The sequence below is a fragment of the Epinephelus lanceolatus genome, chromosome 1 (assembly GCF_041903045.1).
Source record: "Epinephelus lanceolatus isolate andai-2023 chromosome 1, ASM4190304v1, whole genome shotgun sequence".
Taxonomy (NCBI): domain Eukaryota; kingdom Metazoa; phylum Chordata; class Actinopteri; order Perciformes; family Serranidae; genus Epinephelus; species Epinephelus lanceolatus.
The window spans coordinates 21,979,553-22,035,896 of record NC_135734.1 but is presented as its reverse complement, the minus strand read 5'-3'; the positions used below and the strand labels follow the sequence as shown (position 1 = coordinate 22,035,896).

General features: G+C 42.4%; 1 protein-coding gene across 2 annotated transcripts; it reads left to right on the top strand.

The window, feature by feature from the left end:
* The first annotated feature begins 1,907 nt into the window (after positions 1-1,907).
* Positions 1,908-54,261, top strand: tafa4b (TAFA chemokine like family member 4b). 2 transcript variants are annotated; one of them, XM_033626221.2, is made up of 6 exons: positions 1,908-2,533; positions 18,598-18,764; positions 20,548-20,663; positions 32,838-32,993; positions 50,856-50,980; positions 53,213-54,261. In XM_033626221.2, exons 3-6 carry the CDS (start codon positions 20,549-20,551, stop codon positions 53,222-53,224), a joined length of 408 nt encoding a protein of 135 aa, XP_033482112.1. In that variant the 5' UTR covers positions 1,908-2,533; positions 18,598-18,764; position 20,548; the 3' UTR covers positions 53,225-54,261. The 2 variants fall into 2 exon arrangements, with proteins under 2 accessions (XP_033482112.1, XP_078023480.1); XM_078167354.1 differs by lacking the exons at positions 1,908-2,533; positions 18,598-18,764 and having other exon boundaries at positions 20,543-20,663.
* The last annotated feature ends 2,083 nt before the right edge of the window (positions 54,262-56,344 follow it).

Here is a 56,344-nt window from a genome sequence, read left to right as displayed (position 1 = left end):
ACACGCCAAGATGACTTCAGCCTGGACTTTTACCTTCTCCACAACACCGCAATGTGCAAGGATGATTCTGCCGCCTTTAACTTGCCATTCCTGCTTAAGACTAAAACACTGAAACGGATACATGCAGGGAAACATGTTAATGAAGCAGATGGCTCTGTAACAACTATAATGGGAAGTGTAAAGGAAGTAAATTCAATTTCACACCGTTCAACCTCACACTCTAAACTCTGCGTCTACGTCACATGATGTGGTTTCCTCTGTTACTATCTGGCTCCCTCTGAGGATGGATAGATGAGATAAGTGCTGTGGGCTGTTGCATCCATTAGCTGCCTCACTTTAAGATAAAAGGCCTCCGATCCCCATTGCGACACACAGGTTCAATACTGTAGGCACAACCACTTGCCGGTGCAGACAGGATATATCATGTTTTATCAACTTTCTGCTGCTTCTTTTTTCTCTCTCTGCACTTACACTCTGCACTGTTCATCTTTTGTTTATTTTTGTCTGCAAACTGAATTAGCTGCTTGACAGCAAAGTAAGCGCAAAGAAAAGCACGGTGACAGGACAGTCTGGAGCTGTCCGGCGTCCTGAATTTATATGCAGCGCGTCTGGCCTTGTCCACGGTGCTGAAATCAGGGCTTTCACTTGAATGTTGTCTTTTTTTTTTTACCTGAATGCTGCGACTAAAAGGGGACTGCGTCTGCCTGTGTCCTGGTGAACCCAGGTGATTACTAATCTGTTCTTACTTCAAAGTCAGACAGATCGATTTGTAATAGATTCAAGCCGAACTGAATGGGTTGAAAATAACACACTTTCTCACTCATGCACAGGTAGCAGAATGGTCGTAAGGGGGAGAGCAGTGTCAGACAAGATTACTGCAAGATGAATGCCAGTGCTCCATGTTCCTGAAATCCATCACATTTCATGGTGCACGGCTCCTTTTTTTGTTGCTTCGATAACTTAAAAAGTGTCCTTTAACTGCTCCCAACAAAAGTGTCTCCACTGACACCGTATGGCCCGGCAACGCTGGCAACAAGGAAGCAAGGAAGGCATCTGAACGTATCGGATACTCCTCACCTTGGGTCGTTAGCAGACATCGACCTCCTCTAAGTCTTAACGACTACAAATACAGCGCAAAGCAATCAATCGCCATCAACACACTAGAATATTCTAGGGATGGAATAATTGATAGGCTGTCTCCTGGTGCGTAACGGAGAGGCGGCGGTGATTAAGTTCTGTTTAACATCGCGGTGGGGGGGTTTAGATTGCCGAGCACAGAACCGAGTATTGATATACAGACACCATCTGTAACATGATCGACGTGTAGAGGCAGGTGATGAGGAGGGGGTCATCCACTTGAGCACGGTCGAGCATCTGTCAGTCAGTCACCAGACCCCCTCCTCAACTCAACACAAGCAGTGGAGTGGTGCAAACTGGAGTGTAAGATATGACCCCCAGCCTCACTATTAGGCAAACTCTTACCAATCTGAGCAAAAATCAATAACACTTTTAGGGACCTTGTACTCATATATCTTACTTTTACCTTAGAAAGAATATATCCCGTGTGAAATTTATGACTATGCCAAAGGTGCATGGCCAGGTGTACTCCCAAAATACTCCATCTGTGGGGTCCGAATCATTGCAGCTTGTATCATGTATGTTTCCCTGTATTGATCAGTTGTACCTGCCCTGTTCTGAGGCTAAATCCATTGAAACAAGCCATAAAAAGTGGAAATGTCAAGTGTGCCACGATGACGAAAAATGACACGTATTAAGATGAACTTTTTGCAGTCTGAGAAAGGCTGTTATGTAGCCCATCTCTCTTTGAGGCACAGAATTGTCCCCCTCCTCTCTCTCTTCCCCTCCACCTAAACAGTCCAGGCTACTTGGAAACTACATGACATCAGTGAGGAAGAGGGGGTGTACTTGGGAGCTGGTGAACTGGGCGGGCGCTGTTGCACGTGTTCTGAATGGGGAAGACGGGCTCGCATCGCATTTCTCATGTCCAATCGATCCCTGCTCGGGAGGAGCGACGGGAGCGCAACTATCACTCCTGCATCACTATACCATCACTCTCATCAGTATCTCTCCGGCGACTTTAACGCCTCTGTGTGACAGTCGCAGGCGCAGGGGGATGAACTTGTGTGGAGTGCTCGCCAGAAAACACCAGCCCGGTGTCTCTTTGGGGGGATTAACGCACTTTTGATGACTTTCTCCTCAGTGTGGTTTTGACATGGGACGCGGTGAGATCATGGCACATTGGAGCACATCGCTATTGCGCGAGCTGTGTTTTCTTACCCGGCTCCGGAGGGCTGATACTGTGGCGTGGCAGTAGCCCTCTTGCTCACCCCTGCTTCTGTGTGCTTGTGCGCGGACTCCGGGAACTGGACAGGAGGCTCCAAAGGATTGCCCCGTTTAGTGGGAAACAAAATCAGTGCAGTGGAGTTGGAGCAGAAAGTGGCAAAGTGCTCTACTGTCTCACCTGGATCCTTTACAATTCTCTGTGATCATGCCATCGAGTTTATAGATTTGGGTAAGGTGGTGTTTTTTTAATTCCAATTCAATTAGTGCACATTCACATTTTAATTCCCTGTCTTTCCATGGCGCACGGTCAATAGGCTAATGAAACGAGGATGAGGTCAGAGGGGGACTTTGGCTGTAGAGCTGTGGAACATTGTCTGCACGGGCAGCAGGGAGAGAAGGGGTGGTGACTGGCTGACTGACTCACTAAACGACTGGCGAGCTGAAAGCAACTTTGATGTTCTTGGCTCAGAGCGCAGCGAACACATTTTTTTTGCTGAGGAACGATTTCTTGAAAGAACAGCAGGATTTCCAACCCAAACCTCCCTGATCTCCAAGTGACTCCGCTGGCTCTCGGCGCGTGATTGCCATGCGTAAAAATGGAACACATGATGAGCGGATTCAAGCGGGCGGTCAGATCCGCTGACCGTGTGTAAGCGCGTGCTTTCGGGGCGAGGGCAAGGGAAGATTGAGGTGAGATTGATGCAGTGTGGACCACTGTGAGGTTAAATAAGCGATTGGTCGAAGCTCGGCGCTGCTTAGTACCTATTGAGTGATCCGCGAGGCTGATCCGCTGACCGGGCTCTTTTCACGCGCCTTCTAATCGCTTTGCATGGATCGTGATCGGCTGCTTGGAGTAGAGAGGAGAGCGCGCGGAGCTCAGACATATGGGAGAAAAATGAGGTGCCGCCGGGCTCTCCGGGCAGATTGCGCACGGAGGCAGGGAGGTGTGTTGCAGAACCTAATGGGCACACTCTATTGGGCGCGCACGCACACGCTCAGCACGCACAGACACACTCTACTCCCCCCCCCCCCCCCCCCCCCCCCCCCTTTCTCTTTCTCTCTCCTATGCGCACACACACAAACTGAGAGGGGAAAATTACTTGGTGCATGTTAATGGGCGCAGTAATGAGACCCAACCCCTATCGTGTTGTAATTGTTAGTCATCCTTGTCTCAACCCCTCCCTCTCCCATCCCCTCCTTCCCTCCCTCTCCCTTTGCTTATATCGCTCGCTGTCCCGCTGCTCAGCTCTGCAATTTGTACTGTATTGAAAGAGTGTAATTATTTCCCCATTGTTTTTAGCGCGCCGCACTGGCACTTCACAGAAAGTGGTGTCATTAGTGTGACAGGGCGGACAGGAGAGGAGAGAGGGGGGAGAGGGGAGCTGGGTGGAGAGGATCGGTCCAGGGACTTAATTCTCATTGACAGTCACATTAACACAGGAGCAGCACTCTTAATCCTGGGGAGATTATTCTCTCCAACCTGACCCACTGTCACCCAGCCGCCCTTCACACACTTATACACACACACACACACACACACACACACACACACACACACACACACACCTGTATAAGGGTGGCACTCTGACGTCTTGCTGTGCCGCTTTTCCTGTCTGCAGTGGATGACTTCTCCTCTGTCTTTGTCACCCTTTCAATCTCCTCACACCCACCCTTCTACTCAGTGCACTTTTCACATACACACACACACACACACACACACACACACACACATATTCACACACTTGGCAATTACTCCTCTCTCCAGGCTCACTCTCCTCTGAACCCTTCCTCTTCGCCCTCCCTCCTTCCCTCCTTTAGTAGCTCCCAGCAGTGGGACAGCCGGTATCCTCAGAGGGCCGTTCGGCTCTACATGTCTCAACAGTTCCCTATCTACTTACCCCACAGAGGGCTGTTCAGGATGACTGGCTCGCTGGGAATGAGGGGGGAATGGATTGTGTGCATTTGCGATTGTGCATGAGGACACGGCCAAGCAGAGAGGCGACGGACGGCAGCGAAGAGAAGGGGAGAGGAAAGAAGGCGAGAGAAATGAGCTGGAGAGACAGAAAAAATATTTGTGAGAGATGAGGCGAGGGAAGGAGATAGTGAGTGTGTGTGTGTGTGTGTGTGTGTGTGTGTGTGTGTGTAAGGGAGAAATACACCGCTTATGTGTGAAATGACCTGTGTGTGTCTGTGTGTAAGTAACAGGAGAAACTCTGCACAATGGAATCTGTGTGTGCTTGTTTGTGTGCGAGGGAGAGACAACACAGTGAAATGATGATGATGATGTGTATGTGTGTGTGTTAGTGTGTGTAAGGCACTCTGGATGACATGCTAGATGAATAAAGCGGGATCAGGCATGTAGGACTGGTGAGGTGACAGCAGCGCGACAGATTGGAGATCACCTCCACACACACACTGGCATTAACAGATTGACTGTGATGAATGGATACTTCCCGACTGAGAGGAGGAGGAGGAGAGGAGAAAAGAGATGGGAGGAGAAGAGAGGCCTTCTTTTGTGTCATGGACAGAAAGATGGAGAAAGGCCTCTCATTTGTAAATGACAGTGTCCCGGACAGCTTTTCATCCCGGGCAGTTTCTGGGTGTATGGAGTCTGAGGACATGAGTAAGCGTCATGCAGAAGCAGTGGACAATAACATCTTCACTCATCCTCGTAAAATCAGGTTGACAGAAAAAGAAAAAATACACCGGCGGAGACAGATGTCTCTTCTCAAGCAGGAGATCCATGACTCTAATGGAGGAAAGAGGGATATTAGATCGATGAGTGTGAGCTTGGCGTGTGTCTGTTTCTTGTCTCAACCACAAAACCGCACTTGGACAGAGGTCACAACCCGTTGTAATAAAAAGGGTAAAGTTCAGATGTTGCTGACAGGCCAGAGTGATAACATGTGATACACTGTGGTGATACACTAAGTTTGGGCCTCCACTAATAAGCAAAGCCACTGTCCACCTTTTCCTGTGGTGAACAGACTCCCCCTGTTGTGTGTATTGCACAGTAGTCATCTGCATTTAATAACTCAAGATGGGATAGTTTCATCCATAATGTAATCCACTTTTATCACTAAATGTTTGAACCGTGATAGATGACTTAATTTGTTGAAGTACTCAAGCTCAGAATGGTTTTCACTTTGGTGTAGTCTGCCTCAGACTATTTATTAAGTCAATACCCTCCATTCTGATCTTAATTTGAATAATTTTCTTAGCGCATACAGCCCTAATTGGACTCCCCCCACAAATGTAATAAAGTTAGAGCTGTAGACCGATAAATTGGCCAGACTGAAATATTGGCTGGGTTGATTCATCAGCTGCTGTAAACTTATTTTGGCTATATTCGTATTGGTGTGTATTTTATTTGACAAATGACAAACTGCAGTACAGAAATGCCAAAGTAGGTTTGAGTTCGTATAAAAGCAGTGCCATAATAATGTAGTTTTCCCACCAGAGAGTTCTGACAAGTTGATTTTTCAACTGTAAAATGTTCTGTGTAATATGCGTCTTGTTCACAATTCTTTAAAAAATCAAAAGACAAAAAAGAAGACTGTTTACTGTTTGTGTTTATGTAAAAAATAATGTTGGCCATCATACCGTATTACATTTTCGAGACTCCTAAATATTGATATCGGCCTCAAAAATCCACTATCATTTTAATATCCCTTTGTGATTCTTTTATTTGAATAGATTGTACTCAAATATAGTTTTTCTGTATTTTTATATATCTGTGAATGTTCTTAAATTCAGTTCACCTGCCTTTTTGGTTGATATAATGCCATAACCGTATCTCCCCATCTATCTGAAGACATTTAACATTGTCATCTTTCTTCTATTATTGCCACCAACACAGCACACACAGGGTTTATGAACCAAGAAGTACAGTATGAGCACACTGGATAAGCAATATATAAGGTTGTGGTTTGCACAAATCACTAAAATGAACTAAAAACACACTTGAGCTGAAGTTTCCCAAGCGTCCTGTAAGCAGATGTGCAGTGATGATTCTATCTTTGGGCCTTCCCCCTCACACAGCAATCATTTTGTAAGAGCAGGTACCATCCGGTCTGAGCAGCGGAGGTCTCATTTTGGAGCTCCACAGCTGTGTGTGCTCCTTGTTTTCCATTCTCCCCTCTGTCAGTCAGTCAATCAGTGACAGCAAGGCCCCTGTCTCCTGTGTGGTGCCATCACACCATCCAGACTCTTTCTAATTCAGGTCCTTTTTTTGACTGACAGGCCACACTGCCACATGGCCTCCCCCTGTCCAGCCCAGAGAGGACAGTGAAAGGCGCAGCAGGTACACTCAGACTTAGTGCTCTCACGGCTTGGAAGTAGTTGACAGATTGTTGGATTATTGTTCTTTATGTGTCAAGTGCCTTTAAAGAGTCAGTCATGTACCACTGAGGGATTCTTTTTTTTTTTCAACAGCTGTTTGGAGTTTGCGAGTAATTAATTTATGCTTAATTTGAGTCATTTTCAATTGGGAGAGAGTTTTGAGGGCGTCCTAACTCTTTTGCGAAAACCGAAAATAACACCACCTCACAGGCCTCAAGGTGATTTCTCCACACCTCCGACTCACTTTGACCATGACAAATCTCCCAAAGTGATAGTAATGATTGTAATTGAACAGGCACAGTTCCTTCCCACAGTGCTCTATCTATCACCTTGGATGCAATCTGCTGCTTCCACTCGTGTGTGTGTGTGTGTGTCCGTCTGTGTGTGTGTGTGTGTCTCAGCGAGAGACAGTGCGTCCCTGTTCGCTCCCCTCTGGCAGCTGGCAGATGTGCCGGTAACCGTGAGCGACAGTGTTAGTGTGTTTGTGGGATTATGAAAAGCTCCCAGCATGCTCTGCAGCGTGGGTCCACTGTGAAGCCGTAGCGAGGAAGCGGTGCGGTCGTGGCAGAGCCTGGGGCGGTCATCACAGCAGCCCTCAAACAACACCTCATGTGGGGGAAGAGAGGGTTCAACCCCGTGGGATGCAGAGCATGAAAGAGGGAGGACGGGGAAGAGAGGAGGAGAGGAGGAGATAGGAAACAGCAGAGAAGGGAGGCCAGGGCCTGATGAGAGTGGGTGAGAGTGGGACTGGAGGGGTGTCTGAGAGACAGGCTTCAACAGAGAGGAGTTTGGGGAGTCAGGACTGAGGGGAAATCTGCCAGAGGAGTGAGTGAGTGTGTGTAAATGTGTATGTCGATGTGATGTGTCAGTGCACAGAGTTTATGTGTGTGTGTGTGTGTGTGTGTGTGTGTGTGTGGGTGGGTGCTGGAGGTGATGGCTTTGTAATGAAAACAGCAGGCAGCCAGTGGTTGAGCGTCCCTCTTGGTGGCTGACTGATGTCAGTCACCAGCGGACAATAGCCTCCTGTGGGGATGGCTGCTGGAATGAGGATGAATCATTATTGTCTCTTTGTGTGTGTGTCTGTGTGTGTATCACTCACTCTTGAGAATTGGGACTAAACCTTATTTTTGTTTTTGTTTTGTTTTTTTACTCTTCAATTAGGCTGCAAAAGATATTTTGAAAGAGTCTATTAAGTCTTGTCTATTAAAGCCTGTAATGGGACAACCTCTCAATGATTTCATTTTTTCTGAAAAAGCGTACAAGCTGGGTGTCACAGGTAAGATCTGATGGAGTTGATGTCTCATGGAGTTGACCAAAAGTTATATCTTTATTAATTTCACAGCAGTCGTAGTGAGAAGCCATTTTATTTTAATTTTTAAGATATTTTTTGGGCATTTTCCCTTTTTGTGCCTGATCAAATTATGTTGTTGTAGAGATCTGACAGAGATGACAAAAATCTGGGACCCATCTTTAAAGGGCCAATTTTTTCATAAAAAAATGATTTTAAAAATTAGATTATAGCGGTACATTTTTACACAGATGTTGTCAATAGCAACTGTTACAGAGACAAGTGTTTTATGGCACAAGTCAAGTTTAGAAGTAAGAAAAAACAAAAAAAAATGAAAGCAGATCAGAATTTTATTTAATTTTATAACTTTAAGGGTTTTGATTTGTCCCATTTTTTTTAAGAATGGGGGGTATACAATATATATATATATATCTCCACACTTAAATAACTGAGAATTAATGGTTTTCTATCAAACAGTATATTTTAATTGGATTTCATTTAGTGTAATTGAAGGTGAATTACATGCCTAATCACACTGTGGGATAAATATCTATTCATATAGTCACATTACAGTGAGTCAACAGAAACACTCGTCCCCACAAGGAAAAGCCATACGTTTGGACTAAAGGTCCAGTGTGTAGTTTTTAGAGGCGTCTAGTGGTGAGGTTGCAAAACTGAAAATTCTCTCATGCGCCAAACGTGTAGGAGAACTACAGTGGTCGACATGAAAGCAAGAATGGCCCTGTGTGGAGCCAGTGTTTGATTTGTCCGTTCTGGGCTACTATAGAACAACATGGCGGACTCCGTAGAAGAGGATCTGCTCCATATGTAGATACAAAAGGCTCATTTTAAGGTCACAAAAATACAACAATTCTTAGTTTTTAAGGTGATTATGCACTAATGAAAACATAGTTATGAGTACTATATACCATTTCTGCCAATATATCCCTCTAAATCCAACACACTGGACTTTTAAGACTTGTTTTTTGGTAGTTAGGCATGTCATAGTCATGGCTGAGGTGAAGATAAGTCTTCAAGGAATGATTATAAGTCACTGCAATCTCCCCCCAAATGCTTAAAAACAAAAGGTTTGTGCGTGCAGTGAGAGGTTGGGAACATTTGTATGAAAGTGTTTTTCGTGTCAGCTGGTCCTGATATCCGTGTATGATCCATGTATGGAATTGCTTTGCGAGAGTGTGTGAGTATGTGTGCCCATTTGCCAGTATGTGTGTGTGTGTGTGTGTGTGTGTGTGAGAGAGAGAGAGAGAGAGAGAGAAGGGTTAGAGGCCCTGCTTGTCTCTGGGGAGCAGAGTGATATGGTGTCATGCTCTGGAGACCCACAGACAAATTAATTCACTTATTGACACTGCTGACACGTCTCAGTGACTTTGTAAAATGAACAATTGATCAGGCTTCCTCTCTCTCTCTCTCTGTCTTTCTCTCCCTCCCGCTCTCTCTACACTTTATTTTCCCTGACCTCTCTTTCTCTCCTTTCCTCTCTCTGCTATTTCCCACTCTGACCACTGTCCAACTCCTTTATCTGTGGCTTTCTTTCCCTTTCTTTTTCTCCTTTAATCCTTTCCACTTGTATCAGGCTCTCCCTTTGCTTTGGCTGGCCCATTGACAGGCGTGGCACGTACGGTAATTAATATAATTACGTGCAAGCTGGTCATTAGCAGCAGAGGCGACTGATATAATCAAGATGTCGGTTTGTCTGCATATATGAGTGTCTGTGGGTATACGGATGTGCAGCGATAGCAAGAAAGAGTGTGTGTGTGTGTGTGTGTGTGTGTGTGTGTGTGTGTGCAAGAGAGAGAGAAGGAGAGGTTGTGAAAGCAGCGTCTTTATCTGTGTGTCCATTGATTTAAAGCTGTTGTGTGGAAGCATCGTGAGGCCGAGAGTTGAGCTTCAGTGAGTGTTTGTCCAGCGCTTTTTCTTTTCTCTCCCTTGGCCAGAGGAGCTACAACTGCAGCGAGGCCGGGGTTCATAGAAAATCAAAGCAGGCTTCACATCAAGGTTGTTTATTTTCCATTAATCATAATTTGGACACAAAGCACAATGAATGGCCGCTGCTCTCGGGAGACTCGCTGTCAGGGCCTCAGACCGCTTTTGTTTGGCTCCAAGCCGCCATTCGATAACAACAGCTACAGAGGAAGGTTCCAGTCGGGTTTGGCAGCGCACACGCACACGCGCGCGCGCACACACACACACACACACACACACACACACACACACACACTTTGTTCTTATCCATTTCCTTTTCTTATTCTCTGTACAGACAGGAGCTAGGAGCATTGACTGGGTGTGTAGAAACCATGTTTTATTACTTGGCCAAGTTGTGCTGTCTCCCTCCTGCCCTGCTGTGGTTCACGACTTCTCTCCTCTATACTTCCCCTCTGTTTGATCCCTGTGCAAGCTGGGAAGGGAAGGAAAAACTTGGGGACAGTATGAGAAGTGGTGAAAAGGTGAGATGCTTGCAGTGAAAAAATAAGGATCGGAAAGATAAAGAAAGAAAGGAAAGAAGTGCAAATGTCCTTCCTGTTAGAAACATTCAGATAATGAAAATGGTAAATGTTGCATCATTGTTCTCGTAGCAACAATCCCAGCACTAGTAAGAGAGTCTGGTATTGCTACTTTGCTGCTGGTAACACATACAGTAGTAAAGCCAGGATATGAGAGCCAACTTTACATTTGCATTTGTGCATGATAGTGTGAATAAAATGTGGGCTGGTATGAAATCGTTGTAGCAGAAAAACATTGCAGTAGACCTCGCAGGGAGGAAGGCAGATCAGTGGTGGAGACAGAGAGCTTACTGAGTGAGCAGAACAGTACATAAAGATTGCACTCCACCATTCTAAATCACAGTGTTTACTTTTTTTTTCCCCTCCACCAACAAAAGCGAGCTGCAGCCAGCAAGGATAAAAGAGGAGTAACAACAGGAGAAAGGCATCAATATTGCAGATACCTAGTTTGTCTCGAGTGGAGAGGGGAAGAAAACCTGCCAAAATGTGCGTGGGTGTGTACAGCCATCTAAAAGTGTCTCCTTTACTTTCCACCTTTCCATCCATCTTCCAGTGCTGAGGGACACTGACTTTTAATGGCCTTTTATTGCTTTATTAGAGTGCGCCGGATTTACAGCCCGGGCCCTGCCTCTGTCTGTCAGCGGCTCTGAGGAGGGCTGCTCTGATCTATGCCGGCCCAACGCTGGCTGTCTGGGTTTTAAACGACTAACTTGTAAAGAGGAAACCAGGGACTGGGCTGTGGCCGCAGACTTGTTGTTTTAGCGGGCTAATGTTTATTAGCCTGTTAGTGTCTGTGCTTTGTTTCCCCTCCATAAAACAGGTAACAGCGTACATCTGCCTCTTCCCCTCCTCTGCTTCAAAGGGAGAGGTTGTTATAGGACTTTAATGAGACTTGCTAGCAATGTGTGAGTGTGACAGGTATACTCAGCAACACCCGAAAAGAGTGCTGTTCATTCTGTGTAAACTGTGCAAGGGGAGCGATCTGTAAAGGTGCGTGTTTATGCGGAAGTGTGTGTTTGTCAGTTCGCAGGTAGAGACGGAGTGCATGTGTGAACTGTATGGGTGTGTTTGTGAATTAGTCTGCTATTGTGTTTGTATGCCAGCTGGAGAGGTGTTTCCAGACTCCCCGAAGTGACTGGTCGTCCGCTTCGACACATGAAACACACACTGGGACTCTGATCATTTCAGACTTTTATCCATGAAAGTGGGGGAGGGGGAGGAGAGAGTGAAAGGGAAAGAGAGAAAGAGGAAGTGAGAGGAGTGGCAAAGGAGGTGAAAACGAGTTGGTAGATAGAGTACGAGAAGGGCAGCAAAGAGCAACCTTGGAAAAAACCAACATGTTCTGAACACTTTCACAGACACAGACACACACACACGCACACACACACATATTTCGTGGTCACCGGATCCTGACACGATGGCTTGTGCAACAAGGTGGGATTTGGACTTAAGTGCATGCCGATCAATTGAGCTGTAATGGTACCTTAGTGCCAAGGCCATTCTCTGAACTCTCGCAGTCAATACCAGAGTCATGTAATGGTCCTGAATTCAGACTTTCACTCACAACTTTCTCTCCGCTCTTTCTCCCCACCTGGCCATTTCACCAAACAGAGGGTCCTCTACTTAATTGCTTGTTGGTTTATTGGAGGAAATAATACAGCGGGAGAGGAGTGGCGGTACAGATGGATGGCCATAAACTGGTGCGGCGTTATTATGTGTCCCTCAGATGACTTCTGACCTTTTCCTTTATAAAACAAACCTATGAGAATCATATGTTATACAAAGATATAAACTCACTATTGCTGTGGACCTTGAAGAGGAACACAGTGTAGTTTTTATCACACAGTGATCAGTGCTGCACATGATTATATTAGAATATTCGTCCATGCTAGTTTAAAAATACATATGTATGGCATTTATGTCCTAAATAAACCTTTCAAAATGCAGCTAAACCACCAAAACTGTAGTGTGTTAGAAGCATTAGCAGTACATTGGTGGTAAGAAGTTGTATGACGTCAGAAGAAACATTGTCATAAGCATACACATAAATTACACTTAGAGTAATTAATGTACAATTTAAGGGGTGTAAATATAGACAGTGCAGGCACTGCAGTTGCACTGGGGCCTCGGTGTGGCGGGTCTGAAGATGTGTTGGATGGAGAGCTGGCCTTTGCAAGTGATTCAGATTCTCACCTCGGGAATATCCCGGTGTTTAAGCTATGTTATTGAAGGTAGTCAATAGCAATCAGTTATAAAATTATAAGCTTATTCTGCTTAAGCTATAAAAGCTGTAAACTATAAAACTCTTCAATTAAATTAAAATGTTCTTATTTTCTTTCGTATTTTTGTCATATACAGATATGCAGTGATGATAGCTAGGGAGTATATAAGTTGACATTGTGCACAGGGAAGAAGTTTCCTTGTAGGCTTTCTCCAAGGAAGTCCTGTCCTCTGACAGAAATCCAGTCATTTTAACCCAAACCACAACTTATCTCCTAACCAAAACAAGAGATCCCTTTCTGGTAGAAAGCCCTCGAGGACAATATCTCCCAACTGCTCATGGTGTCCAGTGTCATGTCTCTTTTTGATCATATGATAAGATGAGATGATTTAGAGAGAGTGGTGCAGATATGAGTCATAAAACCCGGGGATGAGTTAGCATTTTTTGCACTCCCGGTTCCCTTGTCTTGAAGGCAGTGTTTTTTTTAGATGCCTGAAATAAGGTCTGTGGTTAACACAAGCTAAAGAGACTTTTAGATTTTCTTCTACAACATAAAGTATGTCAGTAAATACCCCATTTGTGAATTTTGAAGCTTTTACATGTCCTTAAGGTGGTTGCTAACACTTGGCTAAATGACACTACAGAATATCGTCATCTAATAAACACGGCTTTACAGCCTCGTCTTGGTGGCAACATTAAGTCATGTGACTGTGGTGTAGTTTCTTTATAGCCTAACATTAGCTCATTACTTCTGGTCTTTGCACACACACGTTTGTGATGACTGTCTTGCTGAACAAAACATGTTAGTACCATAAATGTGTGTTTGCCACAGAGCTTATTTTCTGCAATAATCCAGAATCCAACAGAAAAATCCCTCTGGCTTTTTATGGAGGGAACCAGGGTGATGCTAACTTCCGCATCTGCCTACAGAAAAACATTTCTCTGATGCACTGGGTATGGTGGGTGGCTGGGTGCAAAATCTGGCACCAGGGCTTGTCATTATAGTCCGCACTGGGGCACATCGTAACTACCTTATGCCACTGCACAATTTAAACATATACAGCGTATATCAGCGTGCATAAATATATGTTTAGTAACTTACATATAATTTTTAGAATAGTCTAATTCCACATTGATGTAGAACCGTGGTTAGTTGGGTTTGTACATGTGTGTCTATGATGTGTCTGACTCACAATATGTCCAGTATTTCCACCTCACTGCCTCTGCCTAATGCCACAGTCAGAGGAGCTTCCATGCATGTTCTGACACACACATGGTGTCACACACAAACATACCTGGCGATGTGTTCAGTTATAAGTTGAAGAAGAAGAAATGGTGAGATATGATTAGAAATACAGTGGGGGGGGGGAGTATTGATTTTGTAGCCTACAGAAAACAGCGGGAGAGGAGAAATCAGGGATTCTCATCTGCACACTGATAAAAGGGGGAGAGAAGGGAAAGAGAGATGGAGACAAACCTGCATGGAGGGATGGATGTTGCAGAGAGCCATGACGAGAGACACGAGGTAAAACAAACAAGAACCAGGAAAATAGCAGGCCGTGGTGGCTGAACATGAGGGTGCAGAGGAACGGGGCTTCTGAATACATACTGCTGTGTTAATTTAACTTTGTGTGTGTCACTGTGTGCTTTCGCGTTCAGGCACACACCCGCTCTATCTGCCCAGCGACCCAGAGGAAATGGCAAAGAGCAGCATGCTGTAATGGTTTTGAGTCGGAGGCAGACAAATATATAGAAGTGGAACATTACACACCCTAACTGAATGTTAATACTCTGCATATCGGCAGAAATCTGAAACGCTTCACAAAAGATTCTGTCGGGCTCTGGCCTGTTTCATTTTCAATATCTTTCCGCCTTAGGGAGATGCACTTTGTTTTACACTGATATGCTTTTTGTCTGCTGGGTCTGTGTCTGGGCACAAAGAAATCAGCGTACTGGTGTGATGCTTGTGTGGCCTCCAATCTCACTGCTTTTCTGTTTTTCACACGTGCACACTGGAGTTCAGCCCAAGCCCATGTGACAAAACTAATACTGACATGTTTGTTCATACATTTATTTATCTTTCTTTCATGTTGTATTTAATGTTGCTTTTAAACTAGTAATCAGGACAGAAATGACTTTTGTCAGTGTACAGAAAAGCCTCCAAAACAGCTTTGAAGGCATCATGAAACATCAGATTTTGCTCAAGCACAGACTTAATTATTTCATCACAGTTAGCTGCTGTTAGAGTAGTCGATGCACTGCATCTGTCGTTGGGTGGTAGAAGAAATTTCAGCACATGGCACAGCCTTTTAGGAAATCATTGTAAATCATTACCAAACTGAATTGCTGAAAATGAAGGAATTCAATATACAGAGAATATTAGATTGCAGTGTTTTTATGTACCTGTGGTCAGGCTGAAGCCTCATCCAGCTGGCACTATATGAAAGTGTTATATATCTGATATTTCATTAAAGGCTACTATTGGTCCATTAATTCAGTCAGCCAAGGTATCAGTGTAACTGTGAAGCTCATTCACTAAATAAGAGTGTGTGAGAGAGGCAAAAGTGTTGGAGGGACACACAGTATAGGATGTATTTCTTAGAGCTGCACCACTAATGGAAATGCCTTATACGAAGCACAAGATGAAGGACAGCAAGGTCATTAAATATTGAAAGAGTTGATCCTAATGTGCTTATAAATATGCTCAGTTAATCAGTCATTTTTCATGCTCATTTTGATTTTGTTATTTCTTGTTGACAGCAGTGATATATGGCAGACAACGAGAAAGCTCAGGGTCACCATAATGTTTTTGTGGAGTACAGTATCATGCACAGTATCACACATTTCCAGGCTGTAGTTTTCCCTTTTTTTTCAACCTTGACATTGAGCAAAACCTTAAAATTAATGTGCTAGACAAAAGGTCAAAGGTCACAAAAGTCATCAGCCTGAAGATTATGAATACCTTAAGAAATATGCTGCGCTCGATCCTGCTGTGGATTGAAGAGTTCAATGGATCGACCAGATGCTTGACATCATCGTCCCAAGTGAGGCAGAATCAATCCCAGTCGGATGATGAGACTATCTCGTCAAACTATCTGAAGCAGACTTTTACAAACACATGAATCACTCCTGTTTTTTCAGTGCCGTCTGATAAACAGCACTTTGGGAAATGCAATTACTCCAATTAGAGAGATAACGTATCGATTTAAGAAAGATAAACTAGAGATATTCACAAAAGCCCGAACACTGATACGTACTAAACAGGTGACAGCAGAAGTTATCAACTAATGATGCGGTTTCTATTCTCTGCAGGAGCTCAGTCCTGATGAACGGGAACTTCCTGTACTGTCCTGACAAATGATATAATCTGTAAAACTGACAAACAGCAGAGTGTCACTATCATCCCCATCATGCAGGATGTGTCTCGCTGTTTTATTTCTGATGCAAAGCATACATGTTCCCTGATGTGATGGGTAAGGTCACTGAGATTTTATGTACAAGTATCATTTTGTGAATTGTATGAGTACATTTGTGACCGTGCGCGTGTGCTGGCAGAGTGCTGGCAGATGATGCTGTTTGGATGCAGGGCACACAGATATATTTGTTGGCCGAGGTGGGATTGTCTCATTGCATGTCAATGAGCCCCAGTGTCACTCCTGTGTGATTACTGCAAGAAATGACACAAATCAGCCCTTCAGCCCACAGAGACACACGCAGATGAGGTGGGGAGGGTGATATAGGAGGAGGGATAATTTTAGAAAGAGCGAGACTTGATGTTCTCGGATAATCTTGAGCATGTCTGTGCTCTGTTTGTTAATGTGTGCGCGCATGTGTGCGTGCGTGTGCATGTGTCCTTACTGCTGCCAAATCCAAAGACTCCTCACAGCCGTGATGACCAGCTGAGCCCCACACACACACACACACTTCTGCTTCCTTCAACATAATGCCCTCAGGGACACTTGAGACTTTTTAGTCAACATGAATGTTTTGTATAAAAATGTGTGAGACTGTGTCTTCATGCACATCAGCACAGATTGTTTTGTATTTATTCTAGCCTATGTATCACTATGGCCACAATGTGTGTGTGTGTGTGTGTGTGTGTGGGTGTTTGTGTGTGAGAGTCAGTAGAGGTGACAACATCGCTGTGACTGATGGGACGTTTTGTCCCTGAAGACCTGACGAGATCAAGCTGCATCTGGAGGCCACACATGCACACACACACACACACACACACACACACACACACACACACACATACATATGTGCACAAACATGCACTATTGTGCTCTTTTAATGAGTGTATCAGAGAACAAAGCTGATAAAAATGCGTGCCATGGCACAGCCTTTAAAAAGAGAATAAGAAATGGGCTACAGTGCTGCCATGCAGCATGCCTAATCACGCTGCACACACAGCACATGCACCTTGCATACTTTCACGTACTGTATCGGAATGAAACACACACACACACATACACACACGCTACACACAAACACACAATTGCAAATTTGAAACATCACTCCATTGTACTGAATGGCCTTGACATCTGTATTTGCAACCCACTTCCTTTGCATACACAAGATACACTCAGAATACACATTAAACACACTTTTAGTGGTGTGTGTGTGTGTGTGTGTGTGTGTGTGTGTTTGCAACATGATATATTTTCTAGTATTTGTTTAAACTATTATTTTTACAGTTCACCACAGTTATCCTTGCATCTTTATCTTCAACAGTCTTTTCATTTGCCCACTCTCCATTGTCTGCCTTTTCATTATCTCACTTTATCTCTTTCTCTGTGACCTGTGTAACTCCTCTGATGATGTTATGAAAGGTTATTTATCTTTGTTACAACTACCCCCCATTTATTTTGTCAAACTTTCACTGCCCTGCCAGTTTCTCACTTACTTTAGTAACATGCCTCCAACTGAGGTATCTCTTCCTGATCTCTGACTCCTTCATGGGGGTTGCTGTTGGTTTGTTCCCCACCAGGGGGCAGTGGCACTACACTGATGGCTCAGTGGAGGTATCAGGCTTGGATGGAGCTGACACACTCCCAGGAAGTTTCTGAGCGTAGCAGCGGACTGAGCTGCATATCAATGAGTCATGATGAATAATGAAGGTTCGAAGAGGAGAACATTTTGTTATTAATGTGAATCTGTTGTCTTTCATTTAGATTTCGGAGTTAGTCCCTTTGTAAAGAGAGGTGTGTTGACACACTCTTACAGCGGCATGGTAATTTACTCTGTGTGTGTGAGTGTGAGTGTGAGAGGGAGAGTGTGTGTACAAGTGCACACGCATCAGAAGCTGTCACTCAGCTGTAATTAGGGAGAGTCTCTCCTGCTGTCCTCCGACACTGTTTGAATTTACCTTGCAAACACTGTGCAAATGTACTGTATGTGTGTGTGTGAGAGTGTGTGTGTGCAGAACGTCAACTTGTGTTTATGGCTTGTTTGATCATCTGATTCGCTGCCAGGGAATGTTTAAGCTATGAGACCATTGTGCAGGTTTTTCTTATGTACGGCCATTTTGGAATCAATTTAAGTTTTACTGTGCTGTGTACTCTTGTTTTAGTGTGTCCGAATGTGTGTGTATGTACTTGACAGAGTGTGTGTATGTGTTTGTGTGTGTGTGTGTGTGTCAGAGAGAGAGGGGGGGAGCTGTGTGTGATCTAGAGTGGGGATCACATTCAGCCTGGGGGTAGGTGAACCTATTGTAAACAATGGATCTAACAGAATCTAGGCCCTCACATCTCTACCCCTGTGTGTGAGTGTGTGTGTGTGTGTGTCTGTGTGTGTGTCTGTGTGAGTGAGTGTGTGAGTGTGTGAGTGTAGACCTTCATACAAGGCCATTGGAGGCCACTGAGGAACCCCAGGGCAGGCTGGCCTCTCTGACCGAGTGTCTTTGTACCTCCTCTCTCCAGGGGCTTCTTCTGTTTGAGGTGAGGAAGAGGAGAAGCAGGAGGAAGAGGAAGAAGAGGAGGAGGAGGAGGGCTGAGGTGTGTGTGAATGCAGCCATGGCCTGTACACCCTGTCCATAGAGGAGCTACTGAGTGGAAGAGAGATCAAGGAAGACAGAGACGACCAACAGGTGAGACGACATCCTGTGAAGATGCACACGAAGGCATGAAACAGTAGTTCAGAGGTCATGCTGACATCTTCAAATTGCTTTTTTCTAATCGAACCGGCAGTTTAAAACCCAAAGATAAAGGACCTGTGTGGATATAAAACACAGCAAAGCAGCAAAGGTTCACATTTAAGGAGCCAGAACCAGCAAATATGCAGCAATAACTTATATGATTAATCCATTATCACAATTTGTGTCTATTAATTTTCTGGTCAATTGGCTATATCTTTTAATCAGCTAGTCCTCTCAGCAGTGACAACATCCACACCATGACAGAGCTGAAACAATTAGTTGATAAGCAGAAAATTAATCAGCAACATTTTGATAATTAGTATTTGATTGTTTCAGTTAATTGTTAACTGCTGATTTAAGCTGATCAAATGTAAGAATTTGCTGCTCTTTTTTGTCATGTATAATAGTTAATGGAATATCTTAAAGTTTTGGAGGGGTGGACAAAATGAAACAAGCAATTTAAAGTCATCACCCTGGTCTGTGGGAAAGTGATGTGATGGATGATTTTCATTTTTTCCCTCACTTTAATAGACAAAATGATTAATCAGTTGATCAAGAAAGTAATCAAAATAATCACTGATTAAAAAAAAGATTAGTCACAGTCCTAGCCTCCTAAGACCCCAGCTTTCAAATTCTCCTGGCTATTTGGCATTAGTAGGACCTGGTAAGTGTAAAAAAAAAAAAAAAATCATTGTCTTAAACAGTAAGTAGTTTTTGGAAAAAAACAAACAAAAAAAACAGTGTAAAATGTGTGTAATAAAGTATAAAACAGTTTATTTCAATGCTTGAATGTTGTTGTGCAAAAACAAAACTAAAAACAATGCAACATTTAGTAAATCTGTGGGTTAGAGGTCTCTGTTCAAGTCTAAAAGTTGTCAAACTGTTAATTTCAATACCTGAACACCTGGCTGTGCAAAACAAAAGTCTTGTGATTTGCTCATTTTGTGGCTCTGAATACATTTTCATTGCTCCACGATCCAAACTGAATGTCTTTTTTGTCTGTAGGAACAGTCTGTCACAACTTACTGGCCTATACAAAATGCTGCAATAATATAATGCCATATTAAACCACAAATGTTATTAAGCACATATAAACAAGTTTCAGCCATAAAATGTGATCAGGTTTTGTACCTTGTCCACTTTTGTGTCGAGATCGGCTGCAGACTGAGCATAAAAGTGTTCACGAATGAGGACAGCAGATCTGAGTTAAGCAGAATGAAGTATAAGATGCAGTGAACCCAAAATGTGATGTCCTCATATGTGGACACAGGGTCTCAGGAGGCTAATCCACATGTAATTATTTCTGAGCTGAGCCTCATGTATCTTTTTAACCCTTTATGACTCATTAAGTCAACACTGTTTTTCTGCTGCTAGAAGAAAATTGGAAGAGTTAATCCTAATGTGATGCTAATAGGCATGAAAGGATGCTGGTACTGTACCGCTGGTGAGTTAGATACAACCACAGTATGTGTGCCTGTGCTGGAGGAATATTTTTCTCAGGTCTATTCTGTTCTCGCAGTTGTCATTTTTTCCTTTGACCTTTGCCAGCTCGCCTCTTACGTTGTTTCTGGTTGTTTGAAAAGCAATATCTTTTGTTTGCTGTGCTCCTCTGCCTCCTGTCTTTTTTGGGGGGACGGGGTTCTAACCTCTTCTCATGGCCTCTTCCTTCTTCTCTCTCCCCTTTGCTCCCTTTGTTCCCTTTTTGTCCCTCTGTCTCCTCTCTCCTCTTTCTCAGGATGAAACTGTGGGGGAGGTCAGCTTGGCCTGTGCAGGTGGCCTTCCTCGTTGCCTTGGTGATGCTCTGGGTTGACCCGGTGTCCGCTGGCAGCCGTAACCATCGGGGACCGACAGGTACACCAGGTCTTGCTCTGAACTCCCCCTTCCAACACCACAAGAGGTTAATTACACTGTCAGTGCAAAGGTATAACACATGTTCCCCGAGCCTTTCGCTGACTGACTCATCCTGATCCTGGAGGAGGCGGCCAGGCAGGGACAGTTTGCTCTGTCCCTCAGTGTGGCATAATGTAATCTAGACAAGACCTTTTGGGCTTGGATGCAAACACACCCCCGTTTGAATGATCGAGCTTGTACAGATACAAATGGCACTTAAGCTGTCAGGAGCTGTCAACACAAATAGATCAGTGTGGGTGTGATGTGATCTCTTCGGAGTGGCTGCAGACATCCAGCAGTTCAGGGCTGATGCTGTTGTTCTCAAGCAGCCTGATTGTTAGTGGTTTAGGGTTGCTGTAAAATAGGGTCTCGTGCAGAAGAGGCCATGTAGGCTCATGATTTCTAATCCTCAGGCTCCTAATTGGCAAAGCCTACATTAATATGCATAGCATTGCGGTGCTCCCTTTAACCAAAGCACCACTTCACTTACTCCCTGAGAAATCCATGAAAAAAGATAGAAACCACTGCTGACTCAATTTAGGCCCACAAGCTAAATCTGTTCTCTATCCTTAATTTCCATAAGTCATGGAGACAGGCCTCCACCCAACCAAAAAATGACCAACACAGTCTTATTAATATTTCATCGGGGTTGGCTGCAGGGACAGTTGTGCTGAGTCATGGCATCTTGCGCCTCGACTTGTTGGCGACAACCTCCCAAGTCACCTCCTCCTCACACTTAATTATGACAATTTCCTTAATTATCTCTCGGTCTCTCCACGTTCTCGCTGCTCATGTTTTGCAAAGTGACCTTTATGTGCCATGGAAATGCTACCAGCATCTAGTCTGTGCATTGAGTGACGGTATTAGTTTGCTTTTGACGGAGAGGAGGCAGCCTGCTTACGGCAGGGACACGACTAATTGCAGGCCCTCTGTATTGTGAAGGTCAGCAGGGGTGCCCGCCCCCTTCTTATTTCCCCTTGCTGCGAAACAAGATGACTTGCTCCCAAACTGACTGGTACTTTTTATTAGAGGGTTTACTCTAATTGGTGGAAGTTTAGGACTTGTGAGTACCACCATGACACACACAGCGGTTTGAGGCTGAGAAATAATTGGCTGTGCGTTCTTACTGTTGGATACATTTTCAGTGTGTCCTAGTGTAAAAGTGTTTTTACTGCTGTTTTGTTGGCAGGTCAGTGAGGCAGTTGTTTCATACGTGTTTCTGCAGATATACCCTTTGCTACCACATGGTGGCTCTAGAGGTCAAAAAATGCTTCTCAAGAAATATGCTTTTTTTTTTTAATCTTAGTCTCATTTACCCAGTGCCATTCTCAGAGGCAATCTGTCATTTTACACAAACTCGCCTCAAAAACAAATCTATAATGGGAACGGATGGAATGAATGTCAACTAACCATGTGGACATAATATGACTGACAGCTGTCACCTTGAATAACTGTGGAAGAAAAATAACATCTGCTTTCCTTCTTATTTCCTGGCAGCACTCTCATGGGAACGAGCTATGTAGAAATGTTTCCTGCTCACAGATATAGTGTCCGTTGTATTTTCAGCTCATACCTGGCAGGTGTCACACAAAGTGTCCATGACGAGTTTGTCAGTTTTTTTGTCAAGTTTCATCTGCCCTGCAGTCAGCAAACACCAGATACATCTTAAAATATATACATATAAATAAAAATATTGACCTTAAACAACACATTCTGAGAAATCCCATGTCAAAACACTCGACACACAAAAATGATCCGCTAATGTACTTATCACTTATCCTGTCACTTTCACAGTTGCTCTCAAAAATAAGTCCAGCCTGTGTGGAAAATTGTGAAACATATTGCCAACATGCAGCAACAAATGCCTCAGCACAACAATAAGCTCTTCAGTGCTTTTCATTTAGTCTTTTACTGCATTTCATAACCATAACACGCAGCAATTCATAAGCAAGTCACACAATAAATTGCATTCCAGGAGCCTCAGCAAGGCAAGGCAACACAAATAATGATGCAGTCCAAGCGTATGTGTTGTTTCTCTTATAAACGTCAGGCTGTCTTTGCTGGTAAATTGATTGATCGTGCTCTTACAGCTTCCAGTAGCATTCTCATGTATTCTCTCATATTTTCTTTTCTTGTTTGAATGCTTGAAATTCGATAGTCTGAGACCTGCAGTTCAGTCACTAGCTTGCAGGAGTGTGCAGAACTAATAGTGTGTATTGCAAGTTTTCTCAGCTTGTTATAGCATGACAACAAACCTGGCTAATCCCAACGTGCTCTTGAAATGATATTTTAACTCACCAAATGATGCACTTCTTAATGAATTCATGAAGTTAGTGGGACTTGCTTTGCTCTCCTCGGCTCATGTGAGAAAAAACATTGCCGCCTCTTTCCGCATGAAAAGAGATACTGTCATACTTACATGCACTTTACACATAAGCAAGCTTGTTGTAGACTCAACTGCGCACATGTGCGTCCATGCATGTTTAAATCTGAGCATTCTGCACACCAAGTCTGTGTGTCCTTATCTAAGGCTGCTTATAAGATGTCTCCTTAGCGAGCAGGTTTAACTGGGGATAGATTTGTTGTGCAGGAGTACTCAGCCATACCAGCGACCTGTTATGATAATTAGCAAAAAGCCTGTGGGCCTGTTAAACACTGATAATGTCAGGAGGATTGATGGGCTGCGTAGGTTCGGGGTGAGGACGAGATGGAGCAAGTGGAGAAGGGGAAAGAAGGGCAACGAGTGATCTAAGAGGGCAAATGAGGAAAGAAAAGAGGGCTGGAAGAAAAAAAAAGAGTTTCAGGAGCTAGGTGTAATATGCAGATATGTTGATTAGTAGTAGAGAGGATATGGGAAAATGTGTGACATAGTCCTCCCTTTGTTCCTCACAGCTGATCACTGTTACCTTGCTCACTTGAGACTAACCTGTGTGGTCCTATAGAGACGTACAATATGCTCCCTCTACATCGACTTTGCCGCCTGTGACAGATTTTCTAGATATCTGGCCGTTCATAGCGGTGGACATGCCTGTCAGGTATTGACGAGGGAAAGACACAGCTTTTTGATAAATTGCACGATGCTCCTGCTTGCCTGTGTCTGTCAGAATACATCAATCGCCTGGCTAACCCATCAGTTCAAGGTAGCTTGGTTTGTTGGCTGCCCAGCTACTGTTGCCACCCCCCCACCACCACCACCACCTCACCACCATCACCACCACCACCACCTTACCTCCTGCCCCACCTCCCCTCTGCCTGTTGTGGGAATAAAAGCATTTAGCCATGCTTGAGAAGTCTTTTCATCTCAGCGTGTGCTGGGTTCTATTACACTGAGATGGCCATAACAGAATGGTTTAAAGGCAACATTGAGACATTAGATACACTGTTATTATGTGTATATAGCTGCAGGCTGACTGCTCAACACATGAATCTTAAGCAGATGAGGGGTAGCACTCTGAACAGGGGCTGGTGGAGGGAAGACAGAAGTAAGGGTGCTCACAGTCAGGCTGCAGCACTTCAGTCTGCACTCCAGACTACTTTTCTGATGTTTGGGACTTGTCCCCATTTTGAACTGTTGCTATTCAGGCTACTTGGTTGTAGCCACAGCGAGATATTGACCCAACTTTATGCTGATATCTCCCGGAACATCTTCTGAAAATGTACTTCTCAGTGACATTTCATTGCAAAAAATATCACACGTTCCTTATATGACAGCTGCTGACATGTGTTTGTAGGTTAGTATGGCTGCACTGAAACATTCATGAACAGTTTGTTCTACGTGAAACACATAGTTTTGCACCCAATCCAGCCTATTAAGTGTTGGTTATTTGTAGCTATAATCCTCATACATATGGGTCAGTAGGGGCCTGCTGCACTTACTAGTAGGTTCAGAAGGCTGTTATCAGTTCAGTAGGTTTCACTCTCACTTTCTTTAGATTTAAAACAACTTGGCAACACTTAGGAAAAATATCATGGCTGGGCATAAATATTGGTTTTACATGGCACTCGAACCTCGGTCTTCTGGGTTAGGGTTAGCCCTTTTGTGTGAAGGCCCTTTCTGGCAGAAAGCCCTTTCTCACTCACAGACAGTTTCATTTCATGACCTGATAATGGCCTTCTCATGCTAATGGTAGATGTGGTCGGCCCCTACTAACCCATGGTGCTTATCAACACTGATAGCGACCATTTAATGGCATGATAACAGCAAATTGACCAATTTTTTTTTGCAGCAATTCCAAATCTGAGACAATTTTGACAGTTTCCATTTTTAGCCAAGCTAGCATGTGACTGTAGTGATAGCGACAGATGTCTTTGTGTCCATCAACCCGTCAAAAGTTGAACTTAGTTTATCACAGGGCGCAGCTGTCGCACCCTGAAAAATAGAACTTGTGCTCTCTACAGCGGCGTTGCTCTGGTGTTTCAGCGCACCTGCCATGCGTCTACATTGAAAACAATGGATTTGAGGGCACTAAAAATGTGACATGTGTATGGCCCTTATGGTTGCTTAACCTCAGACACAACCTGCCGCCGCACTTTTGAAAGCTGGCACTGAAAAGACACAAGAGTAGCACCCAGCACCCGACCTTGTGTTTTCCAGGCGTGTGTACGGCCCCTTAGGCTTCTAGCCTCGATGAATTTAATATGAAATGCGTCAGCCACATCTGTGCACTTTAATTCACCACAAACAACACATGGAAACATGTTTACTGTACACTAACATTATAAACATTACATTATGAGAGCCTTATAGGAGTGTTTGCCATAAACTCAAGAACTTGCTTTACACCTGTTGTTTCAGGTCAACAAGAGTGGGTGGTTTGAGTTCATTTCTCCCACATTAAATAGATTTTGGCTGTAAACTCTGTTTGGCTCTAACCTTTATTGATCATGTACACACCTTGGATGCTCAAGGGTATAATTCATAGCAGTGCTGCTCCTTCACAGATGTACATTTCTGCTCTGAAACAGACCCACACTTACAGGCCTACAAATACAACATATAGCCTACAGTCAATCCATGCACAAGTTTATATATCCACCTACTTTATCATGTTTTTCACAAACTAGTTGAGTTATTTCATGCACATTATTATTGGTACAGCATGATGAAACTTTTTCTGCATGGGACGAAATGCCAGCTGTCCATTATTAGAGTGAAAAAAATGCAATAAAATAAAGGTCAGGATGTCACTGATATAAAACACTGATGTAGCCAAGTCTTTTATTTCTGCTCACACCGTGGTTTCTATTCTTTACTCACATTTCTGTGACACCACATAGAAATGTTGCCGCCTCATCACTGAGCTGATGGCAGTTTTTCACTCTCAAATAGTTTGACTTTGCTCTTGATTCAGAAGCTGAGAGCAAAACCACAAACTAAAACAGTCGTGATGTAATTAATTTACTGTTAATTCAATTTGCCGAGGATAAAGAAATCAACATTTTGAGATATGATATGGTATTTTGGTTGAAAGTAGCCAATTTGTGCAGGTCTGAAGAAATGAATTATTTATCTGGGTTTTAAGACAAAGTTAGTGATCAGGCCTGCACTCACAATTGGAGAGGCATTTGGCTTCATGCACAGAAAGTGGTGACTAAAACAACTTCAAGTGTCTTTTACAGCCTTTTTTTATCAGCATGACATGATTTACTTGAACCTTTCAGGCTGACATTAATCTCAGTGAGGTAAATTCCTTCACTAAATTATCAGACAAATGTAAGCGATGTGATGACATTTCAGAAATATTTTGCTGGCAGCAAAAAGAGCCACATCTCTGTCACATTTTACTCGTGATTTGATTCCAGTTAACGATCGTTGCTTCGGCAGCGAATCATCGTCAGTGTAAAAAATGTGCCTCTCTGCATGCAGATTATTGTGCTGTTCCCTGATGAAGGCCACACAGGCAACATCTGAAACACACTGAAGTTGTTTGGAGTGTCCTTTTGAACTGGCCATGAAAGGGAGGCTTTTAGAGTATTTGCCTGAAGAGCACCTTGGGCTCTCTTTTCATTAAGCTGTGACTGGAAACCACACGAAAACCTGACCGAGGCCTTCCAACCTGTCGACCTCACAGACAGTACACCAGCCTGAATTCACCCCGTTCTCATTTATTCTTCATTAAGATTTTAATTAACATAAAAAGAAACATAAATGGAGTTCACTGCTCACACACACATCCTCAAAGCTTTACAGTTCTGAAATACAGACAGGTCTGGCCCAGGTCTGACGTAGGCAATAAAGAGAGGAGACCTGTGAACCCTCTGACCTATAACAACACTGCTCTACCTTCTGCATGACTCCCTCTGTCTTTCTGTCCACTAACAAGCGGCCTATATCTGAAATGGGGGCAGCTGATTGACCAGTCTCAACCAGTGACCGCTCTGCACAAACTGTCAAAACAATTTTCAGTACAGATCAATAACGCTGGTATAGCCTGATTAAAACAAAAGCATTTGATTTTTTTTCACATTGTAACTGTGTGCTTTAATTGTGATTATTATCGTTTTAATAATGGCTGCATTGATATTTTTTGACCCATTGAATTTGGTTCAGTTTTATTATATTCAAGATTTTTACCAGTGGATATCGGCTATATGTGTTTGTGTGCGTGTGCGCGGTGGTAATCCGGCAGCTGCTCCAGCCTCAGGAGAGCCTGAGACAGAGGAGTGAGGGAAATGAAAGTGGAGGGATGATAGCGGAGGGGCGCCCTCAGAGAGCTTGGGATCATTGATGGGGCTCTCTGGAGAAGAGAACAAACAAACTTTAAATCAGAAAGGATGAGAGGGGCCACGGCCTGCAGAAATGGAACCCTCTACAGAGTGTGTGTGCGCTCTGTTTGTGTGTTTGCCACCGTGTGTGTGTGTATGTGTATACACTTTTTTGTCTTGCCTGCAAAGCTCATTCAGCTGAGCATGAAAAGTTTTGGAGCCTGGGTAAAGTCACGTCCATAAATGAAATCTGGGCTCATGGTACAGTATAACCAAGGTTTTTCCAGGGCTGTAAAGAGGCTTATAGGTAGTAATGTCACCAGCAGGGTTTGCTGTGCTCGGGAAGATGTGCCAGAGACTCTCAGGAGTGAACAACAAGCTTTGAGAGGAAAGATAAGGCAGCTGGAATCTGTTCAGAAGCCATAAGCAAAGATTAGATTTACTAAACATTTTCCTCCACATTTGTGGTCGGCGCGTTTTCCTTCAGGTGGCCACGGAACCCTCCTCCTGAGAGATTCATGGGTTTAATGTGCTGAGCGAAATGTAACATTAGCATAGGCATTATACAGCAAACACTTCTTAACATTTAGATGAAACATGAGCCTGTGCACACATTATCCTGGCGGCACCCTCATGCTTTTGTATTGTATGTGGACAGACAATACACAAATACATGTGGCAGACGTAATGATGTTAGGATATAAACTAGTTAGATACTGCTTTTTATTGGAAATGTAAAACTGAAATAGGAGCTTTCCCACACTGTAAGTGGAAACATAGGTTATTCAGACCAACTTGGATCCAGCTATTAGACATTTTAAGTAGTTGGTTGGGTTCAGAAATCCCCTTAAGTCTGTAGTTATGTTTACTGGGGGACTGGTCCCAAACAACAAAAATATTCAAGTGTGCATTTTCTGTTATTGTGGGGATAGTAACAGTTTTTTTAAAGTTATTTTGAGACCAAGGCTCAAGAAGTGGAAGAATGGGTTAGTGCAATGGTGGAAACAGCATCATATGAATGTATGCTTTGTAGAATAAGTGGAGATCAGAGGGAAGGGGCGTCCCCCTGGGATCGGTATTGGGCTTTCACTAAAATACAGGATACATCTAAATGGTCCACAACTCTCACCAGAACCCCCTCCATCAATCACATCATTCCTGTCCCTCAGCAACTTCACTGGCACCCAGTTAAATACCACATTGACTCCTCACCTTTAAGGCCATACACAACCTGGCTTCTCTGTACCTCTACCAACTCTTGCACATCCACACCCCCACCTGCACTCTCAGGTCGTCCTCTTCCATCCACCTCACTGTCCCTGGGGTCTAGAGCAGGGGTGTTAAACTCACTTCAGTTCATGGGCCACATGCAGCTAAATTTAATCTCAAGTGTGCTGGACCAGTAAAATCATCACATAAATAACAACCCCTTTAGATTGTTCCCCTTTTGTTAGTGTAAAGAAGTCCATTCTGAAAACATTCAAACAGCCTGAGATATCCTGAGAAAAATATGTGCACATTTAACAGTATGTCTCAGTTTTTTTCACATTCATTCGGTCGACTACTCACTTTCATTATATGTGACTTTTCTTAATAATTTCCCACTAAAGTGGAAGCTATTGAAGATGCAGGTTATGTCATCCTCTGCCCTACAAACCATTTCCAATCTTAAGATTTGTCTGTCTAATGTTGTGTTCACAGCAAACGCAATGTGAATTTTCACGTTGCGTTACTCATGCGAGTTTAATCGCTAGAATATTTTGTGTTGACTCGCTTTATACGCACGTGAAATCACTGAATCAATGAATGAACTTCCGCCGGTATGTTCTTGGCATCATACATCCCTGGAGGATCTCAGTGCTGATTGGTTATCACAGTGGGAATTGGTCCCTGAAGTTCAGATTTTTCAACTCTCGCAAACAAGCGTATGACACAAAACCGCGCTATTGCTTCATTGGTGCTGCTAAATTTGCATATTTTGCATTGTTCGCGTCGCGTCCATTGTGCCGCCCTGCAGGAATTTGTGTCTAAGGGCGTCTTTCCATTGGCTTTTCTTGTAATTCACTCGAGCAAATTGTTTTGCACCAAACAGGGTTCCACCCATATTGTTCTGAGATAGCAGTCTGATACAGATTCTTTTGTACTGAAGCTGCTGGTTGACAATTTTTTTCCGCCAGTCTTCAGCAATTTTCCTGAAACCTGGCACCTCTTAGCCTCGATATCAGGTGTGCAATGTCATCCAGTGGGCCGGATTGGACTGTTTGACGAGCCGGTTCTGGCCCCTGGGCCATATGTTTGACACCCCTGGTCTAGAGCCTTCAGCCGCTCTGCCCCCCGCCTCTGGAACTCGCTCCCACCGGACATTTGTAGCATCAACTCTCTCTCCATTTTCAAATCCCGCCTCAAAACTTACCTCTTTCAAATAGCCTATTGAATATGACTCCTGTCTGTCTAGCCACACACATCCACTATTTACTGTAAACTTGTTTTGCTGAATGTTTATTTTATGTTACTTTATTCCTTATCTCTTTGACTTTTTTAATCTGCTGTTATTTTCTCTATCTCTGCCTGTAAGGTGACCTTGAGTGTCGTGAGAGGCGCCTATAAATAAAATGTAATATTATTATTAATAGTTATCAGTCTTCTCTGTGACTATGTGACACTGTAGTTAGACTCTCAAAATATGTATGACATGTTTTCCTTGTTTTTTTTTTTCCTTTACTTCTTGGATTTCTTTGTTTATTTTTACTAGATATATGTACGAGAGTCTGTCTCCAAAATACAAAAAAAAATCCCTGAAAAGAATAATATATATGCCATGTACCAAGCATTTCAAAAACAAATAAAAATTAAATTTAAATAAAGATATAAACTGCTAAATACATGACTGCAACTGTAAGAACGTTTCACACACACACACACACACACACACACACATACAGTACAGGCCAAAAGTTTGGACACACCTTCTCATTCAATGTGTTTTCTTTATTTTCATGACTATTTACATTGTAGATTCTCACTGAAGGCATCAAAACTATGAATGAACACATGTGGAGTTATGTACTTAACAAAAAAAGGTGAAATAACTGAAAACATGTTTTATATTCTAGTTTCTTCAAAATAGCCACCCTTTGCTCTGATTACTGCTTTGCACACTCTTGGCATTCTCTCGATGAGCTTCAAGAGGTAGTCACCTGAAATGGTTTCCACTTCACAGGTGTGCCTTATCAGGGTTAATTAGTGGAATTTCTTGCTTTATCAATGGGGTTGGGACCATCAGTTGTGTTGTGCAGAAGTCAGGTTAATACACAGCCGACAGCCCTATTGGACAACTGTTAAAATTCATATTATGGCAAGAACCAATCAGCTAACTAAAGAAAAACCAGTGGCCATCATTACTTTAAGAAATGAAGGTCAGTCAGTCCGGAAAATTGCAAAAACTTTAAATGTGTCCCCAAGTGGAGTCGCAAAAACCATGAAGCGCTACAACGAAACTGGCACACATGAGGACCAACCCAGGAAAGGAAGACCAAGAGTCACCTCTGCTTCTGAGGATAAGTTCATCCGAGTCACCAGCCTCAGAAATCGCAAGTTAACAGCAGCTCAGATCAGAGACCAGATGAATGCCACACAGAGTTCTAGCAGCAGACCCATCTCTAGAACAACTGTTAAGAGGAGACTGCGCCAATCAGGCCTTCATGGTCAAATAGCTGCTAGGAAACCACTGCTAAGGAGAGGCAACAAGCAGAAGAGATTTGTTTGGGCCAAGAAACACAAGGAATGGACATTAGACCAGTGGAAATCTGTGCTTTGGTCTGATGAGTCCAAATTTGAGATCTTTGGTTCCAACTGCCGTGTCTTTGTGAGACGCAGAAAAGGTGAACGGATGGATTCCACGTGCCTGGTTCCCACTGTGAAGCATGGAGGAGGAGGTGTGATGGTGTGGGGGTGTTTTGCTGGTGACACTGTTGGGGATTTATTCAAAATTGAAGGCACACTGAACCAGCATGGCTACCACAGCATCCTGCAGCGACATGCCATCCCATCCGGTTTGCGTTTAGTTGGACGATCATTTATTTTTCAACAGGACAATGACCCCAAACACACCTCCAGGCTGTGTAAGGGCTATTTGACCAAGAAGGAGAGTGATGGAGTGCTGCGGCAGATGACCTGGCCTCCACAGTCACCGGACCTGAACCCAATCCAGATGGTTTGGGGTGAGCTGGACCGCAGAGTGAAGGCAAAGGGGCCAACAAGTGCTAAACACCTCTGGGAACTCCTTCAAGACTGTTGGAAAACCATTTCAGGTGACTACCTCTTGAAGCTCATGGAGAGAATGCCAAGAGTGTGCAAAGCAGTAATCAGAGCAAAGGGTGGCTATTTTGAAGAAACTAGAATATAAAACATGTTTTCAGTTTTTTCACCTTTTTTTGTTAAGTACATAACTCCACATGTGTTCATTCATAGTTTTGATGCCTTCAGTGAGAATCTACAATGTAAATAGTCATGAAAATAAAGAAAACGCATTGAATGAGAAGGTGTGTCCAAACTTTTGGCCTGTACTGTACACACACACACACACACACACACACACACACACACACACACACACATCTGTGGGTTAAAATTTACTTTAAGCTAAGCGCGCCCTTCTGTCCCATTACTGTCAAGAGAATGCTATAATTAACCAGACCAAGGTCCCTGGGGAAGTGTGCAGATAATCAGGTGAGATTAGATGCTTTTTGTGTGTCGCAGGTGTCAGGTGAAAAGCAATTATCCTCAAATACTGTAAATTATGACCTACAGGATTAAATGCACAGTCACACAAATGCAGAGAAGAACACACTGACACAGAGGTAAAATGTGCAAATACAGGTAGCACACATGCAGCTGCCCCACACAGACACACTGTATATAGTACTGTACACAGACACAGTCCATAAAGATGTACCCTCAACCACATGACTCATAAAATGTGCATGTCTCTTCTTTACTTAGACCAAGTGGTTTATTGTGTTTGAAAGGAGTCAAAAGAAATGATTATTTTTTCAACATTTCTTGCTCTGATTTTTTTCCCCCCTCTGCACACAGTGACAACAACAGAGGCGCCTCGGTGTCTAAGTTAATGAGGGCACTGTGCTGAGAATAAAAGCAAAGTATCACTAAAGAGTGTTTACTTATGAATCAGAGAGTATGAGGCTGGAATAAATTGAGGAGTTTATACAAAAGTAAATAATTCAGCAGATTTGTTTAATCCTCAGAGAAGCTGTTGTGGTGTATATTAGATTGTTTGTTTCTTTGCAGCACAAATTTATTTGAATTTAAAGTCTTTGCTGCAACAAACCGTTAAAAGCACCAATAAGCCGCTATAAAAGCATATGAATTTCTCGCAAATAATGCCCCTCTTCTCTTCTCTGTCTCTCTCAGTCTCGTACCAGGTAAAGCAGGGGACGTGTGAGGTGGTGGCCATCCATCGCTGCTGTAATAAGAATAAGATTGAGGAACGCTCTCAAACCGTCAAGTGTTCCTGTTTCCCTGGGCAGGTCGCTGGCACCACCAGAGCCAGACCCTCCTGTGTGGAAGGTAAAACTCCACAGCCCTGTGTGTATGTGCGTGTGAATGTGTATATTCATATAGCCCTAGTGATATAGTGTATTTACAACCTCTCAATCCAGATCATTTTCCAACAGTGCAAATTTTCCTCACAATAAGACATCTCCATTTCAAGTATAAGGAGTCAGCATACGGGTTCCTTTCTTATAAAAATATTAATTTGTTTACATGTCATCATATATTAAAACTATGTAATGAAAACCAGCACGATGTGATATTTTGAAGCAGAACTTTTCTCCTGAGCAAATCACCTTCATGACAATGATTCTAGTAAAGCAACAGTTGACTGTAAGTCTGGTTATACTGGTCGGATGCAGTTGCACCAACTACTTCAGCTGCAGCTGCAGCAACCTTTTGAACCCTTAGTTAATTTCTAAAATTACTTTAAATCATAGACCGTATTTAATAATGGACGTAGCTACCATGATGTCACCCACTGCTTCGTGGACTCCTGTTTTGAAGCCCTGAGTTCGGTATTTTGGCTGTTGCCATCTTGGTTTTTTTGGAACCAGAAGTGAGGGGTAGATCTGACTCACAGGCCCAGTTCAGACCAGTGATTCATGCCAAGACAAAAACATTTTAGAACATTGCAGAGAAAAGTTGCAGCGGTGTGATCTGGCAAGTCTGAGCTCAACTCAAGCCGGCTGATGGTGTCACCTGCAACTCTGCCGGACAAATCACCCGCAGCTGGTTTTAAATCGTAAAGCACGTCACCTGTTTCTACAGCCAGTCGGCTTCTAGTGAAGTCCGCTGGTCAAATCAAAATGACCACAGACAGCATTGTTAATTTGCTGCAGCAGGTGCTCCGTCCCCTCCCAACCTTCTGTTTCCATCCTCACGGATGGTGGGTCGCTGCTGCTGCTTGCTGTATGTGTTTATGCCCCCTCACACACACACACACACACACACACACACACACACACACACACACACAGACACACACACACACACACACACACACACACACACACACATTCTCATTGACTAAATGATTAGCGCTGCTTACTTATCATTGTGGAGTATTTATTATGAATACAGTCCATCTAATGCTCATTTTGTTCCTGTTTTTGCCGTTTCATCATTACTACAAAGGCAGCTGTAGCTAGTATCTCACTATCACTATCCTCATTCAAATTTTAAGAAGCTACAAATTATTTTCAGCCACTAAATAAGTCTGAAAAGCTGGAAATCAGAATGGAAGTACAGAGAGTTGTGGCATAGAGATGATACACTGGCTCATCTAGTTGCATTGGTATGAACCAGCAGGTTTTTGGAACGCTGTAGAACAACGCCTCACAGACAGCCTGCCACTCAAGAAGCCCCAAATCTGCATAACTTTAAGACTTAATAAAATGTAAACTCATGAGTTATATTAAAATTGCCCCCCCCCCCCCCCCCCCCCCCCCCCATACAGTTGTCATGAAATGTTAAAATTAGCCATGGAGACCAAAACCATTTTTTTGTACCAGGCTGTAAACACGTTTATTTCTTCTGTTAAAGCAGCTGTGTGGAACTTTACGTTTTCGTTGATTATAGCGTCCCCTTTGGTCGAAGCAGTATGACACCCACAGCCTGGTGTCGTAAAATTCCGACTGCAGCTAGCATTCGGTTTCATTCATAAAATCTCGACTGCAACTGGCAATTACCGCATGCATTTGTTTTGGAGAGCGAGAGGAAAATCATAAATGTTGTGGTGTAGCTCTGAATTTCTTATAAACTGAGGACAACTGCCTGCTGTATATTTGTGTTCATAGTCACAGTCACAGATAATTTTATGGTGTTTGTTGTAACGTTACTAGACAAAAGCGGTTCACATCAGCTACATTTAGCTTGCTTATAACTTCCATGTCGTCATATATTGAAGTGAAACAACGTCTAACAAGTTGCAGTATATTCTCTAAATAAAAACAAAAATTACAGACCTGTCGAATAGGAAAAGGGCCAACTCGGGATCAGTTTTAAAACCTTTCAAATCTCTCAGCTCTCTCCACTTGGTGAATGCCCGACCGAGGTTTACACGCGTTTGGGCTCGAGCCCTATCACTGTCCCGTTTAGCCTTCTTCTGTTCCTGTTCTTTTTCTTTTAGATGGTGCTCCTTCTTTATCCGCCATGACATCAAAAGTACAACCAAGTCCTTATAGATACATCTGGTAAAACTGTTATGTGTTCAGCAATGCCCGTTGCGTACCGCGTACTCGAAGAACACTCTCTGTAAACATGGCTCCTTCTTCTGTGGTTTAATGGCTGCGGGCCGCTGCAGGCGTGCAGACTTACTTCCGCCTCAAGGGTGCCATATTCTGGTTTGCTGACTTCCGTTGTGTCCGACCCGACCGAGGCTATGCTAAATAGCCATATAGAGAAAGGCTTTTTTGTCGCTGTTGGGTTCAAATAAATATGCAGATCTTCCGGGGGGGTGATACGAACGAGGGACAGTTTTATAAATGGTAAAAAGTTCTGCACAGCTGCTTTAAGTTGAGCATTTTAACATTGGGGTCGATGGGGACTGACTTCCTTCTGGAGCCAGCCCCAAGTGGCCATACAAAGAACTGCAGTTTTTGGCACTTGGTGCTTTGGCTTCATTTTTCAGCCCTGGAGGTTGTCGCTTGGTAGAAACATTTAATTTGCACACTGTATGAAAATATCTTGTTTCTTCTGTTCCAACACTTCATGAAACCTACAGTCAAGGAAATATGCAAACCTAAAACACTGTGTTTTTATGGCTGAACCAATCAAAGAGAAATAATCTGGATGTCTTGTGCATCATTTTCTATACATTTTCAAACATTTTTCTAGCAGGACTTCTTTTTGCTGGACATGTTTGGTTTCTTTTGGACACATTAAGAACATGACTAGAATTCCAAATTATGTTTTGTATGTTTGGACATTGCTCGACTGCACAACATGTTTTTGTAATGATCCACGCAGTGCTGAATCTGAGGGTCAAAGAGGCTAAAAATGTTTTTCTTCTTCTTCTTCTTTTAATCATCCTTGCATCATTAAATTTTCTCCATGAATCATCTCACCTAAAACAAATCATTACCCAGTTCATTACAACATAAATAAATGAGTCCATTGCAGGAAAGATTAATAGGTTGCACTTTTTAAATTGCTGCCAGTTTGGACTCCTGTGTAGAAATTGATTTTCTCATGGCACTAAATCAGGACGACACTGCTCGTCTTCTTGCACAAACACAGCCAAACCTTTTAAAGGTGGATGAAAACATGAAAAGCTGATGGAAAAATGACACCTGGCCTTTCTATCCTTCTTAGCGAGGCCACACAGTAAAGAAACCCACAAGGGGTGAGACAGGGAAGATGAACAAATATCAAAAGGAAGGAACAATAAAATGCTGTCTTAACACTGAGCACTATAAAAACTCATGATCTGAAATTGAAACCGTGAGTAAACGTCTACAGTGGTCTCCTTTGTTTTTATTTTAATACACATACACTGGTGCGCTTCTGAAAATGTTTTAAACAGTATGCTTTTCAGTATAAAGTGAATTAAAACAGTATATCTCTGCCCCTCTAGTCCAACAGTTTGTGGTTCGTCATGTCCCAAGGAGATCCTGTAACATGAAAGGTTAAAGCCACTAATGCAGGTAATGGAAGCCCAGCCACCAGTGTCTCCTTGTCTCTATATTCCCCTGTGTTGTATGAAAGGAGAGGCAAATATACGACAGCTGTCGGCCAAGACGGCCTCGGTCTCAAGTCTGGAAATTTTAAACTGCCGTTTAAAAGGCCTGATTTTATTTGGGACAGCATTCCATTTCATATCTAGACAGGCCACTTGAGTATACGACAGATGGCAATGGAAAAAGTACTTTCTTCTGATCTCTTTTATACGTCAAGACATAACAAGACGTTGAACCCAGGAAGACTAGCGATCACTTTGTGGAAACAAATGGGGATCCAAATTGGCAACAGGGATGTTTGGGTGGAAAATGTGGATAAAATCAGAGCATAAAATCATTATGTTGCTCAAGATGTTCAGTCATTCATTACAAAATACATGCAAAATATATTTGGTAGAGGAAAAATTACAAAGAAAACACATTATCCAAGGAATCCTGCTCACACACACTCAGCAAGCATATACATGTATACATGTGTTTGTGTCTGCTAATGCGCTCTGTGTGTATGTGTAGTGATGACAGACAGATGAAAGCTGCGGGTCATTCTCATAGACCTTTGTTCCACCCGTTTGTCCGCTGTGCGAGCTCCTACCCAGCAAGAAACAAGCAGTGTCACTGACCCCTATCATCCGCAGACGCTCCGCTGAGATCACAAACACACACACAGTGTCGGCCAACTCGATCCAATCACACTGTATTAGCCCCATACCAGAGGAAAATACATAGTTGTCTCATATGTGAGGCGAGCCAGTGAGTCTCCGAAGCACACGGGTTACTCAAACTGTTAAGGTCAGCCAGGGGGTGGACACTCACACACTCACACACCCACATAGAGCTGAATGACTGATAAACTAACACAAATAGAGAGTGATGAGATGTATGGATGAAGATGAAGTGATGTATTTTCTCAGACGTGGAACTTGATGAGATTTGCAGGTTTTTTTGGGCTGGTTGTTTACTTCCAGTGAAAATAGAGTATTAGCACATTATCATCCTAATGCTGTAAATAAATGATATGGTAATTTTCAAGAGGAAAATAAACAAGCCACTCACCCTGCCTCAGCTTTAGTTTGTTTGCTTCTAGTAACAGACTCAAAATAGCTCAGTAACAAGAAGAAATTAAACTTGTTAAGCTCGGTAAATTAAAGCAAAATGCTTATTTTACTTGAGAAACTACTTAGAACTCACTTTTCTGTGTTGTGTGTATTGTGATAATGATTTAAGTGTTGCATTGTTTGGGGTCACACAGACCCTTCTGCTGTGTTAGAAAAAAAAAGAACAATTATTACAAGATTTCTGCATTATTTTATTATCTTTTGACCTTGTTAAACCCAATATGTAGAGGGTGTTTAGTAGTAACCTTTCTCTTTGTCACAAACTGGGCCTGCACATTTAATGAAGATGAAAAAACACAGAAATAACCATGAAGTATTTTTATTACACTAAAAATAAATATATAATGTTGCCAGGAGAGGGGAACATGTGTACGTGTAGAACATGTACATTTGTCCCCCTAAATGAAAACATGAATGTAACAGATGACTTTCGTTTTAATGAAGTTGAAGACATGTCCACCACAAACTGATGAATAGACTCACCAGAACACAGGAAATCAAGTGTTTGGTGCTCTGAATTTGCTGGGTGAGGACATTTGTGTCCCCCAACCAATGTTGAAACCAAACCTATACACTTTCTGCAGACCTCTTGTGAACAAACTGTTTAAAACTTTATTTTTAATGCATTTTTAGGGCCATTAAATCACAGGCAAACAGACAGAGCCGTAACTGATATCAGTATGAACACGTGAACAATATGTGCAGTTAGATCGCCCATCAGTGTCATGTTCAATATAACGTGTGAGCAAATTGCAGTGTTTTGTTTTATATGTTTTTGCCTTATTTTCATAGTTAGATTTTATTTATCTTATTTTGTAATCATGCTGTTTAATGTACAGTCAACACCAATCACAGATATAGAGAATATAAAATCATATGTATTTAAACATGTTGTGTTTTAAGAAGTCATGAAGTATCAAGCTGATAAAACAATATTAAATCTGTGTTTTGTGTCGCTAACAAGGGCCCAGTGTCCTCAGGAGCCAAAGCACAACTATTATCATTATTTAAATTTGCACCCTAAACTGCTCACACTCACTTTTGCACCTTTAGTGTGTTATTTTATTCTATTTAAATTAATTAGTAAAAGTAACAATAATGTGTTTGTATTTCAGTTTGAATCATGTCTGACTTCCTGTGCTGCATGCATGTCCTCAAAGCATCCAAGCACCTTCTGTAATTAGCAATGACAGCCACCCATATAGCACCCAGCTCACTGCCTCTATCCTGTCTCTTGCTATTCCTGCATGTGGCCAGTAGACGGTGCTTTTCCCATTCAAATGACTCCGTCACAAACACACCTGCTGGATCATTTCAACACTATTTTCACCCAATAAAAAAAGTAGATTTGTTGTTTAACCTCTTTGATGAGTTCCTCGATGGGAACGATTGCTTGATAATGATAAAATCAGGCAGCCATAGCAAAGATGATTGGCTTTGTAATGAAAGTTGGGATAAATAAGGAATCATGTGAAGCTTTGGCAGTCTCTCAGAATACGCATTTGCTATTGTTCACTTCTCCTTTAAGACTTGGTTACCAGGAAGAAGGAGTGACACTGATGAGGAGTTAATACAGACGGTTATAACTATGTTACTGAAAGTCATTCAATGATACATTTGTTTTGATAGTCTTAATCAGGTTTCCTCTGTCTCCCTTACAATATCACACACACACACACACACACACACACACACACACACACACACACTCCTCCTTCACACTAGTCATGAGGTTTTCTAATTTCTTATTCAGATCTCACCCCTGAGTCTTGCCACCTCTCACTTCCAAATCCAGTGCTCAGCAGCACTTATCTCATGAGTCATGCTTGACCTCTGAATTCACAGTTACTAAAGATCTCACACACATCCATGCACACACACACTTGCGCGGGTGCACGTTCGCACATGCTACTCTCACCTTTTAGGCTTGAGCACTGATGGAAAGAGACAAACCCCTCTCAGTAGCCAGCCTTTGTAGAAAAGCCACAGTGTAAATGGAGTTACATTATTGATGCAGGCTGAAAGAGGAGTAAATGGCAGCAGGTCCCATTACTGGCTGCTGCACGGTGAGGCCCATTACTGTGAGACTAACTTTTTTTTACAGTGAACTCTGGCCCCTACATTATTCTCGCCATGGATTTTTTTTTTTCTTTTTTTAAATCATGAAACACACTTCTTTTTTATTTTATTTTCTATTAGAATTAGTGACAGCGTTGTGTGTAAATAGTTAGTGCTGTAATAGTAACAACGCACTTTATTTCTTTAGGAACTTTCATACAAGCAATGCTGCACAAAGTGCTTTACGATAAGGAAATTACATCCAGTGAGTGCATCACATGGAAACGGACATAGAGTGAGCATAATTAGAGGGATAGAATAAGGCTGAATATGAATGGTAAGGTAAGATATTGAGTGAGTTTTTTAGTGGTAGAATTGATAATAGCCAACCGATAGGGTTCAAGAGATTAATTTGTTTTTAAGAATACTCTACAGGAGAAGTGATCTGGGTGCATTTGTGTGTCTGCGTCCTACAGATCTCACATCTGGAGACAAAATAGCTTGTCTAAGTGCAGACAAAATGTGTGTCCACTATTTTGCGTTTTACCGCAGTAGCATTCAGGATAAATAAAATGTTTTTGTCCCACTCGGGGTTCTGCCAAATTTTGTTAAGCTCACACAGCTGGTTAGGAATGTGTTGGTTGTAGCCAGGGTTGCATGCACCTCCAGGGAGTGAATGTAAGCCTGTGCAATGTCCAAAAAGTAAGCTACCCTCACATAATGCACGTGGGCTGTTACCCTTCGCTTAGTTGTTGAAAACATACTCGTGACTAAATGTCATTATCAGTACAACAATGTATAAATTACTCTATTAGAGGACGTGCATTCAGAGCACAGGTATTAGCATCAAATGCAGTGTGCTGAATGTAAAGGTGCTCATTATGAGGAATGACTCCGCTGTAGTGCCAAATTATGGATGCATTAGGAGCATTTACTGTTAAGCTCATACCTGCAGAGCTAAATGGAGGCACATTACTGCTTTGTTATTTAACCTATTACAATGTGTCGGGCACTGACACTGCGCTCTGGGCTTCCCTGAGTACCAATCTGAAGACATTTTTTAAAATTGGTCAAACCGTTTGTGCTGTATCTCGTCTGTGGGCACATGGGACTTCATTATATTTTAGGAAAATAACAGTAGTCCCATGTGCCCAATGACTAGATAGAGTATGATAACAAAATGTCTGTTTCTTAGAAACTACAAGGGGCACAATCATCTGTTTGGTTTCTATGAACTCATAACAAGTTGGATATCAAAGACATGCACATATTTTCAGTGTAAAACATATTTCACATGAAAGACATTTAAAGGGACACTTGTCCCACAAAGTGACCATTTGCATATCAATTAGTCGTGCTGTGTCACCTTGAATTCATTAAGTAAACTTTGTCTTTCAAGCATGTCTCCACAGAAAACGGCAAACTTATGCATTTATTGATTGATTGGGAACCATGTTTAGCAATGGCAAAACTATGTCGAGGCATCTGGTTACAATCTCTCACACAACTATAATCCAAATCTCATATAAAAATGTACATATGCATAAACTAATACAAGTCCAGTGAGCTACCAGAGATCATTGGGAATGTGAGAAGGGAGTTACTGACTGTGCTTAGTGTAGGTGGGTGGTGTGTAAGCATATAGTTTTGCTGTTGTTAAACGCGGTCCCCAGTCAATCAATATCACTGTTATTGTAGTTAAAATTTCACACTTGCAGCCTCAGCATAGTGACGATATATATTTTATTCTTAATATTTTTAATATCTTAAGTACTAGTGTTAAACGCTGTAGCGAAATGCACCTTTTATTTTTATTTTTAATACATATTTTCATTTCTATTTTATTCTATTGCTTTATTTTTACATACTTCTATTTCATACTCTTAATTGTACCTCTTATAACGAATCACAGTTTCCCCTTGGGGGGTCAATAAAGTATTACTGATTCTAATTCTGATTGTTGGGCATTTTCTGTGGAGGCATTAGGGAGAGACAAAGTTTTCTTCACAAATTCATGCTAACGCATCATGACTAATAGATATGCACATGGTGTTTTTCCTCATTTTTCAAAAATCATGACTTAGACCATTGCTAAAAGTGTAATTTTTCATGTTATCTAAAAATTTTATAGTTGTACTAATAGATATTTGCCCAAAGTATGTTCATACAAGATTTCAAGACTTTAGACCAATCAGAGCAAATGTTGTCACATTTTTCCTGATAAAATGAAATATAGCATTTGGGCACAAATGGGTGCTTTTGTCTGCATATATCCATTACATGGTTGCATTGAATACTCGATTCTGATTGATTAATGACGCCATTCTACGGTCTGTTTTTCTGAACAGTTCAGATCATAGATGCTTAGAGGGAGCAATAATAAAAAAAATTAAATCAATATTTTGTGTCAAATTATTGATTTCTTTAGTAAGTAGCTGTGTAATAAATACCCTTCAGGGTGATGCAAGACCACTCTGCAACCCTGTCAAGATTAATTTCGCAATAACGACCTGCTCGCTGTACATATCCCTCAGAGCCAAAGGTACAAGCTTTTGGAGTTAAAGTAAAGTTGCATATAACAGAAATATTCAAGTTAACTATAATGATGTCTGTATTTAACAGTATCTGACTAACAGTAACACATCAACTCTTTTCTGAGAATGAGTAAAAAGGACTCTTCCTACAGATGCTGTCAGTAAAATGTGTTTGATGGTGAGAGGCAGAGAGCACAGCGACCTGATGAAAACGGTGGATGAGTGGATTTAGTTTGCCGTGTTATTTGCTGAACTCGGCGAGAGACAAACTATGTTTCATTACCTGGCAAAGAAATCTAGTTTAGTGTTTCAGCAGCACACATCAACCTGCTGTTATTTACTGTGATATCTGCTCCATCATATCATGCTTTTGTCATTTTCACTGTGTATTTTCTTTTTTTTTTTCACTCGTGTTTTTCGTCATGCATACCTGGGTGTGCCGGCATGGCTGTGTGAGCCCTGGCAACAGAGATACAGTGTGTTAGTAAATCATTGTAGAAAGAGATGGATGCCTCTCTCCAACTGCTTCTGCACTCCAGGATCACTGAGTGGAACAGTTACAATGCCCCGGGGTATCCATACCTCTGGGTCCTCTGTGTGTGTGTGTGTGTGTGTGTGTGTGTGGTACATCATATTCCCTTTAAATAGTAATGACCTGGGGGCAAGGGCACGGGGCTGCTTGTGATTGTGCTTTTACGCCTGACACTTACTGCACAGTGGGGACTGCGCACATGTACACACACAAAAACAAAAGCACACAAAGGCATCTCTGTGTGCACACATGCAAATGCACTCAGGCACACACACATGCAAAGTTAAAGTAAACTCCCTGCTGCAGTTTGTGTTGCTCCTTCGTAAAGTATTAATGGGCACTCTAACAGACATGCACCCGGGTGCACATATTGTATTAGTATGCCCTGCCTTACATCAAACAGGCTGCATCTGAATGATACATTCAGATATGTAGCCAGTGATTAGTATTTTTTAATCAAAGGCTAATCTATTATTCTTTATCATGTGATTTAACATGAAAGGGTGAGAGGTGAAGGAAGTCCCTTTGAACGTGCACAGTTGGCGGCACATTCAATTACAATCACATGAAATACACGTCTTTGTTGGATGGTAGAGCACGCCGGCTGATCTGATGTCATATTTCCTGTCTTAGTGCGTTCCAAAAAAATTATGCATATTCACACATGGAATATTACCATGAACACCAAATTAATTTAAGCTATTTTTTCTCCCTATCGGAACAGGGCGTGGATTTGCATTTGCTAATTTTTTTTCACCCAAAGACATGCTGTATATCAAGTTGGAAGTTTTTGCATGGGATATCTTGTGTCAGTGAGCATTTGTTAAATACCTGTGGAGTTGGAACATGGCACACGTTTACAAAGTGTTAATTGGCAAAAATGATTTAGCACACAGCCTTTAATTTCACAGGACTCTGAACATTACATTATGTCTTCATATAAAGTCACAGAGCCAACACGTGCATGAGGGGACCTGCAATTTCAAGTTTGTCCACTTGATGTCACAAACATTACAATGACAATTCAGGCAGCTTTGCAGGAAGAAATGAGCAGAGGCTGGGTTGGGATGAACGTTCACCCAGCTGACATACTCGCTCTCACACACACAAAACAAAAGAGGAAAAGCCGTAACCACAACGGGCGCTCAGATGAGTGACATTTATCAGGTGTGTTAGATTGACGTGATCAGTAGGAGGAGAGACAGGGCTGTAGGCAGGCTCGTGGCGTGAAACCTCCGCAGAACTTATTTAAAGAACCCCAGAGAGTGCGTGAGAACCTGGGGAATAACATAGCCTCAGTCCCTTGAGTTGCCTAATCACCTGCACCTTAAGCAAAGCGCTGTCTAGACGTTTGCCCTCAGCTGATCCCACTCTGAAAGTTTGAGAGAGAACTTAAAAGGGAGCCATTTTGAGTGCAGATTCCATTGTAATGAGTGAATAGTAACTGTGATGAAATGTACGCCTGAGCTGGAAACACTTTTTTAATTAGCAAATGCACCTTTTGTGAATACAAATGTCGACTCTTAATGAGACTGATGCAATTAGAGTAGGTAGGCTGAGAGGTGCTTATATACATCTTCCCTTTTTCTATTTCAAGATGTGGGCAATGATTCATTCTCACACTTACTTGTTGAGCATTTTAGTACACGTTTTACAGGTAGTAAGTGTGAAGCTTTCAATGCCTTTCATCCAACATTTTAAAATGATCTAATGATTTTAAAGTAGTTTCTGCCAGTGTGACTGTGAATAATGAACAACTTGCATATGTGAGTCATGACAAAGTGTTGTTAAGATGGAGTGGCCCTGTCTCATAGAAATTAGATTTATATACAAGTCGTTTGAAAAAGCAAATATGTTTTTGAGGGAAACATAATGCAGAGCAAATGATGTCTTCTGTTAACATAATGAGGAAATGTTGCTAATTACTGTAGAATGTAAAGTCACCATCTTACCCTATCCGTAACGAAATACAGGAGTATGGATGCAAACCTGTTCTGCTGTCAAGGCCCTTTATTTGTACACTTTGACTTTACACTATAACATAATTTAGAAAGCAGTTTAGTAACGTACCAGCATAATTTGCAGGAGTCAGGGTTGGATGAATCAGTAAACTGATAAATGAATAGTTCAACATTTTGGGAAATATGCTTTCTGACAGTTAGATTAGAAGATCAATACAACTATCATGACTGTACTGTAAATATGAAGCAAGCATAGTTTAGCATAAAACTGGAGATAGTAGCAAACAGTTTGCTCTGTCCAAAGATAACAAAGTCAACCTACCAGCACCTCTAAAGCTCTAATTAGGTTTTTAATGTACAAAAACCACAGGGTGAAAATGACAAGTGGTGGTTTTACAAGGGGTTATGGCTGAAGCCACATCTTCTTATTTTACACTTTTTTTTAATATTCATTCATTTTCTGTAACCGCTTATCCTGTTAGGGGTCGTCGGGGGGGGCTGGATCTCAGCTGACATTGGGCGAGAGGCGGGGTACACCCTGGACAGGTCGCCAGACTATCACAGGGCTGACACATAGAGACAGACAACCATTCACACTCACATTCACACCTACGGACAATTTAGAGTCACCAGTTAACCTGCATGTCTTTGGACTGTGGGAGGAAGCTGGAGTACCTGGAGAAAACCCACACAGTTTCACCTGTAGAGCTATTTATTTATCGAGATCAGTGGTAGTCCTTATAGCCGTTGGCCAAATCTGGCCTGCAATAGCAGGCCCCCCAAACCATTTTCTAATTCACTGTGAAAATTAATTGATTCACACTGGGATTTTTTTTGTACTTCTAATACAAATAATATGCCAGAGTGCATTAAAAAGCATCAAAATAGAGCTTGTTTATCAAAAAAATGCCAGGGGGGATCCTCCCCCATACAACCCAACAGAGGCCCAGGCAAAGCCCCCAATATCCTCAAATCCTTAAAACACCCCTGTATACACCTGACCCGTTCAGGGCGGCTGCGACTGGCCCCTGCCCTGTTGTCATTTTGCAAAAGTGGCCCCTGGGTGAAGCAAGTTGAGTATCACTGACCTAGATTGTTTTGGTGTGAGTTGCAAAGTGTTGGAGGTATCGGCTGCCGAGGTGTCTGCCTTCTCTTGAATATAATAAAACTAGTTAGCGCTCAGCTTGTGGTGCTCAAAAGCCACATGCATGTATTTACTCACAGACGAAAGGCTCATACTAGCCCACCTGAGCTCGCTAATGTTACAGCTCAGCCCAGTAGAATGCTATTTATGTTTACATCTTGTGCTGTCACAAGTTCAAGTCTCTTGTTCATGAGTAGATACGCTTCCATCTGCGCAGTGATACGGTTGATGGGTGTAGTTTGGTAGAAAGAAAATAGTTCCTACTTGAAACTGCTCACAACAAGGTCTGTGGATTATGGAAAGACACATTGCTGTGGAGGTTTGGGTTTTTTGGTGTTTTGAGCAGCACAAGCTGAGTGCCATCTAGTTCCGTTATATCTGAGAGAAGGCAGATGTCTACAGCCGATATCTCCAACACTCTGCAACTCACATACAACAATTTAGATTGATTGCACTACAGGTAAGAGGAAAAGGGTGAGCTGTCCCTTTAAAAGATAAATCAAGATATAACATGTTAATTAATGAGCTTTAGAGGTGTTGGTACTTGGACTTTATCTTTATTATTCATTGGACAAAGCCAAACAAATATATTAAATTAAAATTATTTTAAAGTAGAATTTAAGCTGTCCATCCAGAGTAGGAATGGCCCCCTGTACAGTTGCTGATTTTGAAAGCATCACTGCAGTAAATTTAACAAGCACCCAGCACCAGTCTCTACACATTTACTCTGCACGGTCCCAGAAAAAAAAAAAGAAAATGGTCCCAGAGGTGATGATCTCACAATGAACTACTGCACACACTAAGTACCTCTGTAATCTTTTTATCATTGACCTGTTGAGACCTGTCTGTGAGTGCTGTCCAACATCTGAACTATCTATGACATCACAGGCCTTGTACCGACCGCCGTTCATTTCCTGACATGACAGGCAGGTGCTTATGTGTCACGCCTGGCCCGCCCTCCCAGTATAGCATGAGATAAGCTGCAGGGAACGCTAACTCCATAATAGCACTCACAGGCCATGCCCATTAGCTCTAAATAACACTCTTGCAGTGCAAAGCACCGTCGTCGACACCATAATGGCCACATTAACGAGCATTACACAGCCATTGGTTTTTAGAACCGCTTACTGCCACTGAGCTCATGCATCATAACAGTGTGTTCAACATCACGCCCCGTTATGGCTCTGAGTTCTTTTGTGTTGACTTGGCAACTTGGCATTGGCCTCCTTCTTCTCCCCGCATGTCTTCCTGTCTCTGTTTTTGCATTCGCGCTGCCTATTTTCCAGTCTGCTTCAGTTCATTACTCACCTTCTCTCTGTTCTATTTGTTTAATCTGCTCCTTTCTCTGTCAGACCCAATGATAGCCATCCTCAAACAGCCGCCTTCCTCTCCACCCTTCACTCTCTGCCTCTCTCAGTTCCCCTCGCTGCTCATCTCCACACTACAAAGATGTTTTCCTGGTGAACACCTATTATTTAGCCTTGTCTTCCTCCCTCTCCTCCCTCTTCCCTCTCTTTCTCTCAGTCACGGTGTTTTCATCTTACATGATGCTTGAGAGGATTTGTCCATGTTCTTTTGCATTATGCAGCTGAGAGCCCATTTTCCTGCCAATACCACCTCATCTCCTCCCTTTGTTGGAAACAATAGTCACGCAGGATCAAAATTTCTCCCTAAACACCATCAATCCAGCAGTTTAATGAAGTTGGAGAAATGGGTGCACTCTTTTATCCCCCTCTGCGTCCACACTCGAGACAGGAGGATGGAAGGATGATGGGTTAGGAGGGAGAGAATTGAGTTATTCTCAGCTGTCGGGCTGTCTCCTGTCTAGACAGTAGGTCAGATGATCTGGAAGATTTGAGTGTCAGCTGCTAAGACGTGAGAAAACTTTGGGTTTTAAAACTGGATTAACTGTAGATCAGGCCAACTTCTGAAGCTGCATTGTACTCTTCTCCCTGCACACAGCAGATCACCAATTCTTTTTTCTTCTTTAATTTAGATACAGTTAGGGAAATCAAACTGTAGACGGCCCTTTTCATATCATGTTTTTCACAACACAGCATTATTCAAGAGAGATGAGTTTCACAGAGGGCTTTTGTGCCTGCGAAAATTATACAATAGATCACAAACATTAGTGTCTCTTGTCTCAAATGCTCGAGAGAAGAAGTTTTAATTGATATCCCTGCTTCATCATAATCCTGTTCTTGCTCTCTGTATTGTACAATTGGAGTAATACTCATTGGCTCATTGTCTAACTGTGCCGTGTGTTTTGCTGATTATACCAGAAACAAAAGTTAGACGATAAGCAGTCGTTTCATTGAAATCACAGGAAGTGACTCGCATCGGCACAAATATAAAAATACACACAAATACACTTCTGGGAACAAAAACAATATCTTATTCAAAGACGTCTGCCCTGTCAGAACGTCAGCAGCATTACAGGGTAACCATATCTGATAGTTTAAGGACTTTTATTAGTCATTGCTGCCAAGGTAAAATCCAGTGTCATATTTCCCCTGTTCTATCCTCCTTCAATTTCATCTCCTGCGGGTGCCAGACTTACCCCTTCCACACAGGCTTTAAGATCCCATGTTGAGAGATTACATTAATCTGATTAAAATGAAAAAAAGGTAACTGCTATACATTTGAGCTCCTCACAGTAATCATATTAGAGATAAAGAAAAAAAACTCCAGTGCTCAGAGACACTGGCTGTCTGGACAGAATCAGTGTTTGTCACAAGCGCTATCCATGGTGCTGATCCTATTGCGGTCTCAGTGGCGGGATCAGCACCATGGATAGCGCTTGTGACATTTACATTGTAAAAATATGCTTTGGGCGCTCCCATTATTTTGGCCAATAAGAGTTTGTGTTGGCTTTGGATAGAAAGTGTTGCAGAGTTATTGTGTGGGTAATGGCTGGTGTGTTTGTGTTGTAAATACCAACTTCTTATTGCCTTTTGTCATTAATTCAATGCTCATTAAGTCATATAGTGTTGTAGTCAAGACCAAGTCATAACCAAGTCCCTAGCTGCACCGTGAAGGGCTGAAAAATGGAGCCAACGCGGAAATTTTCATCGACAACATCAAATTAACTCAGGTTCCTTACATTACATTTCTACGGGGTCATAGCAGACAAAAGACTAACTTGGAAATATCATATTGAACTTGTCTGTAAGAAGACTATGAAGTCAGTAGGTATCTGAAGTAGAGTCCGTTCACTGGACGATCATTCTTGTACTTTAACTTTTTACTGTAGCTTAATTTACCCTCATATAATGTGTTGTAATACTGTTTGGCCTGCCACGTGTCCCACTTAACTCAATAAGATTTAACGTTGCAAAAAATGCGAATCATCTGCTTCTCTCTTTAGAAAATATCAACTCTTATCAATTTTTAATGTAGCATATACTAGACTGATGCATGTGTATTCATGTATAAATATGTACATCTCACTCATGACTTGTCGATGCGTTTTTCAGAACTTTTCAAAGTCTTCCTCAGACATTCACCCATATTCCACAAGACACTCTAAGGACCTTTATCTTCCATATTGTTGGACTTCTCTTAATCAATATTTATTGAGATACAGGGGACCAATTCTTTGGAACAACCGTCATCCATCTCTACAATCATCATCTACATTATTGTTACTCAAAAATCATCTGAAAATGACTCTTATGAGCAAAGACTCTCGACACTTTAATTATTCATTTGTAATTTCTTTGTTTTTTGTTGTTGTAATTTTACATCTTTAACAATTATGTATTACTTCTTAGTCTGGAACTCTTATTCAGTGATGCAAACTTTATTTTTATCTTTTTCTTTTTATGTATAATTGTTGTTATTTAATAGGGGAGGTATCGTCATGAGCCATTTTTGGCTTCTAAACTCTCCTGTTCTCATGTTTTAACTTTTAATTTTTCTTTCCTGTATTTTCTATACATGTACGGTATGTGCAAATAAACTTAAGTGCCAAAAACTGCAGTTCCTCGAATGGCCACTTGAGGCTGGCGCCAGAGGCCAGTTAGTCTCCATCGACCCCCATATATGTGCCCAACTTTACACCTGAAATAAATGTGTTTACAGGCGGGTGCAAGAACTGCTCTGGTCTCTTTAGCTGATTTCAACATTCATGACAACTGTAACTATAATTCACCTAAAGTTTCACATCTTTAAGGTCAGGGCTGCTTGAGTGACAGGCTGTCTGCAAGGTGTCACTACAGTCTCTGAGTACCCTCGCTCATCCACAGTTCCACACTCTCATCCACATATGCTCACTTCACACTCCAAAAAAACCAAGATTGTGGTGGTCGAAATGCCAAATGAACTTGAGGCTTCAAAATGGGAGTCGACAAAGCAGCAGGTGACATCATGGTAGCTACGTCCATTATTTTATACAATCTATTTTATACAATTTATACTATCTATATATCTATGCAAAGACCAGGGTGTATCAAGACTGAGACAAAACCAAGACTGAAGATTCACCTCTTTTATTGCTTTATGTGAACATATAAGTGTACCATGAGAATTGTCTTGATGAAACAATCAAAGGGCACTTCAGAGGTGAATTTTATGTGTGGGAATTTTTCTTTGTTTTCTGGGAGCAATCAAATACAAACACTAAAGAGAGATGAAATCAACTTAAACATCTTTACTCAACACTCCTTTTTTTGCACATGCAAATAGATGATATCTGTGCAGTTGTGATCTTGAACGGTCTTGAAATAAAATCCAGAGTCCTCTTTTCTGAGACTGAGACAAGACCGAATTAAAATTTGAGATAAGACCTCCAAAAAGTGCATTTAGTTATCTGCTGTCTTTCTTTTCCTGTAAACCTCCATCTACTGCTCCAGCCTCCATTGTAGCTCAGAAGTGGTGGTGCCAGATGCAGCCGTGTATGGATGGAGAGGAGTGTAAGGTCCTCCCTGACCTGACTGGCTGGTCCTGCAGCACTGGCAACAAAGTCAAAACCACCAAGGTGAGAGGAATGCCCATCTGCGTTTTTATTCTTGTATACACGTGCAAGCAGCGGGCCCATGCCTGTCTCTTTCTCCCTCCGTCTGTCTCTAAGTGTAATTACTGACAATGATCAATTGTGTGCACATTTTAAGCATATGTCATCCCTCGCATGCTGCTCTTTTCCTTTCATTTGTTGCCTGTACTGTTTTCCGAGTCACCTACATGCATACCTGGCCAACTCCAATTACTGCAGAGCCTTTGATAACTTTCCATTTGTAAGAAGCAACAAAGCAAGCAACCTCATCAGTGTTTACATCACAAAGTCCCCTGAGAAATGCATGATGTCCAGAAAGAATACATAAAAATGCTATTGAGCATCTTCCAGCTTCACTAATATTTGATGTAGCTACAATTGACCTTGATCTTCAACTGAATTGTTTTTTTCCCCTCTGTGAAATATCTTGCACCATTTAGTGTAGAATAAACAAACTTTCAACTTTTTCATACTGTATATGAAGAAAAAACAATCAGAAGTGCTTACCAATCAAATTAAATTTTGTTTGTCTCTTCAAGATGCCTACAAATATAATTAGAGTGCAGTCTAATTTAAGCACTAATTTCAAACATCAATAAGAAATTACAAAGAATCAGAGACAGTTAATCAACAAGCAACCCCCACAGTGAGCCTTATTTGTTAATCTGCTGTAACTGTATCACCTCAGGCGAGGTGACAAAGAACTGATGGAGAAAAGACCTCTGTACACTCTGTACCCGAGACAAGCACTGTGTGATGCCATGTAAACTGACGCTATTCAGATGAGATAAATTGATTTAAATGAGAGTCCTTCATGGCCCTTTGTAAGCTGTTGAAGTGTGAAAGTTAATTTGCGGGACTGACGACTGGGGTGTGTGTCTATACGTGCCAGAGTGCTTGTTGTGGGATGGAGCAGGTGCAGTTTATTTACAGGTGAAATATAAAAAAAAAAAGAAAAGGGAAACAGTTGTGAGGGAAGCAGCGCAGGCGCCATAAGAGTAATTGCTCGAGAGATGGCATAACAGCACAACATCTGTTGCATTCATTAGAATGCATTATGGCTGGGGCCTTCCACAGAGGCTTTACAATTAAGAGTCATAATTAAATTGGTGAGTGGGATAGACTGAGGAGCAGAGGCACTGCTGGGCTCAGTCACACGCAGTGGAATTAATGACCCTGGGCCTAACACCAACTCTGGGACTAGTAGGTGCAATTATCCTCATTCTGTTGCATGATGCCACCTCTTTCCCTCATCTGCTTTGTCCTCTTCTTCTTCTTCTCTCTCTGTTTTGTTTCTTCCACCCGGTCTGACCAGCCGATCAGCTGAGAGAGGAACGAGCAGCCAATGCCCGACTGCATCAGTGGACATTAATTGTGCATTTGCAAGGTGCTTTGGGACCGGGTAGCAGTTACTTGGAGACTTGGTGGCAGATGTCACTGAAGATGGTTGCAATGAGACATTGATTCCCTGGCAACTGCATGCACGTCCCCGCTCTCCCGCTCCCTCTGTGCCTCTCTTCTTTATCCTGCGTCTCTCTTTTCTACCCGTGACCTCCTTTCACCATCTCCGTGTCTCATTCACCATGATGATCTCTATCTGTCCATTTCTTTCACTCCCACACAGCGTAGGTGTGCTGTAAAAAGATGCACAGATTTCTTGACATCCTGACTGAGGAATCAGAACACTGTCTAACAAGAGACAGCGCTAAAGACACCGCTACATAAGACACGTTTTCACAATGTCCCATTTCATATGTGTGGGTAAAGCCACACATATGAAACTGAACAGCTGAAGGTTTTTCAATATAAGAGCATATATATCTTTATTATAAATGCACATTAGATGGGGGTTTGTTGATGGAAAACAGGCTCTGTACATATCCCAATTATACGCCTTTGAAACTAAGCGTAAACAAACCATTACAGCTCCGAGACGTGAAATCCAGCTTTAGCAGTTGAGACACTGTTGGACCCTGCAATCAGTCAGCCGGCCAGAGTGCAAACAAACATTTTCAATCCAATAAAAACGACGACGAGCCAGAAATGTACAGAAAATGGTTTGATTTGGAATATTCTCCCCTGACCTCTGATGGACTCTTAAAAAATGGAAACGTTCATTCAGCGAGGGTGAAGCGGGACACAGAATCACTCCGTGTAATTACATGTCTCTGTGACACTGATCCTCTTGTCTTATCTGTGGTATTGTTTCTTTTGTAGGTTACACGATAGCAAGAGAGCCACTGAGCCACGAGGAAACCTGAAACTCTCCATGTGGAAAGGATGGATGACTCACACATATTTACTGTACGATGGGGAAAATATCAAGGAAAGGACCACTGTCAGGCCATCCATCACAAAACAATGGGATAAAATGCCCTCATCACAAACTATGTACACTTGGCTACATGGAGCCACACAGACAGCATACACAGTATCCTGGCTGCTGAGACCAATGGACTACAATCATGGACACCCAGGGTAAATCTGGACACAAATGGACTCTTATTTTCCAATAATCGACAAAATGTGGATTGATCAGAAAAATGGTCGATTTCAAAGAGTGACTAAGCATTTCAAAGTATATATTTCAACAAAGCATTTGTGGATGAGTGTGAGATGTGAACTAAAAGCTGTGTTCTGAGTGCTGCTGGACACAGATCCAGACCTGTTGTCAACATGTGGAGCTTATACAGGAGACAGTGGAGATGATTTGGGAGAAATGAAAGAGATAGCAGCTCATAACTAGCAAATAGCAAATTAGCATCAAATTGCTCTTGTGGGTCAAGTCACTACCATGAAGACTGTTCTGCGGGAGTCATTTTGCAGTTCTAATTAGGAATTGCAGTATAGGATCATAACAACATATTAAAAATTCATGTAAGATATTTGCACTAGTTGAAACCGTTTGGGAATGTTTTGTTTTTCTAGATATCTCCCATCTTTTGCTGTGGATGTCACATGAAATTGAAGGTGAGCATTTTGTAAAATGTCTGACACTTGAAGTAGATAAATATTATATATATATATCTCATGCCCCATTATTCCTGAGTAGTTATTTGTTAAAAATGGCTCCGGCTATTGAGCCTCACTTACATACAGCTTGGTGCAACATGAACTAGCAGAGTGTGATTCATCTGTCTCATTTTTGCCCAGAAACATTTCCAAGCTCAGCCTTCAAAGTTATATATCTTTGATCTATTATATTCAGTCTGTGACATCTCTTATGTTAACTGTTAAAAGGAGGCCCATAAAATGTTCAAACAAGACGGACGAGTTGTCTTTATGTTGTTATTTCACTTTATTGGGAATGCTTTCTTCTTTATCTCTCTGAATGTTCAGATCCTTAATCTTTAAAAGCTCTGTAAATACAAAGCGATTGTATGTATAGGGGTCCTTTTAACTACTCCTATTAGGAGATACAGAACAATATTGTGCGCACATTGCCCATTGCTTGCCTCCAGAATCCACATCAATGCTTCAGTGAGATATACAGAAATAATTGCCATCAATAATGGCAGTTCAACCCTTTGCAAACATGTATTTTTTTTTCCCCACAGGGCTCGATCATTACTGCACTGAGTACAATAGCGTAGCGCCCCAAACAGCCACCTTAAATCTCTCAATTATCTCCGTCCACTCTCCCTCTCACACTTGCCTTCCCTTTGAATCTCTCCGTCCCTCTCTTGTGCCCCTCTCTCTCTTTTCCGCCACATAGCATATCGTATAAAAGATGGCACAGTTAAAATAGTTTTCACACATGGTATCTTTATTTCTCAGCTTTCTATAGCATAGTGCCACTTTTTGCTCTTTCCAAATCTATTTTTCTGTCACAGACACACATCCAAGTGCAAGTCTTTCTCTAACTGCATCTGTCCGCCTCTCTGATATGTGAGTGTGTTGGGTCAGTGTGCCCAGGGGTTAGCCCGCCGGGGGCTGCGCCACTGCGAATGAGAGCCTCTGCTTTCAGACATGCTGCTTTGTGAGCTATGATAAATCTGTGGGAGCTGAGCTGCTGCCTCTCCAGCTCCAGTGCTGAGCTCTGAGCCAGAGGGAGCTGGGGGACAGCAGGGCTACCAGTGGCAGGCAGCTCCACTCTCTCATTACTGAGAGGCCTGGATAGCGCTGGGCTTCTCTCGGGACCACTGACATGGAATATTTTTAGGCCTACGGTGCAGCACTGCAGTTAGGCCAGTCACACCACAATGCCCTCTTTCCTTGAGCAGCGTCTCAGCAACAATGGTCCATTTAGAGTGGGGATACAGTGACATTCGCGTACAAGCAGATACACCTACATTCACACAGAAACTTAAAACTTTTACAAGCCTTAAACCCACCCACTCACACCCACAAACTAATATGGGAGAACTGGAATCAGCAGAGAAAGTGGCAAGCCTTAATTACAACCAACGTAAGGCAAAATGTCTCCAGAGCTGTGCAACATCAAACCATGTAAAGGCTCTGTTTCCTTTCCCTCCCCCTCTCTCCTCCACCGCTTCCTTCCCTCTCTTTCCATCTCTGTCTCCCCCAGAGGTTTGGTGTTCTGTAGATGAGCCTGGCGCCTTGCTCCCTCCGTCCTACATGGCTCTCTGCAGCAGAATCAATATTTGAGGACAATTTGCGCTGCGCTGCTCCCTGGTGGCTGGGGTTTGACGCTGCAGCTCCACCCTCAGCTCCAACAACGCTTAGACAGTCAGAGAAGAGCTGCCAGGGAGAGATTTGATATTTACTAAAAAAAAAAAAAAAAAAAAAAAAAACTTGCAAAGTGCCCCGTACATATATTTACGACTGCTGTGCAGGCTGGGCAGCCCCGCAGCAGAGCAGACGCACACTCCTCCGCCTTTGCCAATTTATGAGAAGGAAGACGACTGAACTCGCTAAGAGGCCTCAAGGTATCTTGGAGGGATTTCGTATTACCATATTCACCTTTAATGAGGTGTTACATAGCATGCAAATTTAGCAGGTATCAGTGCCTATCCATGGGTCTATACATTGTCCATTCTTTGTGTAAAAAAAAAAAACTTCTAACAACCTTGTTACAGGCTGGTTTCACAAATAATGAAAGAAATCTATTCACTGTATGATGCTTACAGGCACAGACACATTCTTCAATGTAAAAAAAAAATGTTGTTTTTAACTGGAAGTGGATGTGTCTGTAATGTGTCAGTAGGGGTCTAACCTCCCAAACGTCCCATGGAGACTGGTTACTTTCATCTCCACGGGTTAGCAACTAGTGGTACCCAGAGGGCAGGACTTACAGAAGCAAACAAACAACATGGAGGACATGACTGCAGTATGAGATGCTAATGAACGAGGATAGGCAGTTTGAGTGAGAATGGAAAACAGGAGAGC

What these genes read in the sequence shown, in the direction of transcription:
- tafa4b (XM_033626221.2), top strand. Translation starts at nt 20,549, where the DNA reads ATGAAACTGTGGGGGAGGTCAGCTTGGCCTGTGCAGGTGGCCTTCCTC. An exon ending in TAACCATCGGGGACCGACAG is followed by an intron (nt 20,664 to 32,837) that starts GTACACCAGGTC and finishes TGTCTCTCTCAG; the next exon opens with TCTCGTACCAGGTAAAGCAG. An exon ending in CAGACCCTCCTGTGTGGAAG is followed by an intron (nt 32,994 to 50,855) that starts GTAAAACTCCAC and finishes CTACTGCTCCAG; the next exon opens with CCTCCATTGTAGCTCAGAAG.